General features: G+C 43.4%; 1 protein-coding gene across 2 annotated transcripts; it reads right to left on the bottom strand.

Moving 5' to 3' along the window:
• Positions 1 to 6678: 6678 nt before the first annotated feature.
• On the bottom strand, positions 6679 to 40569 carry RAB4A (RAB4A, member RAS oncogene family). Of its 2 annotated transcripts, XM_012764339.2 has the most exons (8): positions 40322 to 40569; positions 24241 to 24321; positions 21982 to 22096; positions 16007 to 16069; positions 14306 to 14460; positions 12113 to 12208; positions 8138 to 8274; positions 6679 to 7284 (listed from the first exon to the last, which is right to left on the bottom strand). In XM_012764339.2, the coding sequence occupies exons 1-7, from the start codon at positions 40350 to 40352 to the stop codon at positions 8159 to 8161; spliced, it is 657 nt and encodes a 218-aa protein (XP_012619793.1). In that variant the 5' UTR covers positions 40353 to 40569; the 3' UTR covers positions 6679 to 7284; positions 8138 to 8158. The 2 variants fall into 2 exon arrangements, with proteins under 2 accessions (XP_012619793.1, XP_075851563.1); XM_075995448.1 differs by lacking the exons at positions 16007 to 16069; positions 21982 to 22096; positions 24241 to 24321 and having other exon boundaries at positions 14306 to 14422; positions 40322 to 40488.
• Positions 40570 to 60948: the final 20379 nt, after the last annotated feature.

The raw sequence follows: 60948 nt of genomic DNA, 5'->3' as shown, positions 1-60948 counted from the left end.
TCGCCCACATCATCTACCTCTAGTAGTGATGAGCTAGACCTCAAGGCGGAGGAATGCAAAAAGGAAAGTGTGCAACAGTCTTATAGCATGTGAAAAACACAGTGGAAGAACCACCTGCTCCCTGTGTTTTCCACATGAGAAAGGTGTTAGAGAAGTGCACCTGAGGTCCCCCGGGCAGTGTTTCAAGAAGCTAACGGGCTGCTGTGGTGAGGGAGACGGACCTGCGGCTTGGGATCTGGCTGTGTGCGTATGTGCTTTCAGCTTTACTAAGAAAGATGGTCTCGGCTAGTCAGCAGTGTTTATTTCGTGAAAGTTAATATTGCCTTTAATTCATGTTTTACTGTTCTTATTGACTTAGGTGTTGACTAATCCCTGTGACGGCTGCTTTATCAGTTTCATTATTTTAGAGCTTCCAGATTTCAGAAGAATTGGGGAGTTCCCCTGTCTCTGGGTTGCTGTCTGGTCTTTGAGAAGAACCTGGGAAGTCTGGACCAAGCACACCCTTCCTGCCCAGAGCCTCCAGGCGCAGCCTCCCCCGCTGCTCCGTGGGTGAGGCATGGCCACCCCCAGGCCTTTGACCGTGCTCACTGTGATACGACATGCAGCCCCCATTTGCCATCTGTGCTTTCTACAAGGGCCACTTGGCTCAATGTTTCCTTGAAGCCCAGCTCAAGCTCTCCTTTGCTGTGCGACGTCCCCCAGCCATGGGACAAAGCTGCCAGCCAGAGCAAAGCATCCTCCCCACACAAGATCCCTGCGAACAAACCCCAGACCTTGTGCCTCAGTTTCAGGTCACTAGGTGGTTCCTAAGACGTAAACTACACAAGGCAAAAGTCTAGAGCAACAGGCTAGCATTTAAAACCAAAAATCACTCCCAGAAATAAAAAAGGGGAAAAGAGGACAGCTGTAGTAGAATTATTAGATAGAGATTAAAGAAAAATTCATGAGTGGATATGAAATGTTTCTTCTACTCTTGCTCAAGGACCAAGCTAAATAAATAGAGATGAGAAGTAGCACAGACAAGGACTAGCCTGGGCCAGCGTTTTACTGGCACCCAGCACAGGATGCCGCCAGAGTAAACACACTAGGTGCTGTGGCGGGGAAGGCAGATCCAGTCGTGCAGGCTAGAGAACCACCTCCCCGCCGTAGGAGGGGACCCGCCACCGGCACTGGCTCACAGGCACACCCTGACCCAACAAGAGAAAGGTTTAACTCCTGAGCAGCCTCAGTACCAGACAGACAGCCTGGAACGCTAAGGACAAGCAGACCGTGACAAGCGTTCTGAGCACCAAGCAGCATGCATTTTCATTCAAGCACTTCCAATTTGTAATCAGTTCAATTTACTCAATTCAGTTTACTGCAGGCAAAGTTAAAAAAAAAAGCAAGTTATCAAACTTACACTTTTTTTAAAAAAACAAAACATGGTTTCACAGTGATAAGATCAACTTACTCCCAACTCCCAATTTAGTACTACAAATATTTTAAAATGGAAAATACTCCTACCAGTTAAAATCAGAAGTACTTATAACTCTTAAAACAAACATGTTTGAGATTTTCATAATAACATGCTGAGAAAAAAAGATTGCAGTCAACAGAAGTCCCAGATCTTCCTCGACCCCCCCCCCCCCCCCCGCCATGCGGTAGGGACTGTGCCCATGGCCTGCTGCCCAGGTGTGGCTTTGGGCCAGCCCCAGCCTGTCCGGCTCAGGCCTTTCAGTTCTGAGATGCCCCTCATGTCTGCCATGAGCACTGCAGAGGGGTGTTCTGAAGGTTAAATTGGACGCTAAATGTGAGAATACCTTTAAGTTATGAAATACATATATTTTGAGATACATATATGTTTAATGGTATTAAAAATGAGATTCTTGTTGAACTAAATTACCTAGTAATTTTCCCAATAAACTATGTTTTTTAAAGAAGAAGAGGAAGGTGGGTATTAAGTTCCACACTTTGACAAGAGATGAAAGATGCAGCGAACAGCACAAGGAACATCTGGCAACCAAAGACCCTCTCAGTGAGACTCGCCAGGTAGGAGAGTACAGTTCTCACGGCTCAGACAGGGCTGCAGTTGGGAAAGTCAGATAAAAATACATATAAAAATTAGGGTAGGAAAACTAATATTTGTCATTCTTTTTTATTCCTTTGAAAAGGAGGCAGAGTTACTCAGTTTTCAAGATCTCATTACAGCCCTGGCTTCTGCTTCCACATGGGGACTTGTTCACTATAACTGAGAATGTATAATTAACAGAATTGAGAAATTCAACACATCTCACCCCTAAGCATTTAGGACTCATGATAAAATACTACCACAATTGGTCATGCCCAGGCCTTAGTCCAGAGGTTTATGGACGATTACATCTTCAACTGCATCTTACAGACCCCGTTCTTACGTTGACAAATCCCACCTAAGACAGAGAACATGGCAGTCACACCGGCTTGGTCTCAGGCTGAGCCGAGAGAGGTGCCAAGAGCCAACTAAGAGCATACAGACATAATTCCCAGGAAATACTAATCCTAACAACAAAACTTGCAGTCTAAACATTCAAAGCGCTCAGCCCCAGATTGTAAAGTAAGATAACTGGGTAACCAAGTACTGTAGCCAACATTAAAACAGGGAACAAGCTGCTCCAGGAAGTAAGGGTTTTCACAGTATCTTTTAGGAGATTTTGCAAAGAGGGATCTTGCAGTGGACAGGCTGCACCAGAGATATGCAGATATACTGGAAAGACTTGGGGACACAGTTGACTCCATGATCATTTGTCTTTTCTGTAAGCAGTGGAGTCCCTCCCGTGTGCCAGGCACTGGGCACACAGAAAGCAGCCCTCTCCTGGGAGGTCTTAGCCCAGCAGAGAAGACGAGCAGGGACGATGTATAGATCGGTGTGATCAATACCAAAAGGGCGGTTAGGACAAAACAGTGAGAGCCGGTGTATCTGCAGAGAAAGCGGCCCAGCAGAGCTTCGTGCTGTACCCTAAAGGACAAAGCACTTCAGCTGGACAGACTTGGGAATCTGGCTGGGGAACATCACGGGTGAAGGACACAGTGTCCCCACAAAGGCACAGAGGCCATGAGAAAGCACGGGGTGTTCAGAGACATGCACACGAGTGTCCTATAAAAGCACCATTTTCCCCAGGAAGTGGAAATAGTGTGAGGGAACGGTACATACCTTCAAGGCCACACAAACCAATATGATGACTTTCCTGGAAAAGGGAATAATGTGACAGACTTACCCTGAATTAATTGTATTATAAAATTTCCTGTTCAATTTAAAATGATTTGAGGGCTCCTCACCAGAGAAATTAGCATTTTTATCATCATACATTGTCACCTCGTCCTTAAATATTTAGTGAACATAATTGTTTTCATGATATTTTGGAAGGTAAAATATTCAAATTGAGCAAGTTAGTTTCCTTTACTCTAGCTTTCTTTACAATGAAGTTTACACATTGCATCAAAAAGTTAGAAAACAGGGTTGGGTGCTGTGGCTTATGCCTGTAATCCCCTCACTTTGGGAGCATGAGGTGGGAGGATTACTTGAGGCCAGGAGTTTGAGACCAGCCTGGGCAACATAGAGAGATTCCATCTCTACAAAAAAAAAAAAAAAAAAAAAAAAAAAAATTAGCTGGGCATGGTGGCACATGCCTGTAGTCCCAGCTACTTGGGAGGCTGAGGCAGGAGGATTGCTTGAGCCCAGGAGTTTGAGGTTGCTGTGAGCTAGGCTGACGCCACGGCACTCACTCTAGCCTGGGCAATAGAGTGAGACTCTGTCTCAAAAAAAAAAAAAAATCCAAACAAGCATGAGTCAAAGTCAAATGTTTTCCTTACAGTAAAATACAGTCTTCAAAATAGAATATAGACTGTTGAGATGATTTAAATTAAATATGCCTCATGTCACTACACCGGGAGGTGTGTTTAGCAACCAGTACAGCAAGGCGTGCCCATCCCCTGAGGCTGTGCTGGCCCGGGGCAGCAAGCTGACCGTGTCCTTGCTGAAGGAACAACTGCCCCCAGGCCAGGGAACAGCACCTCTGGTATAACTGGCCATGTGCTGGAAGTTACCAACTCCAATACTTCACGAAAGACACACGTTTTGCTTTTTCAGTATGTACCAGAAAACGAACTCCATATTATATCATTGCAAGAAAAACATAAACATCTTTGATTTTGTAAGTTCCTAATGGTATATAGCAGTTTCATGAAATTTTTAGAAAATGGTGTCAGAGATGTGTACTGACTTTGGGGTGAAATGACAGACGCCCTGGAAGTTTTCAAACACTCTAGCTTAAAAAAGTGGGCTAAAGATAGGTAAGATAAGATAGCATAATGTAGATAATTGGTGAAGCTGGCTGATGTAGTGATTCACTATGCTATTTTCTCCATATTTGTGTATATTTGAAAATCTCCACAATAAAACATGTAAAAGTATATGCATGCTATTTTTAAAGAAAAAACCCAAAGATTCCCTAATCACATTATTTTCTACTAGTAAGCAGTATTTTCTAACCTTAGGGGTGATGGCCAAAAACTCAGCTACTTTTCCTACTGAAAGTGGTAAATCTAGTGTTCTCTAAAAAATTCCTCTAAAATTCTAAAAACAACCCTTTAAAGAAGTAAATGCAATCAAGAAATAACGAAGTAACAATTGGGACAAACTCAAATTGTGTGTACATGAATAGTTATATGGATTAGGAAAGACATACTTCACAACTGGTACAAAAAAATTATTAAAAATTCACAGGTGTTTTAAAGCACCTCTAATTCTCCCTTCCAAAAAAATAAAAAGAGGCCGGGCGTGGTGGCTCACGCCTGTAATCCTAGCTCTCTGGGAGGCTGAGGCGGGCGGATTGCTCAAGGTCAGGAGTTCAAAACCAGCCTGAGCAAGAGCGAGACCCTGTCTCTACTATAAATAGAAAGAAATTAATTGGCCAACTGATACATATATAAAAAAAAATTAGCCAGGCATGGTGGCGCATGCCTGTAGTCCCAGCTACTCGGGAGGCTGAGGCAGAAGGATCGCTCGAGCCCAGAAGTTTGAGGTTGCTGTGAGCTAGGCTGACGCCACGGCACTCACTCTAGCCTGGACAACAAAGCGAGACTCTGTCTCAAAAAAAAAAAAATAAATAAATAAAAATAAAAAGGTCAAAGATGCCATAAAATGAAGAACCATTATCTTGCTGTGTGTCACAGTATAAATTACAAATCATTTAGGTTTCTAATTTTAGCATCAGATTTTTAAAATAATATTATTGATTTGCTAGAAATCAATGTCTTAAACATTTCAGCAACACAAGTAATGTTTCTAACAAAACCATTACAGATTCCCAAACTGTGATGTTCTCATTTTCACTAAAATGCTGGATTATAAAAGAATAAATTATAATCTCAAATCTAAATGCTCTCTATAACCTTCTTCTAAGAAGACTGAAAAATTACTTTTCTGGAAATCTAAATTAAGAGCTTCCTGAAAACTTAGTAAGTTGTCGGGAATGTACCATAATATTTGTTACCAGACTGACCAATACTAAATTATCTCCCCTCTTCAATTTTCCTACAGGCAAAGCCTTATTAAGAACCACCATGGTTTGGTTCTCCAGAAACTTTTATTGGACAAAGGTGTGGAATGACATAGGGTATCTGTGGTTTAATTAACAGGATCATTTATAAAACATCTTTACATTTATCTTATTTTTAAAGTTCTTGCGTTTGAATAAACTGATGTGTTAGAATGGGCATGCTCCTATCCCATGCAAAAAGCTGTTCAAAAATGAGCAGCTTGCAAATCTATCATAATGAGACATTGAATAAAACATTCTTATAGTGAGATCTAAGAAGTAGTTCAGTTTGAGAATTTGCTTCCGATTCTGACTTTCCAAAATAAAATATTCATGGCATAAAAAAAACCAAACCTTAAAATATCTAAAAGCAGATACATAGATATTTTTATCCGAGTCACTTCCCAGAGTTTGTATGTGTCTCTGTGCTCTGTTGATTAAAATAAAAGCAGTAGGCATCTTCTAACTAAAAGTTAAACTTACCAGTCTGTAGCTAAAAAGTCACAGTGGAAGAACATATATAAGGTGAAGAAAGCTTTTTAACCTTTCAGACTTAAATAATACTGCTGTATTTCAACTTTAAAGAAAGGTTCCATTATATATTTTTTGCACTGATATTTTAAAATATAAGAACAAGTCTTTGTAATACAATATAAATTATACTTCAATATACCTTATGTGAATTAAAAACAGGTCAACTTGCTAACTGTAATAAGGCATCTAAGTATCCACCAAAAGCTATAAAGAAATTTCTTAATGAGTGGTATCCTTTTAAGAGTAACTAGATTTAATGGGTTTCCTTAAAATGAACATTAAATGAAAGATTTGAAAAACAGGCAGTGATGCCATTATACAGAATTCCAGAAAAAGCATAGTACAGACAGTGTGATTTCCAGCAGGGAGACCAGATAGATCAGCAAACTGGAAACAGATGAGGGGCCAGCTTACATGGTCTGCCACATTTTATCAATCGCTGAGAGTGGAATTGGTTGCCTCGTAGGTTTGGTTAAAGGCTGGAATCCTTAGTGCTGATCCCACAGCCTAAAACAAAACAGCTCCTCCAGACAGGCTTCCTGCACTGGCCCGGGTGATGATGCTTTAAAAGCAACAGAGAGCTGGACAGTGTAAAGTTCATGGAAAACTCCATCTTTCATTTTATTTTACATGTTAGTGAATGACTACTGGTCTAGAATTTCAAGTGAGGATCACGTAAACACCGTATAGAATGTGGTAAACTGAATTAAATAAGAAACGCACTGGCTATCAATGCCAGACTCTTTGAATATCAGGTCATAAATATAACCAATTGTGCAACATAACCGACATGATGAGAAAAGCACACCGTACAATTAACAAATTTTAGTTCATATGATTAAAAAAAATAAAATATTAAACTGCATTTAGTGCAACATTTTATCATATCATACATCAGATTCCATGCTGTAGAGACATTGGGCTAGACCCCATATATACAGTACATACCGTGTTTTAAACTAGAGGTGAAAGGGAAAATATGGAACAGAAAATTTTTACATACATGTATACATCTAGTGGTGTTGTCCATTGGATTAGATTTATTATATGATTTGCTGTGCCATTTCCACTAGCCTGCAGGACACCCCGGATTCTTTTTTCCCCCGCAAAGATCTACTTTTGTATAAAGTAGAAAAAGATGGTGATAAAAAACTTCAGATGCTCCAAGAACTATGTCTCAGACACCACTGATGAACACCTGAAAAATAGTAAGAGCGATTTAGAAATCCACATAATTATAAATGTAAAAATAAAGATAACTTAAAGCCTAAAAGAGAAGTAGCGATACTTCATCTTGTGTTAATACTTGCCTGTACCTATTAGATGATGACGACTATAAATAAAAAGTCCACTGTGATAAATGGGAAGAAGGAGAAAGCTTTAAAAAGTTAAACGGCTGCATTTGCCGATTTTACAAATGAGCCTTCTATTTTAGCAAAAGGCACATTCATTTAGAACTCAATTAATCCGCGAAAGTCTTCTTAATAACATAAGGGAGAAGAGTATCTCAACCACTCTTGACAGTAGCTGCTTGCCCTTCTTTTCTTTCTAAGCCAGAACATGAGAATTTCCTACAGAGTATAAATTATACCAGTCAGAACATCTAAAAGCCGGGCGCGGTGGCTCACGCCTGTAATCCTAGCACTCTGGGAGGCCGAGGCGGGCGGATTGCTGGAGGTCAGGAGTTTGAAACCAGCCTGAGCAAGAGCGAGACCCCGCCTCTACTATAAATAGAAAGAAATTAATTGGCCAACTAATATATATAGAAAATTAGCCGGGCATGGTGGCGCATGCCTGTGGTCCCAGCTACTCGGGAGGCTGAGGCAGAAGGATTGCTTGAGCCCAGGAGTTTGAGGTTGCTGTGAGCTAGGCTGATGCCATGGCACTCACTCTAGCCTGGTCAACAAGCGAGACTCTGTCTCAAAAAAAAAAAAAAAAAGAACATCTAACTTTAACTTATCTCCTTTTCATATTGCAGCTGTGAAAAGCAGCAATGAGCCTCTGCGGTTAAACATGCTAGGGACTTAGGGCGGTGACACATCCATACCCACCTGAGCGCTCTCCTGCGGCCTCTAACAACCACACTCCTGAGCATTTGGGGCTTGTGCGCGCCGTGGTGACCTCAGTTGTCTTAAGGCAGCATCTCCATACTGAATACCTGAGCCCATTCTTTCTGGGTCCAGCTCACCTGAGGACCAAGCAAATCTTCTTTTTAAAAAGTTTTTATGTTTCTGTGATCCCCAAAATAAGTGAAAAAAAAAAGCAAAGTGTAGAACATCATGTATATACCACCACTTTGAATAAAGAGGGAAAAAATATATATATACATGATTGCTTGCACAGGCATGAAATATCTCTAGAAGGATACACAAAGAACTGATAACAAGGGCTGACTGCAGGAAGGAATTCTGGATGGTGAGGGCCAGAGTGAGTGTTCACGGAGGGGGATTTTTTCACTGCATATTCTTTTGTGCTTCTTGAATTTGGAATGATGTGAATACAATATGTATACAAAAATAAATGAATTTAAAATTAAACTACAGAGATACCACTTTTCACTTATTGGACTGGCCAAAAACCCAAGTATGGTAATGCACCCTGTGGACATGGCTTTAGACAATGTGAAATGATATATATAAAAGGCCATTTACTGCAGCATTGTTCATAACAGCAAAATACTGGCAACAACACAAATGTCCAAAGTAAACTGGTAACATAAATTACAGTAACACAGGTTGAGTATTTCTTACCTGAAATGCTTAGGACCAGAGTGTCTCAGATTTTTTTTGGATTTTGGAATATTTGCATTATATGTACAGGTTCAGCATTGCTAATCTAAAAATCTGAAGTCCAAAATGCTTCGGTGAGCATTTCCTGTGAACATCATGTCCGCACTCAAAAGGTTTCAGATTTTGGAGTATTTCGGATTTTGGATTTTCAGATTAGGGATGCTCAATCTGTGTTATATATTATACACACATATATCATGTGTATATGTATACATACATATTAGGTATTATATATGTATATAGAAACTCTATATACTGATTTGGAATGATTGGTAGGTTGCAACAAGTGGAAAAAAGCAAGATGCAGCAGTCTACCATATGCTAAATTTTGTGTAAAAGAGGCGGAGGAAGCAATGATTTTTGAACCATATGAATGTATTACCCATTTAAATTAAAATTACCCATTAAAATTAAAATAAAGAAGTACTGCTGAAGAATCCAAATTTATACCCTTATACGTTTTTCACCTAGATATAATTACAATTTTGGTGATCTCAGAAGAAAGGCATTTTGAAAGTTTTATAAGAGGCAAGTTATATCTGCTGCATTCATGGATACAATACTAAAGTAGCAAGATATTTAAACAAAACCTCATGTTGAGCTTCATAATATTCAACATCAAGCCAATTGTAACGATAAATATTTATCTTACAGAGTCTCTAAAAAATAACACTTTTTGCACCAAACTTGGTAAATTTGTTTTTGTTTTCTGATCATAAATTACAGAAGGATGAAGTGTCCCACTCCTGTGGAAACCCAACTCTCCCCCAGCACTCTCCTTTTCCCTGTCCTTTCCTCTCCCATCCTTCTCTCCATCATCCACCTCTCCTTCCCTCTCAGCATTTGCACATGCTAGAATTTCTTCCAACATCCAAGGCTCTTACTTTAAATTAACCCCTCCTACCCTACACTGCCAGCTTCTTCTCCACCTCCTGCTTGTTCCCTAGCTGGCAGCTAGCCATCTTCTACATTCAGAATCCTGCTGAAACTGTTCTTGGTGAAGATGACACTGCCTGCCTATCGTCTACCCTAGCGTGTATTTTTTAGCTCAGTTCTTAGCTTAGAGACCTTCCTCTGACATTTAGCAATGAACACTCCTTTGACCTGCTTATAATTTTGGCTTAAATGACACCTGCATTCCCCTGGTTCTCTTCACACATTTCTGACCATTTCCTTTTTTAATCTCTGTTGCAGGTTCCCCCTCCTCTGCTGGTCCTTCGTCTCCAGGGTTCTGCTCTTGATCACTGGTCTCTGCACCCAGGCTGCCCTCTGGATGGTCATGTTCTTGCCACGGCTTCAGCTACTTCTACATATTGATGGCTCCCTAAATCCATGCTGCCAGCGGGAACTCTCCCCCAAGCCCACTAGACAATGCCACGTGTCTGTTCCAGTGTTACTGCAGAAGCAAATCCAGAACAGAACTATCTCACTCCCTTAGTCTCCTTGCTTCTCCTCGGGCTCCACCTGGTCCCTCCGCCTAGTGTCCAAGTGTGACAGCTAGGAGTCGCTCTTGACTCCTCCTCCTCCTCAACCTCCCCCTCCTAAAAACCAGTTGCCCTGTCCTTCTATTCAGCACATGCCTGCTATTAGGCATGTTTATGCTATTGCCTAAAGATGTCTTAGATTCGTCTAGATCAGGTGTTCTCAAACTACGGCCTGCGGGTCACATGCAGGTGTTTTTGCCCATTTGTTTTTTTTTTTACTTCAAAATAAGATATGTGCAGTGTGCATAGGAATTTGTTCATAGTTTTTTTTTTAAACTATAGTCTGGCTCTCCAACGGTCTGAGGGACAGTGAACTGGCGGCCCCCTGTTTAAAAAGTTTGGGGACCCCTGGTCTATATCTCGTCATCTCTGCTTCTACATCCCTGGTGAGCTTTTATCAGTCATTTTTTACTCGGATTACTCAACAATGCTTTAACTGATATCCTGGCCTCCAGCCCTGTCCTCCCTTCAACCTGTCCTCAACAGGACTGATGTCAAGTCACAACCTGATCACATTATTCACCAGCTGACCCAACCCCCGCCACCGCAGTGATTCTCAGTCTTGGCTGAAAATCAGAATCACATGAGAGAGCCTGTAAAAACGCTGATGCCTAAACCACGCTTCAGCCCAGTGAATTGAGCGTCCCTAGAGGTGGGGCCTGGGATTGCAGTTTCCCACGCATCCCCAGGTGACTCCAGCACCCAGCCAGCACTGAGAACCGGTAACCTACAAGAGAAAGTTCTAGATCCTTGATGAGGACCACTGGCTGGCTCCTGCCTTTCTTCCCCCTTCCCTCCTGCCACTCCCTCCTCCTCACGCCCTTGGCCGGCTCACTCTTCCTTATACTTTGAAAGTTTGAGCTCCGTCATCACCTCCTCCTGGAGGCCCTCCCTGACGCTCCCTGCCCCTCTGGGTAGGGTAGGCTGCCCTTCTCTGTCACGCCAGGGGCCTGCGTGTCTCTCAATCGCTGTATCAGCCTCACAATATTATAATCACCTTTTGATTGTCTCCCATGAAAGACAGTTTCTTGAGGGCAAGAACTGTGATTCATTTTTGTATCCTAGCACCTGGCAAAGAATAGATGCTCAGATATTTGAATGAATTAAAAAGTGAATACCCACATATGTTCAGTAATACTTAAATAAAAATCGACTCTAGTAAGGGACGACTACAGAGTATTTCATCGGCTGCCCACATTAGAGTTATTTTGAGTTATTTTTACTGAAGCAATAAAGATAAAAACGAGGCATGTTACAGTCGAGGCGTGCTGAGTTAGCTTCAGAAGTAAAATTACTCCTGACTCCATAGCTCCAAGATGCCCAATCTGCAACCGCCAACATCACATGATGCACGCATCGTCCCTTGACATGTGACCACTGGTCCAACAGAATCGGCATGTTGTTGACAGAGAGTGGACAAAGGCCTATTCTTCCTCCTTTAAGTGAAGGGCCCCAAAGAGACTGTGGTTCCAAAAGCAAACACTGGCTGAAACCCTGACTGCCCCTCCACAGTCAGCTGGTTTGCTCGTCCCTTCCATCGCTGCGGAAACCATCCTGGCGAGAGGGTGGCCTTCCCCTCAGCCATGGGACGCGACCTGCAAACCCCTAAGTGGCGGTTTGAGGTTGGCAGGCGCACAGAGAATATTCTTTGACCAAATTGCTCCTGAAAATATTAAAAGGTGATACTATGATACTACTGAGCTAGAGAGTAAAACATGCAGCTGAAAAGTTTATTAATGGGAAGGCTTTTTACCTGATTCAATTTTGTTAAGTATTTTTCTTGCACACTGTACAAAAGCCTCTTCCACATTCTCCCCTGTTAGTGCACTTGTCTCCAAAAACATCAGCTCTGAAATTGGCATCAAACAAAATACAACACCATATTTAGAAGACGAATCATAATTTTCACTTACTATGAAAGCCCATTTAGCATTCTTAGAACAGCAGACAAAATATGACTTAAAACTATATAATTCTGTAAATATAAAATCGACGTGTCAATTCTGTTTTTTAAAATGTTAGAAGCATTTTAACTTTTTCTGAGAAGCAGCTGCTATCTTGTACTAGCACTTAATCTACTGAAGAGGTGGAACAAGCGATAATGCTTCCATAGCCAGAATGTCTGCCCAGCAGGAGAGAAGGCTGGCCACACGGCCCTGCCATCCATTTCAGGTAAAGAAGCAATTTCCTGGCAGGGCGTGGTGGCCCATGCATGTAATCCTAGCACTCTGGGAGGCAGAAACGGGAGGACTGCTCAAGGTCAGGAGTTAGAGACCAGCCTGAGCAAGAGCTAGACCCCATCTCTACTAAAAACAGAAAGAAATTAGCTGGAAAACTAAAAATATATGGAAAAAATTAGCTGGGCATGGTGGCACATGCCTATAGTCCCAGCTATTCGGGAGGCTGAGGCAGGAGGATTGCTTGAGCCCAGGAGTTTGAGGTTGCTGTGAGCTAGGCTGACACCACAGCACTCTAGCCTGGGCAATAGAGTGAGACTCTGTCTCAAAACAAAACAAAACAAAACAAAAACCCAAGGAAAAAATAAAAGAAGCAATTTTCTTCTTCACACAATCTGTATGTCACCACAAGTACAATCTACAAGTCTTCATACTTTTCAGGGGACTATATTGCAATTGTTCATTCAGCCCGTGGAGCGGCCTTATATGAATTAACACTCTTTTTACCCAGCAGAGTGGCTGCCAGTCCTTGCAGAAAGGCCTGTTCCGCTTGCTCTCCAGGCAAACCATGGCCTCTCCAGCCTCTTGTGACCTTACTTGTAAAGATGTGGACATTTAGGTCACATGAAAATGCCTTTTGTGCTTTTAACATTCTGAGCTTCTGTATTTCTAAACAGATTTTTGAAAACCGTCACTATTCTGGCTTATGTGTTTCTCTCATGTTTATTTTCTTAGCAAGAAACTACTCAGTTTACAAAAATGTAATGTGGTAGTCCTAGATTCCCATCAAACACCAATATTAGGATGTTCTAGTTCTTGATTGGTTCTAAAAATTAAAGTTATATAAAATGTCTGAATTTTTATTATTCTGTTACCCATAAGCAACCAGTAATTTTATGTGGCATTTTCATGTTTTCTATATGGATATCCAGAGAAGTTTCATAGACACTTATAACCAGATGACTTAAATTTAGTTTAAGTAAAATAAAGCCAACAAGCAAAGTATTTCTCCTATTAATACTTCCCTTTCTATTTAGACTAATATTTCACCAACTTTCCCTCAAAATACATTAAAAAATGATGACATCTTCTCATTAGGGCCTTTAAAAATTATCGTGATAAATTTCACTTTAGGCCAAGTGCAGTGGCTCATGCCTGTGATCCTAGCACTTTGGGAGTTGGAGGCGGAAGCATCACTTGAGGCTGGGAGTTTGAGACCAGCCTGGACAATATGGTAAAACCTCATCTCTATGAGAATAAAGAAAAAATTAGCCAATATAGTGGTGCCCAGCTATACAGTCCCAGCTATCCAGGAGGCTGAGGCAGGAGAATTGCTTGAGCTCAGGAGTTTGAGGTTGCAGTGAGCTATGATTATGCCACTGCACTCCAGCCTGGGCAACAGAGTAAGCGTGTGTGTGTGTGTGTGTGTGTGTGTGTGTGTGTGTGTCCCCATACATACATACATACATAAATAAATTTAGCTTTAACCCAAGATCTCTAATATTCAAAGATCCAATACTAAAAAAGTGGTCACAGAATGTAAATAGATTTGCTTTTATCATCAGAGTAACTTTTGTAGGCAGAATGCAATATGCTGAAAATACACTAAATAAGTCTAAATTTACAGTAAAAACAATCTCAAGTTCTACATTTCCTAAATATAACCTTGAAACTCCAACAGATGTTTTAAACTCAAAGAAATGTTATTACCCTCCCCCCCCCTCCAAGTTTGCCATTTGAAAAACAGTGAGAGAGAAAAGGTCACTTGCCATTTTCTTGAGCAAATCTGGAGGCTTCTAAGAACGTAACTTCGCGATCTGCATCCAGGTCCTTCTTGTTTCCACAGAGGATGATCACAATGTTCTGACTCGCTAGCATTCTGGCATCTGTTAACCAATTAGTAAGCGCATTGTAGGTTTCTCGGCTGCGTAATATAAGATTGTGAAAATAATACATGTATTTTATAAAACTAGCAACTCTTTCCAGTCATTCTCACCACTCGCACTGCTCTTCAACATTTTGGGGCAATGGCAACAACACCTTTACGGCAGCTCATATAACCTGAATGCACCGAGTACATGACACACCCACACAGCGTTTGTTTTATTTCCAAAAAATGAGACAATAAGCCAGATAGACAGTTTGTTGTTTGTTCAAGTAAAAGGAAACAGAATTTCCTTCCTTCATTTTACAAATATCTGTTGAGCTCACAGCACGTGCCAGGCACAGTGCAGACACTGACTGGTGGGCAAGGTGAGGAGCTGATGGCTGCCACCAAGTCAACCCTGCAGCATGCTGGCACTTTGTTTTGTAGGAATTTATCACACTGACACTTTATAAGGACTCTGTGACAGACTGCTATTATCCTCCTCTTTCCGTGAGAAACCTGAGGCCCAGAGAGATTAAATTGCCCCAAGTCATACAGCAGCCAGTGGTAAAGCCAGGACTTAACCAGGTCTTCCCGACACCAGGACCAACTCCTAGACCCACTGTTTTCAGCCCTCATGTGTCTAAGGACAAATTTCCGACCATGATACTTTGATACCGATTGATGACTTCACGTCTTAGCAAGTTGAGCCTTTCACCGGGCAAGCACAGTGAGGGCTGGGCAGCGAGCTGCCTGCCTTCTTGCAGACCACACAGCTCTGGGGACACAGCCTGGGACAGGGAAGCAGCCGGGTAATGTCCCCTCCTGGGACTGGTTCCCACCCAGAAGGAACCCCTCATGATACTGTTTAGATGACACATTTCTAGATCCATGCAAGCAAACACTGAGATCAGTGATATCTGATGGAATGTCTTCGGGGTAGGAACGTTCTGCAACCTGCACTGTCCAATACAGTAGGCACCAGCCACTTGCGGCTACGAGCCCTTGAAATGTGGCCAGGGCAACTGAGGAACTAAATTTTTTATTTTATTTAATTTCGTTTAAATTGCCATATGTAGCTAACAGCTACAATATGAGTGCTTCACGTTAATTTAAACTTTCAATAACCTCATGAGGATGACATGATTATCATCACCTTCATCTACAAACCAGGGAACCAAGGTCCAGGAGTCTGAAGTACCCTGCCTGGGGAGGCCACCCAGCTAGTAACGGGACCCGGACTGGAATCCAGGCAATCTCAGCCCAGAGTAAGTCATTTCTAAGGACTCACCACACACAGAAAGCTTTGTGAGCCTTAAGGAAAGTGTCCACGCATCATGTTAAGCGATGGAATGAAACATGAAGTATTGCTTTATCTACCTAAAACCTTATAAACACGTTTCTCCAAGTGGTAAAGTAGTGGTGGCGGCTGGTTCCAAGACCTCTAAGACCCCAGGTGAAAGGGGGAAGAGGCTTCCTGGGTGACAGCCACACTGCACATCCCCGGACACACAGCACACACAGCGCGGAGGGCACCTTGCCAAGGCCGGCCTTCGGGACACGGCACCAAGTGGCCGCCTCCACCCTGGGGAGCTGGCATTACCTGGTGATGTCGTAGACAAGGAGAGCCCCGGCCGCGCCTCTGTAATAACTTCTTGTCACAGACCTGGAAGAGTGACACTGGCTTTACTTTCAACCAATTGAGACCCTTACTACTGACTACCATCTGCCCATGAAAATCACCCACGTTTGCTTTGTGAACCACAACCCAGGGCCAGACATTGTTTTAAAACAGAAATGATTGAAAGATACTGAACGCACGTGTTAGGGGTTATGCTGTCTGAAACCAAGTCACAGAAACCACAGGGAGGAGGGGGATGTTGGGACAGTGGGATGTTCTCGCAGAGCCGACGCAGCTCTGAGTGGACGTCCCGACACTCCTATGGAGGGCGAGGTGTCTGCAGGCAGAAGGGACCATCGCCAAGCCCAGGCGGCTCCCCAAGTCCCCCCTCCACCTCTTCTAGGGAAGAGGGATGGCCTTGGATGGGAACAGCCTCATCTCCCAGCCAGGATCCACAGTCGCCGCGCCCGTCACCAGACAGGAGACCGCGGCCCGCGCACCTTGCCCTGCTCACGTCTGCAGCACCGGTCTCTTTCGGTGACACGCTTTCTCCCCTGCATTATCAGTCTCTCCTCCTTTGCTATATGCTTTTTTCTATTTGCAAAGTAAAGTTGGCCGTGGCACCTCCCATCCCAAAACGTGCTGGCGGTCCTTTCAGTTCCTATCCCTCCGTTCCCTCTTCTCCATACCCGGAGTTCTCAGACTTGTCTTCACCCGCCTTCTCTGCTTCACCCCCGACCTGGCGTCTGTCTCTGACACTCCCCGAAGCAGCCTGCCAAGGTCCCCCAGCTCCGTGTACCCAAAACTAGTGGGCACTTCTGTCCTCATCCACCCCTGCCTCTGCGTCCCACCCTCTCCTGGTCTTGCTCCTGTCGCTGGCCGCCCCGGCCCTGGCGCTGGATGGTCTCCAATCTGCCCTGCGGGGACTGCAGCTCCGCCATGGTGCGTCCTGGGCTCTCTTTCCTAGCAACATTCGACTCAATTTTATCTCCAGCTCAGACCACTTTGCTAAGGTCCCACTAATGCCCCCATACAGCCATGAGACTGCCTGCTAAACACGTCAAACCTAACAATTACCAGACAGAATTCCTTTGGGTCCCTCCCTCCAGGCCCATGCTGGCCTAGGAAGGGCCATCACTCCCCACCCAGGTTACAAAGCGAATCACCCCCACGCTTATCCTCGACTCCTTTTTGCCCATCTCCACCCGCCAGCCAGGTCCCGTCTCTCACACTCCACACGCCCTGTTCCAGGCACGCCTCTCCCTGTCCACCTGCCCGTCCACATCTGACCACTGCCACCTGCCCGTCCGCATCTGACCACTGCCACCTGCCCGTCCGCATCTGACCACTGCCAGGCTTCTGCCCGGACGCTGCAGTCGCCTAGCAGCCACCCCGCTGTCACTCGGGCCCCAGTCCTTCTCCAGGGCAGCCCAAGTCCTCAAAGCCAGCCCTGTGCTCACTGTGCCAGGCCCCCGGTCCCACTCTTCCCTGCTCCCAGCCCCTCCACCCTTGTCTTGGCTCGTCACAAGTCTGGTTTTCCTTGTCCTCCGGGTCCCACCAAACGCCACCTCCTCAGTGGGGTTATCCAAGCAGGATCCCACCCTCCAACTCCTGTGTGGTCCCTCGGCCGCACTCGTCCCACCCACTTGGTAACACGTTGGTTTTGGCTGTCGGCCCCTCCAGCAGGCAGGGCTTCACGTCTGGCTCGCCAGTGCTGTCCTGGTACTGGCACAGGGCCCGGGGCACCACTAGGTAATCCCTGAACACCCCCACAATGTTGGCAGAATAAAAAATAACTGCAGCATAATAATCATAAAAAAAGAAACCTATTAGGGGTCTTTGTCCCAGGTTCTGGGCACAGAGCTCCTAGAACCTCTGTGATTTTCTTAAGAGACAAGAAGGTTTTTTGGAACTAATGAATTGACGGGGGGGGGGGGGGGGTGGATGGTGTCCAGGGAACCAACCTGTGATCAGAGGTTTAGAACTCCCAGCCCCACCCCAGACCTCTGGGGAGGAAAGAGGAGCTGGAGACTGAGCTGACCAACCAGGCCTGCGTAATGAAGCCTCCACAAAAACCCAAAAGGAGGCGGTTCAGAGAGCCCCTGGGTTGGTGAACACATGTAGGCCCTAGAAGGCAGTGCCCAGAGAGGGCACAGGAGCTCTGCGTGCTCCCCGCCACACCTTGCCCTGGGCATCTCTTCTGTGGCTGTTCCTGCAATGATTCCTACGTAACAAACCCGGTAGTGTAAGCGTTTCCCTGAGGTCTGTGGGTCGTTACAGTGAATTCTCAAACCTGAAGGGGGCGAATGTGTGTGGGGGTGCTGCCCAATTTGTAGATAGCCGGGCACAAGTGCAGGCATCTTGGGCTCCCCATTTGTGACTGGCATGTGTAGCAGGAGACAGTCTTGCAGGATGGAGTCCTTAACCTGCAGGGTCTTTGTTAACTCTGGTGGTATCAGAATTGAGTTTAGTGTCTGGACATCCAGCTGGTGTCAGAGAACCAAAGGGGCTGGTGTGAAGAAAACCCTTCGCAGAGAAGGGGAAAGGGCATTTTTTGAAACCTTAAAATTTGTACCCCCATAATATGCTAAAATTAAAAAAAAATACAGATTTAACATTTAAAAAAAAAAAAAAAAGAAAACTCTTTGCACTTGGCGTCAGGAAAAGAAGACACCAGAGAGGAACAGTGGCTGCCCTTGGGGAATAAAGAAAACTGTGGACTTGCAGGAAACGAACAAAACTACTCCTTCTTTCTCTGCTACTTGGACAAGGGCACTACCCTTAAACTCCAAGGCAGGCGCGCCACGCGAAGCTTCCCCTTTCTACCTCTCGACTGCTGCCGCAGGGGCACACGTTTTCAGAACTGGCAGCCTGGCCTGGGCTGTGAGGAGGAGTGGACAGCCTGTGAGGGCAGAGGAGGAGGGACGTGCTTCCCCACACAGAAAGAGGCAGCTCTTCTCTTTCAACTCCGCAGGCAACCAGGATAAACTATATTACATCTCCTTCTTAAAAATTTATTCTAGAATTTATTTTACAACACTACCTTTTTTTTTTTTTTTTTTTTTTTTTGAGGAGAGAAAGGAGAAGTTTATTAATCTTCCAGCAAACGAGGAGGTTGGCAGACTCCTGTCTTAAAGTACCAATGTCCTCACAGCACTGTCTTTTGACATAAGGATTCTTATGTAAGTTATTCAGGTATATAAAGTTAAGGATTTAAGAATACTTCCTTGAGGTGTCAAAATTTTTTGCAAAAGTAATTTCAAACAATGTAACACATGTATATAGTTTTAAAGTGAAACATTACTGAAAGTCTTGAAAGGAGACACAGCCACCTCCTGCTTCCTTCCTCCCAGGAGGCCTCTCCCCTGAGGTGAGCACTCTCCTTCAGGTGTGCGATTTTTTCTCTCTTCAATTGACTAAAGAAAACATACTGAGCCCGTGACGTGCTAGACACTATTTGGGGCATAGAAAAAAACAAATGAACAAAACCCACAAAAATCTGTACTCTCTTATAGTTTTCTTTCTTCTGGTATTTGTGTCCTTATTTCCACAGAATGCTTAGGAAACTACTTGAGTTATTAGTATTAGAGCTTATTGCTTCTCTGCTTCGCTAGGAGTGTCAGCCCACTTAGAGACAGCCTTCCTTCCTGTCCCCCCTCATCTACCAGGAAGGCAGCGCTGCCACACCCTGACTGCCGTCTCGGTCTTCCTCAACTGTCCGAGACCTGTGCTGTCCTCCTGGGCTGGGTCCCCCTGCTGGCCTCACAGTCCTCTATCTGCGCTCATACTGGTAAAGTACATCCTTCCGAACTTTCTGAGAAAGTACATTTCTAAGAAAGATAACCTTTGTTTCCTCCCCATTCTTGCATATTTGAAGCTATTCAGATTTTATTCTCACACTTATAGTTTAGCTACGATTAGAATTTTAGGTTGAAAAAAAATTTGTTTGCACTGAATTTTGAAGGCAATGTGTCAATTTGTCTTAGCGTCCAACACTGCTGGCTGAATGGAATTGCCAATGCAATCCCAATTTCCAGTACTTTATATGGGACTGCTTTTCCCTCTTGGAACCTTTTTGGATCTTTACTTCATCCCTGGCGTTCTGAAATTTCACATGACATGCCCTGGTCTGGACTTTTTCCCCATTCATTTGTATTTGCCAATCAATCTGGAATCTCATTCCTTCAGGGAATAGTTTTCCTCCCTGCTTCATCTGCTCGTCTCTCTTCTGGAAGTTCTAATATGCAGGCATTATACCTCCTGGATTAATTCTGTGGGATTCTTTGTGTTGTCTCTTTCACTTGTCACCTTGAGTTTCTTGTTTTACTTTCTGGGAGATCACTACCCTGCTTAAAAATATTATTCTGGTTGAACTTTTAAAATATCATTTTGTTCTCATTATGTACTTGAATGCAATCTCTGGTCTTATTTCTGAGAATACTGTAGTTTTTTTTTTTTAGTGTATTTTTTCCAGTTCTCTGAAAGTTCTAGCTTTTTTTTACTTTAGGCTTTCTCTTTATTATAGAAACTTTTCTTCAAATTTCTGCCTGATCAATTATATTAAGAGCAAGGAATGAAAAAGTCTAAAAGAAGCTCTGTGTGTCTGGGTGGAGCTGGTGGGCTTGGAAGACTTCACTGTCAGGTGATTGGAAAGAGACTGCTTTACTGGGAAACCAAAATGTCAGTATCTTCAAGCCTTTCCTTCTGGGCTATTCATTTTTCTACAGATAAGAATCCTGTCTTCTACCTAGGATGGATATACCTGGCTACCAGCAACTAGGGGAGAGGTGGGAGGAGAGGGTTAGGGTTCAGAGACTTTCACTTAACGTTCCTCTTTTCAGACCTCACCCCACCCCTACCCTGTGCTGTGTCTTATGACCTTGAGTCTAGACCCTATTTCAACTTAGAGACTAAACCTCTCATTCTGTGTGTACGTAAGCACTTTTTTACCCCCCATCCCCACCCCAGAACTGGATGCTTCCAAATCCTGACTTTTCCTGGGACTCAGCAGGAAGAAATGGCTTCCTCCATTCAAGTAGTTAAGATGGAACTCCCTATGCTGTAAATTAGTCACTGCACCATCCACTTCCTATCTTTAATGGGTTTTTTGAAACCTGTCAATCACAATTGTGTGCTCTTCCCATTTTGGCCTTTTTGAATAAATGCTATTTCAGTTGTTTCACAGTCATTTCAGTGTGGTTTAGAGAGGGAAAGACATACATCTCTGATTGAATTCACCATGTTTAATCAGCGCTTCCAGAAGAATCACTGTGATTAAAGATTGTTAAAATATTTTAGAAGCCATTATTGAGCATTTAATATATAATATATACCCAACTTTAATTAAGCGAAATGTTTATAGTAGGCTGACTTTTATGTCACTGAATTTTGAAATGATGGAATCTGTTCTGACTTTGTGCATCTGTGCAAAAAACAACTAAAATACTAAACATATAATCTCATTTGCAGTGATCTGAAGTCACCATTCTGAGCATCGATTGTGATTGTATTGTAATAAAAGGGTGGAGGAAATAGTATTTTGTAGAGTGTGTACTGACCACCAGAACATGCTCTAGTTAATATAAAACAAAACCCTCACAAGCGGTTTTTAAAAATTCTTCTTTAAAAGTGAAATACAGAAAAAAATTGTCTGTGCCATTAGTTTGCCTTGATTTTAATCTAAAAGCATACTGTAGAACACACAGTGCCATATCCTCCTGAGAATGTTCTAAAGTACGATGCACTCTGAGATTCTACTATGTTCTTTAGTAAATCAATGGTGCATGGAGCTAAACTGAATTTTAGCTCTCTTATCAATCAGTTTCCAGAGGTGATGTTTCTGAAATCAGTACAAGAAAGGTGGGGGGTTAGGAGAGGGTCTTAACCTTATATATTGAGAAAATATAATTATTTCAAATCCGATATTCAAATATTTTTTAAGTTAGAGAAAAAGCTACCTGAATCGTTCTTGTCCTGCTGTATCCCATATTTGTAACTTTACATATTTACCACCAACATTTATTATCTTTGAACCAAATTCCACTCCTATTGTATGATTTGAGTCATCTTTGACTAAAAAAGAAAAACAAGAACAAGATATTTAATTTAGAACATTAACGTAATAGCCTTATTGATTGAAACAAGTAACACTAAAGTCAATGGAAAATGGAAATTGCATTAGCCATTCATTTCTCAGACAGGTCACTGATAAAAAGCATTCACTGTTTTAAATATAATACATACAGTACCTACTCTCAAAGAAATAATAAAGCTTTTTCTAGAAATTCCTAAACAAATCATACATTTGAAAGCTTAGGCTTGGAGGTGGCCATGCCATATCAGAACCATATCCAGCTGGGCACTATTAGGGTGCTCACAGATGGTGACTGGCTAAATAGCAGCATACTGTTCAGAAAGGTGTCATGCCCAGGGACAGGTCTGGAACTCAGCTGGTAATGAGGTGATGACAGTTTCAACTACTGTATTTGAATGGATAAATAGTCTAAAAAAATAAAAGCAAAAGGAAGGAAAAGCACGGTGGCCCACAAAGGAAATGTGATAAAACACCAAAGATTAAGGAAAAAGGAGGAAAAAGCTGAACCAAAAAATCCCTTAAACAAACCTAAAAACCAGAACTCTATGCATATTACAGATGTTGGCATTTTCATTAATTTTAGTGTCACATGGCAATAATTTGGAAAGAATTTGTTGGAGAACTCAATACTAACTGAATGGGCAGGAGATAGGCGAAATAAGTAATGTTGCTAAACCCAACTGGAATACACTGCCTGTAAAAGAAACTTCCTGTGATGACGAAAGGATAAACTAAAATCAAATATCAGGGCATTATAGTCCATTGACTTAATTTATATTTTTTTAAACTGTAGAACAAAATCTAATTGTTCCAGAAATCAGGGAAGCCACTTGGCAACTGGATCTGTAGTTTCCTGGAGAATGGGGGGATGGCGGGTTGCACTGACTACGCCAGTCTGTCTCTTGCCCAGACAGTACAGAGCTAGCGCGGGAATCCCACTAGGAGTAAGCTACCAGGCAAGACGCCGGGCAAAAGCCTTCAAAAGGCCATAAATAAAGGCCAGGAGCACCCCGATTACAACACGGCCATGAGAGAAATGACATCAGACCTTCTGTGCGAGGAGTTAGGGAGGACCCTGCAGGGAAGCTCTCCTTGCAGGAGAGAATGATTACACAAACTTGGTACCCAGCCCAATATCTTCTGAGATATTCTTTTCTAAGGCTGTATAAATGCAAAATCTTGGCAACTTGCAAAGAAACCTGGACACCCAGTGAACGAATACTTGTTACATTCAGTAAGGACCGGTTCTGTGACTAACCCACGCGGGGTCCACGTCACTAAACAGAGGCTCCAACAAGCTCTAGATCGGTGAACATGGAAGTAACAGAATTAAGTTCTCAGAATTTTATTCTTCTTCAAAGCTCTCCGCCAAGACATCTCATACTGGCTCTCTCTCCTTTTCACCCCCTACTCACGGTAGCTCGTGTATACTTGCTTAAGATGCACTTCATTAAATTACTTCTATTTTTGAACCTTCATCAGACTGCACTAAATAAACAGGTCTTTCTCCACAATTCTTTCCATTATTATAAAAGCACTATTTATTTTAAGGGCCTTTCAAACCTACAGTGTTTTACAATCTTCCAAAGTCTCACAGAGTTTGGAATAAAAAGTTTAACTTCCCTTACCAAAGCAGTGAGAGTCGCTGGCAAAAGACAGCTGTGTGGTCAAGAGCCTACAGTCACAGGTGACTACCCAGGAGCACACCCCAACCTCTCTGAACCCGTTTCCTGGCCCACAAAGCAGTACTGATGACAGGAACTCCCTTGACTACTGGCCACAGTGAGGACCAAATACTAGTATTTTATGCACAGTGTACACCTAGGGCATCTCTAGCCACTCCGTCAGGAAACAGGATCCCTGTCAAAAAATCTATTTTCCCCATCATCCTATTATCTTTTAGCATCAGGAGTAACCATACATTGAACCATTACGGAATAGAAATGCTCACAATAAAAATTCAGTCACATTACTAAAAGTTTAACAATACAATCTCTTAAAGTACTTTTAAATGATGGCTTTTTTCCTCTGGAAAAAAAAAATCAGAGTTTAGCTGTTAAGGAATCTGAGCAAGAGAACACTCTCAGAAGACATGCACGAAAGAATGACTGATGTCACTTACATTTTTTTTCAATAAACTGATGAAGTAAGCAAGATTTGCCAGTTCCTGCATTTCCAATAACCAAGAACTTAAACAAAAAATCTGCAAGACAAAAAGAGACTATGAAAAATAACTTCAAAATGGGTACTGTGAATTTATTCTTAGGCTATGATCATAAAATTTAATGAAATCTTATCTGTTAATATAACAAAAAAAGAGGTAACTAAGTATCTTGTGAAATGACAATAAAATCTTGACTTACCTTTTTACACTTAAGCATTTTGATATCTGGCTTACATGCTAATTCAGTGGGTTTCCAAACTCTGCTTTCTGGACAATTTCTTTTGAGGTTGGAAGTTTAAAAAGTCTTGTAATGAATAAAACTTGTTCCTTTGATAGCCACTATTCAAAGAAATATGCAAACGCAGTAGCAAGGAAAATTCATCTAGAAATTTTAAGTGTTTTTTTTTTTTTTTGTACAAAAGAGCCTGGTAGGATCAGATGAGTCCATTTCTTTCTTTTTAAAAATGGGTATTTCTAACCTTGGGTGACAGAGCAAGATCCTGTCTCTTAAAAAAAAAATAATAGGTGTAAGTTTCACCTGCACTTGCAGATTTGTATGGTCTTGCTTCTGTTCCTTCACCTGTAACTTGCAGACCCAGGGAAGGACAGCTTAACCCACATTTGGGTCAGTATTTCGAGGGTGAAATCAGTCTGGTTCAACGTAGAGAGTGCTCTTCATTTCTTCCTTACACAGAGTAATATATTTAATTGGGGGTATTAGTTTCCATAGAATGGAATCAAAGGACTTCCAAAATGGAATTTGTTAATTAGCATAATGTGGCACCAGTAGCCCCACACTGCCCTTGGTGAGTCACTTCACTTTTTCTGGTTAGCAAAGAACTTTAGTTCTGCTTGGCACAGGAACTTAAGAGTTTAGGAGCAGAACGCCAACTCCCTCTCCTTTTCATTCCACTGCTGAGTCCACCCCTCACCCATGATCCTGACTCACCACTGCTAACCCCCACTGCTGCTCCACTCATTCTGTGGCCTGGGACATCTGCTCCATAGTCCTGGCCCCCTTGTTCCTGCCTCCTTTTCCAGATCAAATATTCCCTAACCTTGGATACCATCCCTCCCCAAATTAAGCTCCAATAGTCTGTTTCTTTCCTGACATTTGGCCTAGCCCTGTCACTTTGGGACAGTGTTTGGCTCTGTTGCCCAGGCTAGAATGCAGTGGTTCATTGCAACCTCAAACTCCTGGGTTCAAGTGATCCTCTTGCCTCAGCCTCCTGAGAAGCTGGGATTACAGGTGCATGTCATGGCACCTGGCATATATATATTTGTAGGGGTTGGGGTGGGGTCTTGCTATGTTGTTCAGGCTGTTCTTGAATTCCTGACCTCAAGCAATCCTCCTGCCTTGGCCTCCCAAAGTGCTGGGATTTCTGGCATGAGCCATTGTGCCCTGCTTGTTTCTTAAGAACTATATTCATCATCACTCAGAGGTGAAGCCTATTCAACTTCTCATGATATTCAGATGGTTACAGGCAATTAAACTCAAAGAATAGTGCTATTAGAATTATGTCGGTAGTTAAAAATGCCAATAGTTTTATGTTTCTCACTGCATGTTTTAAAAGCATGCCACACCAATGTTCATAGCAGCATTATTCACAACAGGCAAAACAGTCCACTGGAGGGATGAATGGATAAACAAAATGTGGCATATACACACAATGGAATATTATTCAGCCCTAGGAAAGAAATTCTGACACATGCTGCAACATGGATGAACCTTGAAGACACTGTGCTAAGTGAAATAAGCCAGTCACAAAAGAACAAATACTTCTATGAGAGTCAAATTCATAGAGACACAAAGGAGAATTGTGGTTGCCAGTAGCAGGGGGAGGGGAAGTGGAAAATTGTTGTCTAATGGGTATGAGTAGCATTTGGAAGATGAAAAAGCTCTAGAGGTGGATGGTGGTGATGTTTGTATAACAATGTCAATGTACTTAATGCCAATGAACTGTACACATAAAATGTAAATTTTATGTTGCCTATATTTTGCCATAATAAAAACAAACAAACAAATAAATAATGCATTCCAGGCTTAATAATTTTCATTGAATACTTTTACAAGCCAAGAAATTGAAGGGAAAAATGGTTAAGCTTGCCAGGCTAAAAAGAGTATTGGAATTTCTGAGTCTTGTTCAATATCCTCTTCTATTTAAGAAATAAAGCCCAGTACATCGTATAAGTTGTAAAGAGAGGAAGAAAGCCAGGTAAAGAAGCTGGCAAATATGTAGGCAATAGTAAGTCTTAAGAGAGAAAAAGAACCATGTATAACATAGTTTAAAGATTGAAATGTTTCTGTACGTAGGTACATTCAGAAATCCATGTAATCCTGGAACTTAAACTATTCATATAGCTAACCATGGACTTTAAGAAATATTTGTTCCAGGCTGCACATGGTGGCTCACGCCTGTAATCCTAGCACTCTGGGAGGTGGAGGCAGGAGGACTGCTTGAGCTCGAGTTCAAGACCAGCCTGATGGGGGGAGAGGGGCATGGGCAATATACATAACCTTAACACTTGTACCCCCATAATAGGTAAAATAAAAAAAAATAAAAACACCAGCCTGAGCAAGAGTGAGACCCCATCTCTACTAAAAATAGAAAAAATAAGCCAGGCACCAAGGTACAAGCCTGTAGTCCCAGCTACCTGGGAGGCTGAGGCAGCAGGATTGCTTAAGCCCAGGAGTTTGAGGTGGCTGTGAGCTAGGCTGTTGCCACGACACTCTAGCCTGGGCAACAGAGTGAGACTCTGTCTCATAAAAAAAAAAAAATCATCATTTTCTGCTATGGCAATTTTGCTTAAATACACTCTATTATAATTACTATCCAGACTGCATCATAGTCTCAACTAGCCAAAGGGTAATATATCAATTCAACTGTACCTTGCTGGACAAAAGATAAATAATTTCTATATTTATGAATATTTAATTCCTCCAACAAACATTTCATATTCTGAATCTTGTAGCTCAGTGGTCCCCAACCTTTTTGTTACCAAGGACAGGTTTCATGGAAGACAATTTTTCCATGGATGGGGGTGGGTATGGTTTCAGATGATTCAAGAGCATTGCATTTATTGTCCACTTTATTTCTATTATTATTACATTGTAATATGTAATAATTATACAACTCACCATAATGCAACCTCTCTGCTAATGACAATCTGTATTCGCAGCCGCTCCCCAGCGCTAGCATCACCGCCTCAGCTCCACCTCGGATCACCAGGCATTAGATTCTCATAAGGAGTGTGCAACCTAGAGCCCTCGCACGCACAGTTTACAGCAGAGTTTGTGCTCCCGTGAGAAGCTAATCTCTTGGTGATCTAACAGGAGGTGGAGCGCAGGTGGTGATGCGAGCACTGGGGAGTGATGGGTTGCTGCTGCAAATACAGACCAAGCTTTGCTCACTCACCCTCCTGCCGATCACCTCCTGCTGTGCAGCCCAGTTAGTAACAGGCCACGTGGTACCAGCCTATGGCCCAGGGGCTGGGGACTGCAGTTGTAGCTCAAATGTTACACATTATATGTTTGTATCAAAACATCACATGTATCCCATAAATATGTGCAACTGCTTATTATGTATCCATAATAATTAAAAATAAAAACTAATGAGCAAACAAAAAGATAAGAATTTATAGTAAATATAAAATCTTTTTGTCTGAAAACCCTTTGGGATCAAATATTAATAACATAAAAATGCTAGATAAAGTATATCATACTTTAAAAATGCATAGCTGAGGCCGGGCGTGGTGGCTCATGCCTGTAATCCTAGCACTCTGGGAGGCCGAGGCGGGAAGATCGTTCGAGGCCAGGAGTTCAAGACCAGCCTGAGCAAGAGTGAGACCCTGTCTCTACTAAAAATAGAAAGAAATTAATTGGACAACTAAAAATATATAGAAAAAATTAGCCAGGCATGGTTGCACATGGTTGCCTGTAGTCCTAGCTACTCGGGAGGCTGAGGCAGGAGGATCGCTTAAGCCCAGGAGTTGGAGGTTGCTGTGAGCTAGGCTGCTGCCATGGCACTCTAGCCTGGGCAACAGAGTGAGACACTGTCTCGAAAAACAAACAAACAAAAAAATTAAAAAAAAACCCGCATAGCTGAGCTTTTAGGAAAGAAAAGGAAATCTTCAGATGCTTAGAAAGGAGAAGAAACTGAAAAAAACAATGAGGGCTTTGGGTGGGGTGCTGTTAATCTGAGATGGGCTTTAGTATCTGTGTGGGACGGGGACAAGACCTTGTGTCCACGTGAAGAAGAGAGTACAGAACTGAATCTCAGTTTTCTTCGAGGTCGGGCACGAAGTGAAAGGGTAAGATGTAAAACAAAAGTACACTCACTAGCTCAGGCAGGCAAGGAATCTTCCCTGACTCTGCCTGTTCTCTTAGCAGAATGGGATAAACATTCCCCTTTGAAAATTAATTATGGGCTGTTGCCACAAGTAGGCTTGGAATTCAAATTTAAATAACCATGTGGACAAATGAACCCCCAAGTTAGGAAATTAGCAAAAATAAAGATGGCTCTAGAAAGGAATATCACTGAGATGCCCGGAAGAAGCAAACACGGATCAGTCTGGAAGGACATATCCTCACCCAACACACACAGAATTCCCACATGCACAGCTGCTCTGAAACCAAGCTTATCACACAAGATCACAAAACAAGCAAGGTGCGGTGGCTCATGCCTGTAATGCCAGCAATTTGGGAGGCCCAGGCAGGAGGGTTGCTTGAGGCCAGGAGTTTGAGACCAGCCTGGACAACATAGCAAGACCTTGTTCTATGAAAAAATTAAAAAGTTAGCTAGACACGGTGGTGCACACCTGTAGACCCGCACCTGTAGACCCAGCTACTGGGGAGGCTGAGGCATGAGGACTGTTCGAGACCAGGTGTTTGGGGCTACAGTGAGCTATGACAGTGGCACCACACTTCAGCTTGGGTGACAAAGACCCTGTCTCAAAAGAAAGCAAAACATTAAAACTTCCCTCTTCTTGGAACAAAAAAACCAAAAAACAAAAACAAAACAAAGCAAAACACAAAAAAGAAAAGAATAACCTGATAAAGTATCTTCAATATAATCAATACAATAAAAAAGTGAATCCTAAAAAAAAAAAAGAATAGGATGTCTTCCAAGAATTAATAGATTTCTATTAATAAAATCTAGAATATCTAGACATAAAAATTACAGTAATTAAAATTAATTACTCAATGGCTAGGTTAGAAAGCAAAGTGGGCAAGACTGAGGAGAGAATTAGTGAGTTCTCTCTTATGAGAGAATAGAAACTGGAGGAAATTACTAGGCAGCAGTATACAGAGTTGAAGATAGAACATATGAAAAGAGAATTTAAGAGATGTGGAGGATTGAAGGAAAGGGTCTAACATAGGTTTAAAAAGGCATTTTGGAATTAAAATAAATAGGAGAATGGGGTAGAGAGACAACATTAAAAGAATTAATGGCTGAGAATTTTATAGAATGAAAATTAAAGGATTAGAATAAAAAATAACTTTGAAACATGTGAACAAATAAGAATAAATCCATACATAAACACATAATTGTGAAACTGCAGATCAAAGACAAAGGCTGTAAAAGCAATTTTACAAAAAGGAAAAATTCCCTACAAAGAAACTGGGTGTCTAGACTCCAAAGGTCAGAGGCAATGGGGTCCTACATGCACATGCTCGAAAACAACCTAATGTAGCATTTGACGTACAAAAAACTACCCTTAAAGCCAAGGTGGACTTCTGCTTCCAGGAAGATAGAGAATTACTTTTCCCTTTTTCTCTCATTAAGTACAACCCAAAACCCTAAACATTGTGTGTGTGTGTGTGTGTGTTGCAGACAGAACATATGAAAGAGAATGTAAGAGATGTGGCCGATTGTACATATATATAAAAAGATGACGCTGCAAGGTAGACAGAAAAAGGCAGATGGGCCAGGGACTTCAGGGCCTGCAGACTGATATGGTGGTGAGTTCCCTGGGTTTTCCTTTTGCCTCATATACCCCAGACTTGAAGCTGAACAAGCTGGCAACCTAGAAATGCCAATGGGTACAGATGAAAAAAGTCCCAACAAAAGCCTGCCCTCTCTAGAAGCTATAGGACCAGGAAAGGGGCAGCTGAACAAGAGAGAAAAACTCTTACACAATAACTACTTTCCTCTAGCCAAGCACCACAGCAAAAACTATGGCCCACGCCAGTAAAGGCCAAATGGGGAGTCTAAACTTCCACCCTTGCAAGGCTCTAACAAGGCATACCAATACCCCCATAGAGGTGGTGTCAGAGAAGACCAAGTAGGGTGCTGGGACTTTCTACTGACTGGGTAATGAGTTCTTCTCCTGCCCCTGCTAGGGTGTCGGTGGAGATCATGGAGAAAGGGCACTAGAACATTTTCATCCCCACTGAGCAGGAACAAGGAGAATCTCTCTCATGTGTCAGTGGAGGCTGAGTAAGGAATCTGGACTTCTACCACCTGGTAGTGATGAGGTAGTACCCAAGAATGGAAGCCAATTAAAAGAGCTAAAAAAGATCTAAGTCTTGTAATATAAAATGTCCAGGTTTCAGTTGAAAATCCCTTTTCATACCAAGAACCAGGAAGATCTCAAAATGAATGAAAAACGATAATAAATTCTGACATCAAGTTGACAGAAATGTTAGAATTACCTGACAAAGATTTTAAAGCAGCTATCATAAAAATGCATCAACAAGCAACACAAACAGGCTTGAAACAAATGAAAAATTAGAAATCTTCACCAAAGAAACAGAAGATTTAAAGAGGAACCAAACAGAAACTTTAGAATTGAAAAATAAAACAATCAAAATAAAAAGCTTAGTGGATAGGCTCAACAGCAGAATGAAAGGGACAGAGGAAAGAATCAGTGAACTAGATCACAAAATGATAGAAACTGTCCAATCTGAACAATAAAGGGAAAAAAGACTGAAATAAACATAGCCTTAGGGATCTACAGGACAGTAACAAAAGATCTAACATTTGTGTCACTGGACTCCTAGAAGGAGAGGAGAGACAGAGAATGGGGCTTAAAAAAGCATTCAAAGAAATAACAGCTGAAAACTTCTTAAATTTGGTAAGAGATATAAAACTACAGACTTAAAAAACTGAATCAACCCTAAACAGGATAAGCAGCCAGAGAAAAACGATAGATGCCCTATCTATAGGGGAAAAAACAATCCAAATGATGGCAGATTTCTCATCAGAAACCATGGAGGCCAGAAGGGAGTGAGGCAGTATTTTTCAAGTGCTGAAAGAAAAACAAACAAACTAAAAAAAAAAAAAAAAAAAATCCTCTCAACCCAGAATTCTCCATCCAGTTAAAATATCCTTCTGGAATAAAGGGTAAATCAAGAAATTCTCAAATAAAAAAAAAAAAAAAAAACAAACAACTAAAAGAATTTATCACTAACCCCAAAAGAATGGCTAAAAGAAGTTCTCTAAAGAGAAAGGAAATGATAAAAGAAAGAATCTTGGAATATTAGGAAGGCAAAAAGAACACGCAAAGCAAAAATATGGGTAAATAAAATAGGATTTCTTCTCTTGAGTTTTCTAAATTATGTTTAACTGTTTAAGAAAAAGTTATATCATTACCTGATGAGATTCTAAAATATGTCAAGAAAATATTTAAGACAATTATAAATGAGGGAGAGTAAAGAGATGTAAAAGAAACTAAGGTTTCTATATTTCACTAGTAAAATAATGACAACAGTAAACTGTGATAAGTTATGTATACACAATGTAATATCTAGAGCAACCACTAAAAAAAGCTATTATCAGAGAGATACATTCAAAAACACTCTAGGTAAATCAAATGGAATTCTTTAAAAACAAGGGCCAATCAAGGCAGGCTAGAAAAAGAAAACAGAGAAATAAAAAAAACAGAACAGCAAACAAAGAAATGAAATGATGAACCTCAGTCTTACTTCATCAAAAATTGTATAACTTGAATAAATATACCAATTAAATGACAAAGATTTTTGCTCACAAGGGCAGAAATTAAAAAATAAAAACAGGCCGGGCGCGGTGGCTCACGCCTGTAATCCTAGCTCTCTGGGAGGCCGAGGCGGGCGGATTGCTCGAGGTCAGGAGTTCGAAACCAGCCTGAGCAAGAGCGAGACCCCATCTCTACTATAAAATAGAAAGAAATTAATTGGCCAACTAATATATATACAAAAAATTAGCCGGGCATGGTGGCGAATGCCTGTAGTCCCAGCTACTCGGGAGGCTGAGGCAGGAGGATTGCTTGAGCCAGGAGTTTGAGGTTGCTATGAGCTAGGCTGACGCCATGGCACTCACTCTAGCCTGGGCAACAAAGTGAGACTCTGTCTCAAAAAAAATAAATAAATAAATAAATAAAAATAAAAACAGATTGGCAGACTGGACTAAAAAACATGATCCAACAATATGCTGTCTACAAGAAACCCACTTCAATTGTAATAATATAGGCAGTTTGAAAGTGAAAGGATGGAAAAAGATGTACCATGCAAACAATAATCAAAGGAAAGTAGGACTGGCCATATTACCATCAGATAAAATAGACTTCAGAGCACAGAGACAAACAGGACCATCATGTAATGATAAAAGGGTAAAAATCCACCAATAAGATATAGGAATCCTAAATCGACACCAAACAGGTATAAAATGTTAACCAAAAAGAGATAAAAGGACAGACAAACCCACAATTTTAGTTGGAGCTGTCACCACTAAGTAAAATGTTAGCTGTATATTTGGCAGTTTCTTTTTTTTCTTCTTCTTTTTTTTTTTTAGACAAAGTCTTGCTTTGTTGTCCAGGCTAGAGTGAGTGCCGTGGCATCAGCCTAGCTCACAGCAACCTCAAACTCCTGGGCTTAAGCAATCCTTCTGCCTTAGCCTCCCGAGTAGCTGGGACTGCAGGCATGTGCCACCACGCCCGGCTAATTTTTTCTATATATATTCGTTGGCCAATTAATTTCTTTCTAGTTATAGTAGAGACAGGGTCTTGCTCTTGCTCAGGCTGGTTTCAAACTCCTAACCTTGAGCAATGTGCCCACCTCGGCCTCCCAGAGTGCTAGGATTACAGGTGTGAGCCACCTGGTCCAGCCTATTTGGCAGTTTCTTATAAAACAAAATGTTTACCACATCACTCAGCAATGGCACTCGTAGGTTTTATCCATCCCAGAGAAATAAAGACTTAAGTTCATATGAAACTCTGTATATGAATGTTTCTGGCAGCTCTATTTGTAACAGCCCCAAACTGGAACAACCCAGATGTTCTTTAACAGGTAAATGGTTAAACAATCTGTGGTACATTTATACCAAGGACTACTCAGCAATAAAAAAAGTGGACTGAACATTTAATACATGCAATAATCTGGATGAATCTCCAGAGAATTATATTGTGAAAAAAACCAATCGCCCAAAATTACAATTACAAAATTCCATCCTCAGAATGACAAAATTATAGAAATGGAGAACAAATTAATGGGTGCCACGGGCAAGGGAGAGGGTGGTGGCAGGAGGGAATAGTGTGTGCCTACAAAAGGGCAAAGGAGAGATCTTTGTGGTGATGGAAATGTCCTGTATCTGTATCAACAATATGCTGGTTGCCATGTTGTACAATAGTTTTGCACATTGTTCCTATGGGGGAAACTGGGTAAAGGGTAAATGAGATCTCTGTATTTTTTCTTAAAACTGTACGTGAATTTATAATGATCTCAAAATAGAAAGTTTAATAAAAAATAAAAGAATAGGTGATATTATCAGACAATGACTCTGTGAGTTTACTACGCACAATCCCAAACCGAAAGAACTATCAAAGGATGTGCTTTGAGAAGGAAAATGCCAGAAGGCAGGCAGGTAAGCAGCCAATTTAATAGTTTACTTTCTGTCTAAAGACGTATGCTTTTGGCTAACACTGATAAAACTAAGCATCACAAGGAACAATGAATTATTCCTCAGAAGGTGATAAGAATTCAACTTTATCAGAAGTTTTAGTTAATGCTGAACAACCTGGATTTCACACACATCATTCTGGCCAAGCGTCATATTCTCTGCTCTCCTCAGAGTGTTCAAGGTTTGCTGGTTTACAGTGACGACAGTTTCACACATCGTGCCCCCATACTAGGGTATGGTAGGATTTGCACTGGTTTTATGGATTTTTCTTGTATTTATAATGTGGTTTTTCCTTTTTCTTTTTCCTTGCTTGAAGACAGATGACATAAACGCTACATATCACATAAATGTTTTACATGTTAAGTGTATGATGCTTCGCAACTACAAAAAGGCTTACCAGGAACAGTTAACTAGCCACACTTAATGAGGTAATTAATGTAGCCAGGGAGTAATTAATGGAGGAAAATGCCTAGATAGGTTATATAAGATAACTAAACGTGAACTAGTTAAATAATTATGTCTATTTTAATTAGACTTGGTGTTTATTATAATGAGTGTTAACTTGAGGGCTCAAAAATCACAAAAAAATTTTCTCATCCAGTTTATGATAATTACATTCGCTTGATGAGGGTTTCCTCGGGAATGAATTAAGCTTGAAGGCAGGGCAAAGACCACATTTCACCATAGGAAAATCTAAAACACATCTAAGGTACATCCTACTGATGTACTTTTAACTTTTCATAGGAGAAATGTTAAATGAGGTCACAGGAAAGATTATCAAATGATTAGAAATCGGTCTTGAGCTGTCAGCCAGCCATTCAGGAGCACAAAATACAGAGCAGGAAAAAGTGGCCTCCACGTCACTGCAACAGCGACTGCAAAGCCAAAGGACTAACTCCACAGGGGAAAACCTCGTTTGGGATTGACTGACTTGTTCCACGTTCACCACCAGCAGCCTCTGCTACCCAGGTCCCGGACCACGGCAGACCCAAAGCATATCCTAAGGCTGGGCTGTGAGCCACAAGCACAGAGCCAGCTGGGACAGCCCGAAAGCGGGAACAGCACAGCACATTTTGTTCAGCAGTTGATGGTTGACAATGGCCTTGGGTCTTCAGGAAAATTAAGTCATACTCAGTAGACACGACAGCCTCTGCCTTCCTAGTCCCCCACCCCCACAAGCAAAGGTTTTGCTTGTAAGATTTCCAAAAGTCAGAGAGGAAGTGAGGACCGAGGGCCTCTGGCTGCTCGATCCGTTCCACCTGCAGATGAGGCTAGCGCTGGGGGGGGGGGGCAGAGTGGGTAGAATGCAGTCATTCTGAGAAGGACTCTTTGGTTTCTGGCTTAGGTTTGCGATTTCAGAAACTGAGATAAGAAATGCTGGAGGTTCTGAGGAGGAGTAGATTTTAAGGCAAAATAACGAATTGCAGATTCAGACATTAAACTGAATCTGTAAACCAGCACAGTTGTTTTCAGGAAGCAGTTCTTATAAGGTCTGAATACAAAAAGAGAAGCTAAGGAAGATAAAGATCACAAAGCGTCCCCTGGGCCTGACCATCGGCATCCCTGGTGACATTGATGTCATTTGAGGTAGGGGCAAAATCCTTGTTACAGTCTGCCAAGAATGGAGTGGTGAGGCAGAAAGTACTGACAGCTCCCATAAGCAGCCTGGCCACAAGGGAGAGGCAGGTGGCGAAGAGAAGGTGTGAGTGGAAGGCATGGCTGGGAAGTCACCCGCAGAGAAGGGCAGGGGGCAGGGCACGATGGGAGAAGTGAGGGCCTGACGTTTCAGGCACGGGGTTAGTCTTAAACAAGAACAGAGACCTGCCTTCTTCTGAGGCAACAGAGAAAGGGTTAAGGATGGGTGTGGACATAAGCAAGTTTGCAGGCTGGAGAGGGGACAGGAGGAGAGCAGTCTCTTTATCATGGCATCTTTTTCTTGCATCTCCCGGGGAGTCATCTACTGGGAATGAGATAATAGGATTGAGGAGGTATGTGAAGGTTTAAAACAGCTGATGTGGAGAAAGGGAGAGGTGGCCAAGATAAGAAAAGGGCCAGCTAAGTGCATACTACTGAGCACCCAGCTGGAAGCAGAGACCATGTATCTGTAGTGATCTCAATTTACAAAGAGCTCTGTCTGCACAGCAGCAGGCAAGGCAGATGGCTGGGTAGCCCGGGCCGGGGCTGTGCAAAGCGTGTGCAGTTGAAGGACACAAAAGAAAGAGATGGAAGGAAAGGCCGTGGCTGTTGTATCTGGAGAGGGAGCAGCTCACTGCCTCAAAAGGAGGAGAGAGGATGGACCAGAAGCCTGGAGCTCTTATAGTAACAGCTCCCACATGGCCCGGAGCTGGTCACATTCAGAACGCCCTTCCCCACCCCCACTGGATTAGGATCTGTATCTTAACACACTGGGGGACTTGTGTGCTCATTAGTTTGAGAAGCACTGGTACAATGTTTCCCAAACTTTGGTCCTTGAAATGTTCACCAGTTTTTGGTGAATGAGATAAAGAAAAATACAAACATTTACAATTGAAGATTTATTCAACTTAAAGAAATGTCCTTTATTTTGCTGTTATACACTTCTTTTGTTGACATTGTTTACATGTCCAGTCTTTGATAAAATTAAGGTAAAGACAATTTGGGTGATTTCTCTAACAGCAAGTTATTTCACACTTTATTAGAACCAAGTGACAATGGTCTTTGTCACTTTGAAAATGCTATTTCCTTTACCTAGGATATCTCCTCGCTCCACCTTGCCTTATCAAGCCTAAATTTCTCCATGAATCATATTTTGATGACCAAAGCTTATGATTAGTTTCCTAGGGGTGTCATCCCAAAGGACCACAAACTAGGTGGATTAAAACAACATTGAGTTGATTGTCTCATAGTTCTGGAGGCTAGAAGTACAAAATCAAGGTATTGGCAGTGTCTAGCAGCTCTCTTTGAAGGCTCTAGGGAAGGATCCGTCCCTGCCTCTTCCTTGTTCCTGGTGGTTGCCAGCCATCCTTGGCATTCCACTCCAATCTTGGCTTCCATCTTCATGTCCCATTCTCCCTGCATTATCTCTTGTCCGAGCTTCCCTCATCTTGTAAGGAAACCAGTCACTGATGAGGGCCCAACTTAATCCAGTATGCCCTCATCTTACCTTGATTACATCTGCAAGGATGCTATTTCTAAATAAGGTCACATTCACCAGCGGGGGAGGCTAGCACTTACAGCTTACAACAATATATTTTTAAAAGAAAATATTGTGATAAACCTCAAAATTATATGATAAATACCATAATACTGTGCTGTTTTCAAAATGAAGCACAGAATCAAAATTTTGTGCTTTGTTTTCAAAAGGAGTATAGTATAATAAAAATTAGCACAGGATCAGCAATTTGAATTGTGTTCTTCTGTTTTGTCAATTGTTCCCATTGTGGATGGCATAAACTCTAATGTGTAAAGATTTGTTTCAGATCTTTTTCTCACTCTCAAACTGCCTCAGCACTTACATTTTTAAAAAACTTCTGGCATTTCCCTATCACATATACTTTTTAGCTCCTTTCTGAATATTGTTGCTTGGCATCAAGAATTATGGCCAATTTATGATCTCCCAGGTCTCAGATGGCTGAAGTGGAGTTCCTTGGGAAGCCCCACACTGTATGAACTGGCCAGGGCTTTAAGAATGTTCTGAATTTAATAACATTTGGGAGAACCTTGTTTCAGGTTACTAATATTTAGATTAAGGGTTTCAATCAGAAATCTATCTGCTTAAGATTTCAATTTTGAATTACATTATTATACACAGTATTCATGTGGTTAGTGGCTTCAGAGCAACACAATGATGAACACTTCTCAGTCTCGGGAAGATGAAATAACATTTCATATGCTAAAAGGCAGGTAGATGTAGCTCATCAACGGCATATTTTATGTGCTGGCTCTCAGTTTCTCATCATACTTCTGGCAAGATACACAGAGCCTCCTTTTACAGAAGAGAAAATGAGCACAGAGTACAAAGGAGTTTGAAGGTTAGACAAACATTCCTTTCCCAGCTAAGAGGCAAGTATCCAGAGGAGGGAACCTGATTGTTTTACTTTTGGGAAGCAATGCTGTGCAAGTAACCCAATGATAAGTGAAGGTGACAGCCTAGAATTTGGTTTTGGGTGATTTTTATTTTAGGTTGGCAACTTCAACTGCCACACTTGCCCTTTCTAAAACTAATTTTTTAATTTATTAGTTTCTCTTATTTTCAATAAGTTTCCTCTAATTTCATCTATTGGAACAAAAGATTAAATCCTGAGTTCGTAAAAAGTAAAAACAGTTGGAAGGTACCATGAAATAAGAATACTAATGGCCAAAGCCATATGACCAGAGTTGAATCAGTTCATCTGTGATGCTCAAAAGTTCAATGAACTGCGTCTAAACTATCTTAGAGATACCAAAGGTATGCTTTATTTTATTGGCTGCTATAATTTCATATAAGAAAAATGAGATGTAAAAGCCCTCTCTCCTAAACTCTTCCAGTACTTTCTTCCTAATTCACGACCTCCACTTGGTTTTCTTATTTGGACTTTTCATCCCTCCCTCGTGCTCCTGCCGCAGGTTAAAGGAAATAAGCATGGGCTAAGGAGCACCTGGAAATAAAGACGTGCAAAACTAACAAAAATTACTAACAGACATACTTTCTTTAGAACACTTCTGACCGTGGTTGCCTGCAGGAAGAACCAGAGCACTAGCATTTCACAGGAGCATTTGCAACACTTGTCCTGACAAAGCCGGTGACTTACGGGAGGATTTCCTAAGCCTTCTAGGAACAGACATGCCCAGTGTCACCAAGAACAGGCCAGTACTAGTCACAGGAGTCGAGGAACATGGGCCAACCCTTCCAAGAGCTCCCATTTTTCTCAGGACAGAGACTGAAACCTTCCTAAAGGCCCTCTCCTCCCTGCCTTCCCCTCCCCTCTCTGCCCAGCTTGGTGCTCAACCTACTCCCTTTCCAGAACTGCCTTTTCCACCAGCCTCAGCTGTTCCCATGCTGCCTTGTTAATGCCTCCCTCACCACCCAATCAACTTTCTTGCTAACATACTTTCACAGATCACATTCCTTCAGAACTCTTGCCTGGTTTTTAATTATTCATTCATAATTGGGTTAATCCTGTATTCCCCACTAGAGACCAGAGACACGTCTGTCCTGTTCCTGCAGTATGTAAAGCCCTCCTAGCATGGTGCCTGCTCTCCTAATGCCATTCCACTGCATTTGTTGGAGGGAAGGAAGCAGCATGCCAGGACAGACGGAGACAAGACCGATTTGGCTTGAGCTACATACTTTTGAACTTGAGCCTCTCTCCGGGACTATCAAACTCCAAATCAGAGTCTCCATCTGAGAATGCATACATCTGAAAGAGTGATTACGGACTGGTACGCAAACATCTACTCAACCCTGATAACAAAGTACAAGTTGTTTATTTTTGCCACGTAGGCTAAAAAAAAAAAAAAAAAAAAAAAAAAAAGCAACACAGTATATGAATTGGGTGGAAAACCTTTCATTTATTCAAAAAATATTTGTTCGGCCCCTCCAGCTCTGGGTGCTGTAAGGGAAACAAAGATTAAACAGACAGGGCTCTGCTTCCAAGGTGTTTGCAGTCTTACAAAAGAGGAAAGACAACGTTATAAATAGCCACGATGCAACCCAGAAAGGGCCAAACACCCCTGAACCAGAGAGAGGAACGAAGCAAGAGGTCTCGGAGGAAGAAGAGACGGATCAGTCTGTCAGAAACTCCACACTGTAATCCCAGAGCAAAGAAAGGAATTCCAAACCAGGAAAGGTCAAGCCGGAATATTTGCGGAACACACTGAAATACAGGCGTCGCCCTAAGCCCTTCGCATCGCCCGCTGGGGAAAACATCGCAGCTGGAACCGAACATCGGTCTGGCTGCCCCAGCTCGAGCTACTGAAATTAAACTCGGAAAGGAAAACGCCAAGAATGCAGGCGCGGAGAAAAAGCAGGAGCAAACTTGCAGAAGCGGCTCCCGGCGATGGGCCGCGCACGGCCGGGCCCGCGCCCGCGCGCCCGGGGTGCAGACCCGGACCCCGCGCCCCCCGCGCCCGCACGTCCCCGGCCTGCGCCCCCGCCCGGCCCGCGCCCCCTGGCGCCCCGCGCCCCCGCGCCCGCCGGGCCGTACCGTAGGTCTCGGACATGGCCGTCTGCGACATCTTGGGAGCGGCCGCCTCTCGCCGGGCACCGGTGCAGCTCGGCCGGGTCCGCGAGCCGTCTCGGTGCGGAAAGGCGTGGGGCGGGGGACCGGAGGAGGGAGGGGCCCGGCCGGTCCCCACGGCAACCGCCGGCCTCCCGCGGCTGTGGCCCCGCCGGACTCCCGCTCCGCGCAGGCGCACGGCCCTCCGCACCCCGTCCGGCCAGCCGGGAGGGGGAGACGGAGCCCAGGAGGCCGGGCCGCCCGCGGCCGCGCGTGCGCACGGGAAGCCGGGGCGGGGCGCGTGCACGCGGGGAAGCCTGGGTGGGGGCGCGAGCGCGCGGGAAGCCCGGGCGGGGGCGCGCAGCAGCGGCACGTGCACCTGCTGGGCCCCGCCGGGCGGTGCGCCCCGCGGAGAGCTGCTGGGCGCGGCTGGCTGAGCCGTGATATCCGGGGCGCGGGCGCAGGGGGGCGCGCGGCAGGTTTGGGGATTACGGAGGACAGCGGACGGTGGGGTCCGCTCTGGGACAGAGGAGACCAAGTGCCTGCACCTGGGAGGAAGGCAGTCCTCTTGCCACACCGGCCCGCCATAGTAAACACCTTGTCTTCGGTCGTCATTTGTGGCCCTAAGCCAGGAAAAAACTCCAAGCTGTTGGGATCCACGCCAGAACTTGGCTAATGTGTGCCTCCGTAGGTCCAGGTGTCCACCGAGGCCGCCGCGTGGGTGGGAATGCGGCTCTACCTGCTGGGCAGCCGAGCTTCCACTGCACACCTGCCAGGCCCTCGGTGGGGCTGGGCGGGGGGTCTGTGACAAAATGACAGAAACGTGAGATGGCAAGGTAATGGAAAGTCCTCAAAAGACCAGAGATGAAGGCCTCTCTCTATCCCCTTTTAGGGCAATGTGACTTAGGGGCGAGGAGCATTTCCTGGCCCAGAGCTGGGGATGTGTTTCCCCAGGTTAGGAATCGGGACCCAGTTCAGAATCCCCTTCTGTGGGAAATACAGAGATAAACCTTCACTGGAAACAGGATTTTGGTGGGGAGTTTGGTCCACCTGAGCATGACCAGGGCCATGTCGCATCCCATAGGACCCAACCTTGTTGGTAATACCTAGTAGAATACTAAAAATATCTTTGGCTACGCTCCCAAGAGGCCTGGGCTGTGTGGAAAATGCCAGTACACACATTGATTTTTCTGAGTCCATTTGGCTCCATTTTCCACATAAATTGGCACCAGACCTTCCCTCTTCCCCAGTGGCTCCTAGGATCCACACTTCAGTTTTTTCTCTGATCCTGATAACAAAAAAATGTCCGTCTAAATCACAGAGAAGGTCCCATGCTGATATATTGTGAGAGTTGAAATTTCCTAGAATTACTTTGTATATATTTTTTGATCAATGGCTCAGATACATTGTTGTCTTCTTGTTTGGCTTTCTACATGTTAGGTTTGATTTAGGTTCCTGAGTATAGCAGATTGATTCTGACTAAGACCATTTCAGAGGAAAGACAGTGATCCCAGGAGAAGGGGAGAAAAACAGCATCACCTGAATACTGTTCCCATTCTGTAGATCCAAGTTTTCTTCCTGCCAGAAACTGCTGTGAATAAAGAGCGAGACCTTGTCTCTACTGAAAATAGAAAGAAATTAGCTGGACAACTAAAAATATATATACAAAAATTAGCCAGGCATGGTGGCACATGCCTGTAGTCCCAGCTACTCGGGAGGCTGAGGCAGGAGGATTGCTTGAGCCCAGGAGTTTGAGGTTGCTGTGAGCTAGGCTGACATCATGACACGCTAGCCTGGGCAACAGAGTGAGACTCTGTCTAAAAAATAAATAAATTAAAAATTAAAAAAAGAAAGCACCGGGGTGCGGTGATATAGTTTGCATTATTGACTGAAAATGGACCCTGAGCTCCCTGAAACAGGGTGGTAGCAATAAAAATTACACTGCCATTTCAAATCTGTGAGCAGTTTTCTATTTTGTGGAAAATGAAGACTTAGGCCTGTGGGGAAGACTGTTTTGGGAAAACCACCCAAAGAGATCATTCATTTAGTTTGCAATTGTAAAGTCAATATCAGAAACAGGAAAAAAAAATATGAAAGAGCTAATATTTGAAGGAGCAGGGACATAGTATAAAATAATACTATGGAAGATTCATTGCATGCCAGTAACTTTGGCTCTTTGAAAGAAAATACATTTCTTCTAAATAGTCTTAGAAACTGCTTTGATTCTGAGATATTGCTGATTGCATGTAAGGAAAACTTATTGCAAAATTAATTTTTCTCCCGTTATCTTCTCTTTCTCTTTTTGGAGAGGTTTGTGGCAAAGTAAAGACAGGTATCCAGAAATCTAGGCACGTTGGAGATTTGTCTAAGGAAAAAATAAAGGGAGAAGGATTTATTTCAGCTGAAACTGGATCCTACCCATTCCTTCCCAAGTCGAGGAGTCCTTCAAGTATTCGGTACTTTGCTTCCTGCTCCTTCATCATGCTTAAGGATGTGGCAGAACCTTACGTTCTATGACCAAGGAGGACACTTGGGGCTTGGCAACTTGGGTCCATGGAGCTAGTCTTGGCAGAGGGCACTGGTCACAGCCTTGGTGGCATGGTGACTTTCCTTGGTAGCTAAAGTTGAAGAACATGAGTAGACTTGTATTTGAGTTCTTGGGGACTCAGAAATACCTGGGTTTACCTTGAGAAGGAGCCAAGTTCTGCACATACAGGTGGAGGCTTGAAAATGTAAGCTCAATCACCCAGGCTGGTGAAGCCTGTGCCTTATAACTCACATCTTCAAGTTGGAAGAGGCCTCAGAGGCCACGGGGCCAGGTTGCCTCCCTCTGCCAAACAAAAGTACTTTGATGGGGCACATCTGTGATTAGGGAATATTTAGTCAGAATGGGCTCGATTAGCTGCAGTGATAAAGATCTCCCAACACACCTGTGATTTACACGTGGCAAGGTCATTTCTCTCTCAGACTACCTACCCTCTCCCGCTGGCAGAAAGACTTCAGCTCATCAGGGCCTCAAGAGTGAGACAGGATCTCACTCTTGTCCAGGTTAGTCTCAAACTCCTGAGCTCAAACGATCCACCCACCTTGGCCTCCCAGAGTGCTAGGATTACAGGTGTGAGCCACCACACCTGGCCTCAATCTGCTTTTAATGGAAAGAACTTAATGGACAAAAGTGCTCATATTTAAAGTATACACTTTGACAATTGTTAATATATGTGTATACTTGCGTTTGCTGCTATGGAGGTGCCACTGTTTCTAGGCCTTTTCAGTGGACAGAGGCATTTTTGTGGTTCGGTTTTATCTTCTTTGTTCCTTATTAGAAATAACTTCTTGTAAGTTTTAGGGTTTATAATGTAGGTTTTTTGTTTGTTTGTTTTTTAGCCTAGGGGTCTTGTTCTGTTGCCCAGGCTGGAGTGCAGGTGCAGTGGTGTGATCATAGCTCACTGCAGCCTTGAACACCTGGGCTCAATTGATGATCTTCCTGCCTCACCCACCAGAGTACCTATGACTACAGGCATGTGCCACCAAACCCAGCTAATTAAAAAAAAATTTTTGGCCGGTCGCAGTGGCTCATGCCTGTAATCTTAGCACTCTGGGAGGCTGAGGCAGGCAGATTGCTTGAGGTCAGGAGTTCAAAACCAGCCTGAGCAAGAGCGAGACCCCATCTCTACTATAAATAGAAATTAATTGGCCAACTAATATATATAGAAAAAATTAGCCGGGCATGGTGGCACATGCCTGTAGTCCCAGCTACTCGGGAGGCTGAGGCAGAAGGACCGCTTGAGCCCAGGAGTTTGAGGTTGCTGTGAGCTAGGCTGATGCCATGGCACTCACTCTAGCCTGGGCAACAAAGTGAGACTGTCCCAAAAAAAAAAAAATTTTTTTTTTTTTTTTTTTTGGTAGCAATAGGATCTTGCTGTGTTGCATGGGTTGATCTCAAACTCCTGGCCTGAAGTGATCCTCCCACCCTAGCCTCCCAAAGTTTTGGGATTACAAGTATAAGCCATCACACCCCACAATCAACTTTGTTTGTTTTTGTTTCTTAGAGACAGGGATCTCACTCTGTCGACCAGGCTGGAGTGGAGTGGTACGATCATAGCTCACTGCACCCTTGAAATCCTAGGCTGAAGTGATTCTCCTGCCTCAGCCTTCCAAGTAGCCAGGACTACCATGCCTGGTTAATTTGTTTACTTTGTGTGGAGATGGAACCTCAGGCTTGTCTCAAACTGAGATTATAGGCATGAGTCACCACACTCAGGCATGGTATAGGTCTTTAACTTACGGTATTTCACCTCCAAGTGATATAATGCCACTTCATGTAGAGTACACAGTTTACCTCCATTCTCCCCCAGCATGTGTGCTCTGTGGCTGTCATACTTCTACATATGTTACATACTCCACACGTGTTGTTATTTTTGCTTTAAGCAGCTCATTCTTTCTCTCAATTGTGGTAAAATACACATAATGTGTATGAACATGCTTTGTTCATTTTTTGTCAGTCTTTTTTCTTTCTGTGCTTTATTTAGTATAATTTCTATTGCTGTGTCTTTAAATTTACTAATCTTTCCCACACTATCTCGTCTGCTTTTAATCCCATCCAGTGTTTTTTTCCTCTCAGGCATCACAGTTAATCTCCAGAAGTCAACTTTAGCACCTGGGTCTGTGTCTTGTGTTCAACATGTACCATTCTCAGTCTGTCCTCTAGCTTCTTGAATCTGCGGAACACAGTTCTAATAATGCTTTTAATGTCATTTCCTATTAGTTTTACCATCTAAGTTATTTCTGAGATAATTTCTATTGATTGACTTTTCTTCTCATATTGAGCAGTCTTTTCCTACTTTACATGCCAGTGAATTTTTTATTGGTTGCCAGACATTAAGAAGTTAACTTTGAGGCCGGGCGCAGTGGCTCACGCCTGTAATCCTAGCACTCTGGGAGGCTGAGGTAGGCGGATTGCTCAAAGTCAGGAGTTTGAAACCAGCCTGAGCAAGAGTGAGATGCCGTCTCTACTATAAATAGAAAGAACTTAATTGGCCAACTAATATATATAGAAAAAATTAGCCGGGCATGGTGGCACATGCCTGTAGTCCCAGCTACTCGGGAGGCTGAGGCAGCAGGATCACTTGAGCCCAGGAGTTTGAGGTTGCTGTGAGCTAGGCTGATGCCATGGCACTCACTCTAGCCTGGGCAACAAAGCGAGACTCTGTCTCAACAAAAATAAAATAAATAAATAAATAAGTTTACTTTGGGGTGTGTGTGTGTGTTTAAATTATAAATTATATATAAATATTTGGATAGATATTAACATATCTATTAAAATAGATAAATATTTTTACAAGTATTTTTGAGTTTTGTTCTGGGATACAGATAGGTTACTTGGAAAGAGCTTGATGCTTTCGGGTCTCTTTTTTAAGGTTGTTTTTTTTTTTTTGGTGGGCCTTGGAGAAGCATTTTACTCAAAGCAGCATCTTTGAATTATGAGATTTCTCACGATTAATGGAACTAGTCTCTGGCCTTCCTGCTTCCATGCTTGTCTCCCTACTGTCTATTCTCAACACAGCTGCTAGAATAATCCTATTAAAATGGAAACAAAGGCTGGGCGTGGTGGCTCACACTTGTAATCCTAGCACTCTGGAAGGCTGAGGCACGTGGATTGCTCAAGGTCAGGAGTTCGAAACCAGCCTGAGCAAGAGCGAGACCCCCGTCTCTACTATAAATAGAAAGAAATTAATTGGCCAACTAATATATACAGAAAAAAATTAGCCGGGCATGGTGGCACATGCCTGTAGTCCCAGCTACTCGGGAGGCTGAGGCAGGAGGATTGCTTGAGCCCAGGAGATTGAGGTTGCTGTGAGCTAACCTGACGCCATGGCACTCACTCTAGCCCGGGCAACAAAGTGAGACTCTGTCTCCAAAAAAAAAAGAAAAAAGAAAATGGAAACAAAAATAAGGAACAGCTCTCCTTTAAAACAGCCAGTGTTGGGGGAGGGAAGGGAAATAGAAGTCTCATCAGGCCCCCTGCTCACAACCCTCATCTTGCCCACAGCGGCCTCCAAGGTCTGTGCCCCTTCCTCCCCTTCCCCCTCCTACTCTCTCATTCTCTTGGCTCTGATCACATGGGCCTTCTTGCTGTTTCTTGAACACATCAAGCAGGCTTTGGCTTCAGGGCCTTGGCATGTGCTTTTTGCTCTTTGGGAATGCTCTCTTTCCAGATCCTACATGACCTCACAGCTCCCATGTTTTCTACTCCTGGGGCACCTTATCAGGGAAGCCTCCTCCTCTTTCTTAGGTAAAATAGCACCATCCCAGCACTTCATTCCCCAGCACTCATCTACCCCCTGCTTTGTTCCTTCCCCTCCGTAGCACTTAACACTGCTCAACATATATATTGAGTACTTAATAAGTACTAGGTATAGTGCTAAGTGCTTTTCAAGTACTGTAAAACCTAACCCTTACAACAAACTTATGAGGTAGGTGTTATTCCATTTTACAGATGAGGAAACAGTGGTCCAGATGGATTATCTGTTTTGCCCCAGTTCTCACAGCTAGTATGTTTCAATGTTAGAATTTTTCTTTAATAGCAAACCAGACTTGACACCTCTCCTTTTCATCTATAATGTGTAAGAGAGAAAAAAAAAATGCAGTATAAAAATGTCCAAAATGCAGAGGTGTGATTTCAAAAGGCATTGAATTGTTTAATGCAAGAAAACCTAAGGCAAATAGTGCCCTGCTGAGCCAGGCCTATTCTGGGTGCTTTATGTAACTTCCTTGGACCCTTAGGACCTCTGGCCAGACAGCTCTCCTTGTTCCCGTTTTTCACAGTCAAGGGGGACATCCCACTAGCTTTCTTCCTTGCACTGTTGTGCCACATAAATATAGAGACGAGGGTGAGATGTGCATGTGATGGAAAAAAATTCCCCGAGAATTTCTATATATCATGCATAAGCTCAGGTTAGCTTTAAGGTAGAAAATAATACTGAAGTTAACATCCAGTTCTCCAATACTAAACTCAAGTGTTTTTTTTTCTTTTCTTTTCTTTTCTTTTCTTTTTCTTTTTCTTTTTTTTTATTTCTTTTTTTTTGTTGTTGTTTTTTTTAAACTCAAGTTTTTGAGCTTCTCATCCCCCAAAGCATGTAGACTTTTATTTATCTAACAGGAATGTGTTATAAATGTTTGATGTAATATTATACAATGTTAAATCAAATGCTAGAGTTGTGGGCATATTTCTTAGTTCAGTGACATGGCAATTCCCACCTTCAGCTTTTAATTTGAAAGTTAGCAGCACATCTTCCATCAGCTCTAATGGTGGTGATTCTCAGCCTTTGTCTGTGTTTAACAGCACGTATACCCAGACATCATACATGAGAGTCATTTAAGTTTTTGTTCTGTGTTCAGGAAAAGGATTTTCTGGTTCCCCTTTTCTTGTTAGTCATATTTTATGTATCAGATTAACTATCTGAGGATACTAAAATGCATGTGTTTCCCCTCATATTCTGATAAAGGTGCCATAGAATTATCTTTTAAAAACTTTTCTGTTTCTTTTCCATACTGGATTTCTAATCAAATGGTCTGTTTTCAGCCTGGTTTCTTGTTAAAAAAAGATGGTTTACAAAACAAATGCTTTTTTTTTTTTCCTTTTTGGATTTTCTATGTGATCACCACCAAATATATTTAACTGATGTTTTCTTTTATGGGTTGATTTAAATATTCTGATCAGCTTTACTGAAGTATGATTTACATATAACAAAATTCGCCAATTTTAAGTGTACAATTCAATGAATTTTGACAAATGTACGTGGTTGTGCAACAACCACAACTGTCACACTATAGAAATTTTCTGTCACCCCTGGAAGTTCTCTCATGCCCTTATGCAGCCCTTTCTGGGCTGGTTTTTAGAATTTTTTTTTTTTTGAGACAGAGTCTCGCTTGTTGCCCAGGCTATAGTGAGTGCCGTGGCGTCAGCCTAGCTCACAGCAACCTCAAACTCCTGGGCTCAAGTAATCCTTCTTCCTCAGCCTCCCGAGTAGCTGGGACTACAGGCATGTGCCACCATGCCCGGCTAATTTATATATATATATATATATTAGTTGGCCAATTAATTTCTTTCTATTCATAGTAGAGACGGGGTCTCGCTCGTGCTCAGGCTGGTTTCGAACTCCTGACCTCGAGCAATCCGCCCGCCTCGGCCTCCCAGAGTGCTAGGATTACAGGCGTGAGCCACCGCGCCCGGCCTAGAATTTTTGATAGAGGATTATTGGCTTTCACATGGGAAAACATAGTATGCTCCATGAGATTAGGGTGGGGATTTTCCCACTGCAAAGATCACCCACTGAACCCTCCATCTCTAGAATTCTTGTCCTTCCTGCCCTCTTATGCGTCTCCGTTTGTGTTCCACCAGCTCTTTATTTAGGCCCAGACAGTAGCCAATACCATTTCCATCCATCTGCTTAGTGAAATGTGCTCTTTAATGGAAGACTAATGAGGCCTAATAGAAGGAGTTTCCGGGGTTTATTGATGTTCCCTTCAACTTTGCAGGAGAGAGAGATTTAGGTCAGAGCCATTAGAATTTCTCTCCCTTTCCCTGAAATTGTGTGGACTAGCTGTCAGGCCAGCAGGATGTGACATTTCACCATGTCACCTCCTGCATTAGATAGCTGGGGCTGCTACCACGAAGTACCACAAACTGGGTGGCTTGACCACAGAGATGTACCGTCTCACAGTTCTGGAGGCTAGAAGTCCAAGGTCGAAGTGTCCGCAGGGTTGGTTCCTTCTGCCGGAGAATCTGTTCCAGGTCTCTCTTCTGGCTTCTGGGGCTTTGCTGGCCATCTTTGATGTTCTCAGCAAGCACCATTCCTATTTTTTCCTCATCTTCACATGGCATTCTTTGTGCGTGTGTGTGTGTGTGTGTGTGTTATATTGGAGATTTGCAGGGCTGCAGGACAGAGAGACAGAGTCACCAAGGCTATAATTATCAAAAGGAGTTTTATTGTTTAGCTCGAGCTAGGGTCTGAACACCCAGAGTGCCAGCACAGTGGCCTCTTCTTCAGGCAGGGATCCCCCCTTTGTGTGCTAGTGACCTTTTTATAGCAAAGTTGTTTTCATACTGGTCATGCATCCGCCCCCACAGTGATTCTTACTTTATCTTGCCCCTGATAGGCTCTAACCTGTTCCGGGTTCTAGCTGAGAGACTCCAGTTTCTGCGTTCTTTGTCTTTCTCCTCTGCATCCCATAATGTACTCATAATGCCTTGCGGTTAGCAAACAAGCAGTAAACAGAAGCTGGAAGGTGTCTATTGTTTTTATAGCCCAGTATCTTATATGTGTCTGTGTCCAAAATTTACCTTTTTATAAGGACACCAGTTGTACTAGATTAGGGACCACCCTGATGGCTTCATCTTAACTAACTACATCCGGAGTGACCCTATTTCCAAATAAGGTCACATTCTGAGATACTGAGGGTTAAGACTTCCACATATTTTTTTTTGTTTGTTTTGGGGACATGTTAGGGAGTATACAATGTAGTCTATAACACTTTCCATCACCAACATGTCCCACAAAATCATAAACAGTACAACAATAATGCTTTGTGTCTGTGTAGGCCCTGGTCAGAAGTAAGGCACAAATTTCTACAGATTCTCAAACTGTAGAACATCACGCAAATCACCCGGGGGAGCTGCTAGAAGTGCAGATTCCCAGATCCCAGCTCCAGAGAGTCTGATTCGCAGAGTCTGGGTTAGGGCCCAGGAAGCCATCACTTTTAACAAGCACCCCAGGTGTTTCTAATGCAGTGGATCCCAAATTTGGAGAAATCTTGTTGTAGGTTGAGCAATGGTTTTGTTTCTAAAGGATACAGGCACTGCTGCTTGTGGGAAATGAAACAGAGAGCAGCAGAGGTTGAATAGAGCATTAAGTGCAGTGGGTGAGAAAATCTTATGTCTGAGTAGTGAAGAGGTCTTGCTCAGAGATACTTCTCTGGTCTTACTCAGGTAGAAATATATGGGGGTTAGAAACATACCACGGGCTACATTTTAAGCTATAGACATTGTTTTAGTAGTCCACTCCCCTTCCCTGCAGGAGTCATGCATGCATTCCTTCAGTCAGCCAGAGCTGCTTCCTGGCCAAAGGAAGCAACCAAAATTCAGCAAGCAAGAGCCTCCTCCAAAAACAGTGGAAAGGGGGGCTTTACCATTGCCCCCCCTGCTCTTTCCTGAGTTTCACCCTCCCTCTGCATTCTCTCACTTTTTTTTTTTTTTTTTTTTTTTGAGACAGAGTCTTATCCTCTTGCTTGGGCTCGAGTGCCATAGGGTCAGCCTAGCTCACCGCAACCTCAAACTCCTGGGCTCAAGCAATCCTCCTGCCTCAGCCTCCCGAGTAGCTGGGACTTAAGGCATGAGCTACTGTGCCTGGCTAAATTTTTCTAATTTTAGCTGTTTGGCCAATTTCTTTCTATTTATAGTAGAGGCGGGGGTCTCGCTCTTGCTCAGGCTGGTCTCGAACTCCTGAGCTCAAACAATACTCGTGCTTTGGCCTCCCAGAGTGCTAGGATTACAGGTGTGAGCCACCATGCCTGGCCTCTCTCACCTTTCTTAGGGAGGATCTTGACTCACAACTTTTCTTTGATTCTCTCAGTTGAGATGGTTGATTTCCTTCTTAAAGCACAATATGTTCAGTTCCTTTTTGTTTGTTTATTTGTTTACCTCCCTGCCACAATTCTCTAAGAACCAGCTGGGCAGGATGGCTCACACCTATAATCCTAGTACTTTGGAAGAGTTGAGGCAGGAGGATCATCTGAGGCCAGGAGTTTGAGACCAGCCTGAGCAACAATAGCAAAACCCCATTTCAACCGAAAGTAGAAAAATTAGCCGGGCATTGTGGCACACGCCTCTAGTCCCAGCTACTTGGGAGGCTGAGGCAGGAGTATTGCTTGAGCCCAGGAGTTTGAGGTTGCAGTGAGCTATGAGGATGCCACTGCACTCCTGCCTGGGCAAAAGTCTGTGAGAGAGGAGACCTGAGCTTCATTGTTCTCATTTGTCTTTTTTTGTTTTCTCCTCTGGCACCTGCCTTAGTGCCGGGCACATTTTAGGTGCCCAACGAATATTTGTGGAATGAATGAATGAATGAATGAATGAACGAGTGCTGGCCCCATTTGTAGGGACACCGTAAGGATACCCATGGAGAGAGTGTGTTGAGCCTTTAAATCATCTCCGGTGTCCCAAGGAGCAGATTCCCCACTCGGCAGGATTGGCTGCTCTGTGAGTTTTCCTCCCAGCCACTCCTTGATCATTCTGAAAGAATTTCTCATTGCATTCAGGAGAGGCCTTTCCTTGCTCAGTAGTTGGAGGAAGGGAGCTGGACATTTTAAGGGAACTGGAAATTTTGTAGGAGACGTGGTTTTGGAACGTGGGGGCTCTTTGGGACCTGGTGTGCAGTGTGGCTTGTGGGACATGTGTTTGGGCAGGAAGGACAGGAGGAGAGACGGGCCAACAAGGAAGTGGCAGTCTGATGCCGATTTCTCTTCTTGTGCAGCTTTGCTTAGAGTTGAAAATGACCTCCCAGAGGCAGGAGGTTGACCTTAGCCCTGGAGAGTTCGGCCATCCTACTCTTCAACTTACAGGCATGCACTTACATGAATATGAGACCCAGTGGGGAGCTTCTGACCCTCTAATTTAGCTCTCCCTGGCATTCGGAGCGATCCACGGGTCTGGTGGATCCAGCAGTAATTTACTACTACACACTGGGGGAGGGCAGGATTGGGGGCAATGAGTTTTAAAGATGCTTGGAAATCCGTGATTGAATAATCAGGAAATCCTTGCCTTTCTCTGGGTTATCAAATTTAAAGTTCCTAATTTAAGAAATAAAGTTAAGGAACAAATTACGGGAATTTAATGCAACCACCGGTATTCTCGAGTTATGTTCTGGTCCCATGGTGCCCCCTGGTGGATTCACTGATGCACTCTCCCAGAATGTGAGTTTCCCGGGCTGTGGGATGTGACCCAGAAAACTGGTGCCAACAGGATGATTCCAAGATTTCACAGTTTAGGCCCAGTCTAGTGATGCTCTATACATAATGTGCTAAGGGGGAGTATAATTTATGGAAGTTCTATAGGTTGAACTGTGTCCCACCCAAAAAGATACCTTAAACTCCTAAGCCCCCATACCTGTGAAAGTGGCCCTATTTGGAAAAGTCTTTTAAAAAGTCTTTGCATCCTCCACTTCTAGGCAAATAAAAAAAAAAAAAAAGTCTTTGCAGATATTATTACAAAGTTAAGATGAGGTCACTAGGCTGGGCGTGGTGGCTCATGCCTGTAATCCTAGCACTCTGGGAGGCCAAGGTGGGCCAATTGCTTGAGGTCAGGAGTTCGAAACCAGCGTGAGCAAGAGCGAGACCTTGCCTCTACTATAAATAGAAATAAATTAATTGGTCACCTAATATATATAGAAAAAATTAGCCGGGCATGGTGGCACATGCCTATAGTTCCAGCTACTCGGGAGGCTGAGGCAGCAGGATTGCTTGAGCCCAGGAGACTGAGGTTGCTGTGAGCTAGGCTGATGCCACGGCACTCACTGTAGCCTGGGCAACAAAGGGAGACTCTGTCTCAAAAAAAAAAAAAAGATGAGGTCAGTAGGGTGGGTCCTTAACCCAACAGGACTGGTAGCCTCATAAGAGGAGAAGTGAGACACACTGGGAGAGAAGGCCATGTGACAATGGAGACAGACGTTGGAGCAATGCATCTACACACCAAGGCACGTGCAAGCACTGCCAGCAACCGCCAGACCTAGGAAAGGGCTGTGGAACTGGTTCTTTCTGGATGCCCTCAGAAGGTTCTAACCCTGTCAACACCTTATCTCAAACTTTTGGCCTCCAGAACTGTGAGACAATAAGTTTCTACTGTCTAAACTGCCAGATTTGTGCTGCCTTGTCAGGGCAGCCCAAGCAGACTCATATAGGAAGAGCCTGGGATTTTGAGTCAGAAGACCTGGTTTGAGTCCCAGCTACCACTTAGCACCTGTGTGAGCTTGGACAAATCGTTGCAATTTTTGTGAGCCTCAGTTTTATGAACTGCAAAATGGAGAAACACAACAGTAACTGTTTTCCTATACCAAGGTGGGAGTAGGAAAACTATGGGGATGGAGTGTGATTATGTATATAAAAAAATTTTGTTCATTGTACAGCACTGTACAATGTTACATTATTACCTAAAGGACAGTGGGAGGGAGTAGATGGGAGTGATTAAGAGCGAGGCTCTGAAGTCGGTTTGCCTGGGTCTATGAGTGGAAATATTATAAAGGAGTTTATCATGAAAACTTAATTCTCAAATGAACCAAAAGAAGTGGTGCCCAGGAATAGAGTTGTAGTAAGTTAGAGGAATGTATCAGTTATCTTTTGCTCTGTAACAAATTACCCCCAAACGAGGTGCTTACAATGATAAACATTTATTATTTTATACAGTACCTATGGGTCAAGAATCTAGAGATACTTAATTGGGTGCTTATGGCTTGTGTTTTCTCTCTTTCTCTCTTTTTAGGCCATTTGAAAGACTTTAAGGCTTGGAGTCTTTTGTGAGGTTGTAGTCAAGATGTTGGCTGAATTTGCAGTCACTTGAGGTTTAAGACTGGGGCTGCAGGACCCACTTCCAAGATGGGTCACCCACGCAGCTGTTGGCAGAAGGCTGCAGTTTCTCCCTCTGTGGTCCTCTCCCCAGGTAGGCTCAAATATTTTTACACTATGGGATCTCCTTTTCCCTGCCATCTCCCCTTCCTGCCCATCCCATCTTGTCCAACATAGCCTTCCCTTTGGCTGTGGTTCTCAACTTTTATGGGGTCACAGGCTCTCTGAGACCTAATGAAAACTAGGGACCCTTCCTCCAGTAAAGCACACATATTCATTTACACAGAATATTCTAGATAGAACTTCAGGAGGCTCCAAGGTTAATTAGCAGTCAGGCCCACAAAGAGCTCTGTAACACACAAACCTATGGGTGTAATTCCCAATTGCTCACAGGATAAAAGCTCTTTAGCATGCCAGCTATAATCTGACTCCAACTTACTTTAATATTGATAACTCATTGTCATATTGAATGTCTTCTACAGGTGGGCACTTTTCATGCTCCCTAATCCTTAGAAAAACCCTACAAGGAGTGGGTTTCAGGATTCCCATTTTGGAGATAAGGAGAGGCTCAGAGCTGGGGTCTGGCTAGTTTAAGGCCCCCCCGGAGAGTGAGTGGCGAGTTTAGGTGGAGCCTGCATTATCTGGCTGTAAAGCCGGCACCCCTCCTTCTGCAGGCCCAGCCACCCTGCTCTCTGCCCCACCTGAGCTGGTGGGGCACACTCCACACCATGTTCCGGTGCTTCAGAATGACTCATTTCCAGACATGCTGTGGGTTTTGCGCAGGTAGCTTTCTCTTCCTTAAACAAACATCCTTTCCTCACATCTCATTAACATCCTTCTCCAACCTTGTTCTGTAATCATTGTGCTCTGATACCCTGTTCTTTCTTCAAAGATTGAGGGTGTCATTTCTTCCATGAAGCTTTTCATGGATTTCCTGGTCATAGCAAGATGGGGTCTCACTATGTTGCCCAGCTGGACTCGAACTCCTGGGTTTAAGAGATCCTCCTGCCTCTGCCTCCTGAATAGCGGGGATTACAAGCATGCACCACCAAGCTCAGATAGACTTCAGTTCCATGAAGGCAAGTATCAGGCAAGCCTTTCTAACTCTTTTCTCCCTAGCACTTCACAGGATTGGTATTGAATGGGTTTTTGTTGAGTGAGTATGTGAATGAGTGAATGAATGAATGAATGGCATTTTCTGCAAGAATGCTCACTAGCTTTTGAGTAAATGCAGCTGGGATCTAGGGTGTCCTGGGCTTCAGCAGTTTCTAGAACATCTTTAATGAGTCTAGGGGTGGTAGTGCGATGCCTCACCTGAAAATACTCTGTCATTTTCTATTCCTTAACATCTCGGCACCCAAGAGGAGAAGCCACAGAGTTCACCTGTGCCTAGCTTTAGTAATTGTCTGTCCTATTTTAACAGACAGGACAAGGAAGGCTCTGAGAATGAAAGTCTCTATCCAAGGTCCTGTCATCTAATGCTCTGCTGAATGCAGACGGGGAGCCAGATGTCCTGAGCTGTGTGTTGAGATCTTTTCCCTAAAGATGCAATGCACATTTGTGTATGGGAAGAAGTGAGAACCCCCTTTCAGGACTTGTAAAGGCTCTACCCGTCTTTGAAGTATTCCTGTGTGTTAAAAGGAAAAGCGGACTTTAAACAGAGACTTCAAGCAGTTGCTTTGTTGTGGTTCCATTTTAATAAGGAAAAATATGACTATGTGGATGGATACCTTGACAAAATGGTAAAAAGGATATGCATCAAAATGGTAATAATTATCTCTGAGAGCCGAGAATTTGAATTATTATGATTTTCTTTTTATTATTTATTTATTTATTTTGAGACAGAGTCTCACTCTGTTGCCTAGGCTAGAGTGCCATGGTGTCAGCCTAGCTCACAGCAACCTCAATCTCCTGGGCTCAAGTGATCCTCCTGCCTCAGCCTCCCAAATAGCTGGGACTACAGGCATGTGCCACCATGCCCAGCTAATTTTTAATATATATTTTTAGTTGTCCATATAATTTCTTTCTATTTTTAGGAGAGACGGGGGTCTCGCTCTTGCTCAGGCTGGCCTCGAACTCCTGAGCTCAAACAATCCACCCGTCTTGGCCTCCCAGAGCGCTAGGATTACAGGCATGAGCCACCACACCTGGCATGATTTTCTTTTGAATTTATGTTTTCTAATTTTTCTATAAGGTATATGAATTTCTTATGTGATTAAAAACGTCTTCTAGTTGTTAAAAGAAAAATGGCCTGTGCATAAGATAAGCTATAACTGTAATTTAATTTTGTGACTTTTCTTTCTTAACACAGATAAAATCGTACATATTTTACACTTAGCATAAGAAGTGATTTCAAAAGCAGCAGGAAGTCTAGGCGACTTCAGTGTACACTATTCTACCTCGAAGGTCACCTCCATCAAGATTATATTTATTAATATAAGTGTTCAGTTCAGTGAAATAATTGTCTTGAGTGTTGTTTAGATCTAACATCTTCAAGAAATGTCAGGAAGCCTAGAGGCAGAAGGAAGGTGCAGGGTATTTTTCTAAATGTTTTACTAAATAATTGAGCATGTCCAGCAGTGAGGAAGATCCTTAGTATTTTCCTTGTCATTAACTTGTTGATGGATTTTCTTTTAAAGAGTTCAAGTTGTGCTGTGTTGTGTATTTAAAAAAAAAACAAAAACTATCCTCAGGGAGGAGGAACAAAGGTGGGACTATTCTGACTCACTCACCTCTGTGTTGACAGTGCCCTTTGGCATCAGTTTCAAAGGAATTCATTCATTCATACATCTGCTCTGCAAATATTCATTGCACGCCGCTTAGTTCCAGGTGCAGTTCTGGTTCCTGGGGAAGCAGCAGTAAAGAGGCAGAGTTTCTGCTCTCGTGGAGCAATACTTGCTTGTGGCTGATAAATACATACCAGGGGTGGGGAGTACAGTGGGAGACAGATGGCAAGGGGTCAGGCATGCTGGGTTGGATCAGGGTAGGGTGGTGGTGAGACTCTTCCAGAAGGAGACACGTGAGCAGAGACCTGAAGGGAAGAGGGAGGGAGCAAAGGCTGTGGGTACCTAGGGGAGGAGCCTTCTGGGAGAATAAGGACTCTGAGGTTGGAGAATGCTGGGCGGAGGCAGGGGGCACAGCACGGTGAGTGAGGAGTGAGTAAAGGGGTGGTGCCGGGCAGAGTATGGGGGCTGTGGAAAGCACTTTTTTCCCCACTCTGAGTGGGACATGATGCCATTAAGGGACCAGGCACAAGAATTACTCAAAAGAGACCCTGGAACTGCTAAAGACTCATGGAGAGTAGGGTAGAGGGGCAAGACCTAGACACAGGGAGGACTTAGGGGCTGTTGTCACAATCCTGAAAGACGACAGAGCCTTGGAGAGGGGGTAGGGAGGGAAGTGGTTGGATTCTGGATATATTTTGAAGGCAGAATCAACTGGATTTGCTGACAGATGAGAAGTGGGTTTCCCCTAAATAGCGGGGTAGATAAACTTTATGATCAGAGTGGTTTGAAGGGCATTCCACTTACCTACTGCTGAGTAACAAACCAGCCTGCACTTAGGGGCTTAAAACATCAGCAGTCATTTGATCTGCTCACCAATCTGCAACCTGGGCAGGGCTCAGTGGGGACAGTGGCAGGTGGCATTAGTTGGGACAGCTAAAAGGCTGATTGGAGCCACCTGAGGCTCATCACTCACAAATTCGGCTGCCGATGCTGGCCATGGCAGCTGGGCTCCAAGAGTGACCTCCCCAAAAAACAAGGTCCCCATCCCAGCAGTGCTGAAAACAGAAGAGATAATCACTACAGTTTTAAAAAAATGTTTCTGGAAATGATTACACTAAAACTTTAACAATGTTCTTTGTTGTAGAAAAGCACTTAACTTAGTTTCTCTTATTTCCTAGATCTGGCTTCTAGACCGGCCTGAAGGGGGTACCCTGGGGTCCCATGCCAGGGGGCTGACTGACTTAGTGGCAGGGCTTGTGCCACTGTCAAGAGGTCTCATCCACCCAATGTGGGTCCTGCCCACTCATAGCATGGACAGGAGGACAGTGTCATCCCAAGACTCCAGGCTTGGTTCCTGCCTCCTTCACAGATGAGGGTTAAAGAGCCCTAGGTACTAAATGATTTTTAAGCTATTTAGAAGGATGGTTCTTATCTCCAGCTCATAGCACAATACCTGTTGACTTCTTAACTTCCAGGATTCAGTGAGCTTAGCAAATCATTTTGGTTACCTAAATGCTCTGGCTCCAGAAGCTGGTCCTGGTAGTTTAGCAAGCTTGAAGGGATAGACACTGTAGCAGTTTTTGAAATTGACAAAGCTATTAGGATGAGTAACCTTGTTTTTAGGATGCTCAGCTGCATAAGGGACGACAGTGGAAGTCCCAGCATGTCCGCTGCAGACAATTACTTATGGGACCCACAAAAAAGTATCCTCTGGTTGCACACAAATGGGATGCACTGTCCCCTGAAGATTTTGGGGGAGGTCACAGATGACCGGAGACCTCAACCCCTGCATCTCCCAGTTGCTGCCACCATTCACAAATAAAGGAGAATTCTCTCATTTGTAAAAACAAGCAAGAGTTTCCTCTTCTGTGTCATTGTCATACAAGACATCATCAAGGTGGCAGTTTGAGGTACACAAACACCTTTAAAACAATGCTGACATTTCTGGCCTCAAACCACATATGGGCATGAAAGGTCCTGGCGCAGGCATCAAATCCAGAGTCCACATTGTCTGCCGGCCTCCTGCATCTGCATTCTCCAGGCCCCTCAGGAATCTCCCCCATTCCCAGTGTCCTCCTTCCACGAGGCTCCCTGCTGGGGAATTATCAGCCAACATAATGGGAGACGCTGAATCCCCACCGCTGAGCCAAGTGCGCGTGGGGCGCTGGGAAGCTGAAGTCCAGACGCAGGTGGGGGAGAACCCGGGAGAGGCTAGGAAGAAGCCGGAGGGCAGGAGTAGAATAGGGCCACGGAGCCAGCACTGGGATGCCAGACTCAGCGAGAGAAGGTGGGAACTGGAATGGGGAGTTTGAGGGGATGCCCAGGATTTGTTCTCCAAAACTAAAGCCTCATCTGGATGCTCAGTCCAGGACTGCTGGGTGGAGGAACAGCCTTGGCCGACCGTGCCGGGACCGGGTAGTCACGTGCTTTCTTGCCTGCGTTCAGGATCAGGCTTCGGCTTCCCTCCCAAGCAGCACCTTGAATCGAACCCACGAAGTGACAGGTGTGTAGACCTGAGCAGGGCTGGGGATGGCGTCTGGCAGAGGCGTAGGAGGTGACCAGGTAAGCCTGTGTCTACCAGGGTGTGCGGTGGTGGGAGAAGTGGGCAACGGGCAGGCTGGATGCTGTGCCTGCCATCTTCCTTTCTTCCTGCAGCCACTGCCCTTAGCGTAGGCAAAGATGTTGGGGGAGGAGGGGAGGGGAGGAAGTGAATGAGAAATCAAAGCTAAAAGAAAAGACCACGTCCCCACCCTGACTCCACGTTTTCCTCTTTCTTTCCTTTGTCTGAATTATCTGTTACCATGCAACAATTTACCCTGAAATATGGCAGTTTGAAACCACAAATATTATTTCACAGTGACTGTGGGTGAGGGAGACAGGAGGGGCTTAGCTGGGTGGTCCTGGTTCAAGGACGCTGAGAGGGCGAGCTGGCGGCCAGGGCTGCGGTGGGCTGCAGGCTCGGCTGGGGCTGGGGAGCCGCTTTGAGCAATGCTCCCTCGCATGGGGGGCTGGGGCCTTCACTGGGGAGCGTCCTAACAGTGTGGCAGCTGCCTGCCCGCAGAGCAAGTGTAGAGGGAGGCAGGGAGGAAGAGAGAGATCTTGAGAGAGGCCACCATGCCTTTTATGACCTGGCCTCTGAAGTCCTGCACTGTCACTTTGCTTTACTCTGTTCATTAGCTACAAATAGCTATGTCTTGCCCACACCCAAAGGGAGGCGATTAAGCTCCACCTCTCAAGGGAGCTGTCTCAAAGGTTTCCTGGAAACCTCCTGAAGCCACCACACCCCTGTCAGACTCCCTTGCCCCGCCCCCACTACGTTCTGCTCTTCTAATAAGCCGGGTATTTGCCTAACTCATTCTAAGGGGACCGTAGGCTTCCCTTAGGTCTGTCAGGCCCAGGAATCCTGACATCCTTTTCACTTCTTCCTTAACACGATGTCTTGCCTGTGGAACTTCTAAATATGTTGATTCAATTAATTCGCACTGTTTATAAATTACCCAGTCTGTGGTATTTTACAGCAGCACAAATGGTTTAAGACAGAAAGATATGTCCTTTAGTCTTTTATATGCACACACATACATGCAATATTGGGATATAATGTGTGTATTGTTTTATAATCTATTTTCATATGAACATTTTATGGTGAACATTTCCATATGCTAATACTTTTCTGGGGTATTACTACATAGTATTCTACTATATGAACATAACAAAACTTATTTAATCTACCATTATTGGACATTTTAGATAATTCAAAAAATTTTTGCTATTAGCAATACCGTTGCGTTGAGTATTCTGGTACTTAAGTCATTATCCACATTTGTGGCTATTCCTTAGCATAAATTTCTAGAAATAGAATAGCTGGATTAAAGGGATGTAAATTTTAAGTTCCTGGTACATGGAAACAAATTAACCTTCAGAAAGTTTATGCTAATTTCCACTTCTGTCAGCAATGTATGAGAATGCCATTTCTCTACACCCTAGATAACCTTGGCTAACATCAATTTTTTTTCTGTTTTTAATTTTTAGTTTAATTCTATTGTGGTCAGAAAACATACTTTATATAAATTCAGTCCTTTTAAATTTATTAAGATTTGTCTTATAGCCCAGTTTGTAAGTCTACTTGGTGAATGTTCTATGAGCACTTGAAAAGAATGTGGATTCTGCTATTGTTGGATGAAGTGTTCTGTAAATTTCAGTTAGGTCTAGCTGGTTGCCAGTGTTGTTGAAATCTTTCCTATCCTTACTGATTTTCTGTGTACTCATTCTGTCAATGTA

The sequence above is a fragment of the Microcebus murinus genome, chromosome 19 (genome assembly GCF_040939455.1).
Source record: "Microcebus murinus isolate Inina chromosome 19, M.murinus_Inina_mat1.0, whole genome shotgun sequence".
NCBI lineage: Eukaryota > Metazoa > Chordata > Mammalia > Primates > Cheirogaleidae > Microcebus > Microcebus murinus.
The sequence above is the reverse complement of the archived record's forward strand: the minus strand, read 5'-3'. Positions and strand labels throughout refer to the sequence as shown.

Bases quoted from the DNA above. Each gene is read 5' to 3' on its own strand.
- RAB4A (XM_012764339.2), bottom strand. From the start codon at position 40,352: ATGTCGCAGACGGCCATGTCCGAGACCTACG. The intron at 16,070-21,981 runs GTAGCTTTTTCT...TCACTCTTCCAG, and splicing joins GCAGGACAAGAACGATTCAG to GTCTGTGACAAGAAGTTATT. The intron at 8,275-12,112 runs GTAAAAAGCCTT...CTTGGTCCTCAG, and splicing joins ACTTAACAAAATTGAATCAG to GTGAGCTGGACCCAGAAAGA.